The 61,900-nt window shown below is 51.9% G+C and overlaps 6 protein-coding genes and 1 long non-coding RNA gene across 19 annotated transcripts; 5 read left to right on the forward strand and 2 right to left on the reverse strand.

Moving 5' to 3' along the window:
* Window positions 1-6,529: 6,529 nt before the first annotated feature.
* On the forward strand, window positions 6,530-9,639 carry TMT1B (thiol methyltransferase 1B). The gene is given in 2 exon segments (NM_001194494.3): window positions 6,530-7,290; window positions 8,815-9,639. Coding segments are annotated over 2 exon segments (735 nt in total). The 5' UTR covers window positions 6,530-6,792; the 3' UTR covers window positions 9,052-9,639.
* Window positions 9,570-30,784, reverse strand: ITGA7 (integrin subunit alpha 7). Of its 10 annotated transcripts, XM_077954455.1 has the most exons (27): window positions 30,369-30,784; window positions 25,951-26,078; window positions 25,772-25,851; window positions 24,100-24,355; window positions 23,479-23,610; window positions 23,087-23,206; window positions 21,979-22,186; window positions 21,652-21,845; window positions 21,205-21,293; window positions 20,963-21,090; window positions 20,717-20,812; window positions 20,480-20,541; window positions 20,172-20,341; window positions 19,552-19,701; window positions 18,807-18,922; window positions 18,069-18,261; window positions 17,906-17,986; window positions 17,734-17,813; window positions 17,547-17,621; window positions 17,312-17,414; window positions 16,417-16,593; window positions 16,120-16,251; window positions 13,525-13,638; window positions 12,884-12,982; window positions 12,653-12,778; window positions 11,201-11,313; window positions 9,570-10,290 (listed from the first exon to the last, which is right to left on the reverse strand). In XM_077954455.1, exons 1-27 carry the CDS (start codon window positions 30,572-30,574, stop codon window positions 10,230-10,232), a joined length of 3,489 nt encoding a protein of 1,162 aa, XP_077810581.1. In that variant the 5' UTR covers window positions 30,575-30,784; the 3' UTR covers window positions 9,570-10,229. The 10 variants fall into 10 exon arrangements, with proteins under 10 accessions (XP_077810581.1, XP_077810582.1, XP_028685413.1 ...); XM_077954456.1 differs by lacking the exon at window positions 23,479-23,610; XM_028829580.2 differs by lacking the exon at window positions 23,087-23,206.
* A 787-nt stretch (window positions 30,785-31,571) lies between these two features.
* Window positions 31,572-37,181, forward strand: LOC144332930 (uncharacterized). The gene is made up of 2 exons (XR_013401153.1): window positions 31,572-33,286; window positions 37,008-37,181. It is a non-coding gene; the product is annotated as an uncharacterized LOC144332930 (long non-coding RNA).
* Window positions 37,182-38,899: 1,718 nt separating this feature from the next.
* Window positions 38,900-42,564, forward strand: BLOC1S1 (biogenesis of lysosomal organelles complex 1 subunit 1). Of its 2 annotated transcripts, none has more exons than XM_015151916.3 (4): window positions 38,900-39,063; window positions 39,805-39,877; window positions 41,954-42,086; window positions 42,362-42,564. In XM_015151916.3, exons 1-4 carry the CDS (start codon window positions 38,919-38,921, stop codon window positions 42,470-42,472), a joined length of 462 nt encoding a protein of 153 aa, XP_015007402.3. In that variant the 5' UTR covers window positions 38,900-38,918; the 3' UTR covers window positions 42,473-42,564. The 2 variants fall into 2 exon arrangements, with proteins under 2 accessions (XP_015007402.3, XP_077810589.1); XM_077954463.1 differs by having other exon boundaries at window positions 42,518-42,564.
* On the forward strand, window positions 42,518-47,560 carry RDH5 (retinol dehydrogenase 5). 3 transcript variants are annotated; one of them, XM_001110917.5, is made up of 5 exons: window positions 42,613-43,380; window positions 43,967-44,313; window positions 44,511-44,769; window positions 46,744-46,907; window positions 47,180-47,560. In XM_001110917.5, exons 2-5 carry the CDS (start codon window positions 44,004-44,006, stop codon window positions 47,401-47,403), a joined length of 957 nt encoding a protein of 318 aa, XP_001110917.1. In that variant the 5' UTR covers window positions 42,613-43,380; window positions 43,967-44,003; the 3' UTR covers window positions 47,404-47,560. The 3 variants fall into 3 exon arrangements, with proteins under 3 accessions (XP_077810587.1, XP_001110917.1, XP_015007401.1); XM_015151915.3 differs by having other exon boundaries at window positions 43,972-44,313; XM_077954461.1 differs by having other exon boundaries at window positions 42,518-44,313.
* A 1,073-nt stretch (window positions 47,561-48,633) lies between these two features.
* On the reverse strand, window positions 48,634-52,137 carry CD63 (CD63 molecule). Its single transcript, NM_001266295.1, is given in 8 exon segments — window positions 48,634-48,790; window positions 48,977-49,060; window positions 49,286-49,426; window positions 49,809-49,904; window positions 49,999-50,073; window positions 50,265-50,453; window positions 51,389-51,465; window positions 52,065-52,137. Coding segments are annotated over 7 exon segments (717 nt in total). The 5' UTR covers window positions 51,455-51,465; window positions 52,065-52,137; the 3' UTR covers window positions 48,634-48,724.
* On the forward strand, window positions 51,453-53,946 carry LOC144332662 (uncharacterized). The gene is made up of 3 exons (XM_077953096.1): window positions 51,453-51,596; window positions 51,719-52,468; window positions 52,768-53,946. Exons 1-2 carry the CDS (start codon window positions 51,453-51,455, stop codon window positions 52,409-52,411), a joined length of 837 nt encoding a protein of 278 aa, XP_077809222.1. The 3' UTR covers window positions 52,412-52,468; window positions 52,768-53,946.
* The last annotated feature ends 7,954 nt before the right edge of the window (window positions 53,947-61,900 follow it).

Below are 61,900 nucleotides of genomic sequence, written 5' to 3' on the forward strand. Positions count from 1 at the left end.
TCATCATAGAGTGTCCTTACACAAGCTTCAATGGTGTAGCCTACTATACATCTAGGCTACATGGCATAACCTGTTGCTCCTAGGCTGCAAGCCTGTACAGCATGTTACTGTACTCAATACCGTAGGCAATTGTAACACCATGTTAAGTGTTTATGTATCTAAACATGGAAAAGGTACCATAAAGAAAACAGTATAAAAGATGTAAAAAATGACGTGCCTATATAAGGCACATATCATGAATGGGCCTTGCAGGACAAGAAGCTGCTCTGGCTGAGTCAGTGAGTGAGTGGCGAGTGACTACACTAAATTTATTTTAAATTATTTTTCTTTTCTTCAATAATAAACTAGCCTTAGCTTACTGCAACTTTTTTACTTTATAAACTTTTTAATTTTTTTAACTTTGACTCTTGTAATAACACTTAGCTTAAAACATAAATATTCTACAGCTGTACAAAAATATTTTCTTTCTTTATATCCTTATTCTATAAGCTTTTTTCCATTTTTTAAATTTTTTTAACTTTTTTGTTAAAAGCTAACACACAAAGACACACATTAGCCTAGGTCTACACAGGGCCAGGATCATCCAAACATCACTACAGGACAGGGATTTTTCAGCTACATTATAATCTTAGGGGACCACCATCATATATGTGCTCTGTCTTTGAGCTAAATGTGTTACGCAGCACATGGCTGTAGAGTTGACCCTTCAACAACTCAGGGCCTAGGGGATTGTCACCCCTCACAATTGAAAATCTGTGTATCTGGCTGGGCGCAGGGGTTCACGCCTGTAATCCCAGCACTTTGGGAGGCAGAGGCGGGCAGATCATGAGGTCAGGAGATCGAGACCATCTGGCCAACATAGTGAAACCCCATCTCTACTAAAAATACAAAAATTAGCTGGGCATGGTGGTGCACGCCTGTAGTCCCAGCTACTTGGGAGGCCGAGGCAGAAGAATCGATTGAACCCTGGAGGTGGAGGTTGCAGTGAGTCGAGATGGCACCACTGCACTCCAGCCTGATGACAGAGTGAGACTTCATCTCAAAAAAAAAAAAAAAAAATTGTGTATACATTTTGACTCCCTAAACACCTAACTACTAATAGCCTACTGTTGACCAGAAGCCTTACTGATAACATGAACAGTAGATATATGTTTTGTATGTATTAATAAAATCATAAGGAACATGTATTTACTATTCTTTAAGCGGACGTGGACCATCATAAAGGTCTTCATCCTCTTCACATTGAGTAGACTGAGGAGGAGGAGGAGGAGGAGGAGGAGAAGTTGATCTTGCTATCTCAGGGGTGGCAGAGGTGGAAGAAAATCTGAGGACAGGCATGATGGCTGACACTTGTAATCCCAGCGTTTTGGGAGGCCAAGACAAGAGGATTGTTTGAGGCCAGGAGTTCAAGACCAGCCTGGGCAGCATGGAAAGACCCCATCTCTAGGAAAAAAAAAAAAAAAACTTTAAAATTATCAAGGTGTGGTGGTGCGTGCCTGTAGTCCCAGCTACTCCAGAGGTTGAAGTGAGAAGATCTCCTTAGCCTAGGAGTTTGAGGCTGCAGTGAGCTAGGATTACACCACTGCACTCTAGCCTGGGGGGGCAGAGTGAGACCCTATTTCTCAAAAAAAAAAAAAGAAAAAGAAAAAGAAAAGAAAAGAAAAGAAAATCTTTGTGTAAATGGATCCACGCAGTTCAAACCTGTGTTGTTCAAAGGTCAACTGTATTAAATATCACTGAATTGTATAATTTAAATGGGTGAATTTTATGGTATATGAATTATATCTCAATAAAGTTATTCTGTTGCCTTGGTATCCATTTTTAACTGTAAGTTTCACTTTCTCATATCAGAAGCAACATTTAGTCACCCTTAACAGTTTTCTATATTATAATACACCCAGATGGTTCAGCCAGTGGCCAGAGATAAAACTCAGAAGCATCTCTCCCACCTAGCAAGCTGGGCACCCCTACCACTTCATGTAAACAGACCATTCAAACATTTGCCCAAGGCCGGGTACAGTGGTTCATGCCTGTAATCCCAACACTTTGGGAGGCCAAGACAGGTGGATCACCTGAGGTCAGGAGTTCAAGACCAGCCTGGCCAACACAATGAAACCTGTCTCTACTAAAAATACAAAAAAAATTAGCCAGGTGTGGTGGCAAACACCTGTAATCCCAGCTACTCGGGAGGCTGAGGCAGGAGAATCACTTGAATTCAAGAGGCGGGGGTTGCAGTGAACCAAGATCACGCCATTACACTCCAGCCTGGGCAACAAGAGCAAAACTCCATCTCAAAAAAAAAAAAAATTTCGCCCAAGGACTGAAAGTAACCACATCACAGTCACAGTGTGACCTCCTGGAACTAGTGCCTGCTTTCTTTTTTTTTTTTTTTTAATTTGACAGTCTCAGTCTGAAGGGGTTGGCGGAGTGGGAAGTTTTCGCCATGTTGGCCAGGCTGGACCTGCTTGCTTCAAACCAACCAATTAAAGCTCCTCAAGAGAAACCTGTTTGAATAACACAGTGGACCCAATAAAGACGTTGGCCCACAGATCTCTTCCGTCTTTCTCTGCCTGTCCTCTCTGACCTGGGCACATATGTGCGTGTGTGTGTGTGTGTGTGTAATGTGTGTGTGTGTGTGTGTGTGTGTATGTGTGGCTGGGCAGGCCACGTACCCTCCAGGATCTGAAAGTACTAAAAAGTCTTAAGCTCTCACATTGTGGTTGTGTCATTGAAGCTGTGTCTGCAATCTGACCCCTGACAGCGAGCAGGTAGGTCCCCTGTTGGTCCTCTTTTGTCTGGGCCTCTCAGATGCTGGGGATAGTAGTTACCAGCTAGGTTGATAAAGTTATATTCAAGAGTTCTCCCTAAAATATAGTTAATATAATCTCAATAAAATGCCAACAGAATTTTTTTAAATAAACAAGCTAGTTCTAAAATGTATGTGGATAGGAAAAAAGAAGAAGCAAGAAGACCAAGGAAAAGTCTAGGAAAGAATAGTGGGATGGAACTAGCCCTCTCAATATTAAGACGTATCAATCTGACAAACAGAGATAGAAATTTCAGCGAAACAGAATAAAAAGTCCATAAATAGACCCAAATGTATGCCAAAAAATACTACATGGAACACGTGACATTTCAAACCATGGGTGGGGTTGGGAGGAATGGATTATTCAATAAAAGTGTTAATAAAACTGAGTAGCTACCTGGAACAAATCAGATTGGATTCATAGTTCACACCTTACACCAGGATGCTTTCCACACAAATCAAGGATTTAAATGGTTAATAATACTCCCAACGCTTTTGGAGGCCAAGGCAGAAGATCGCTTGAGCCAGGAGTTTGAGATCAGCCTGGGCAACATAGCAAGACCCCCATCTCCACAAAACAATTAAAAAATTAGCTGGGCATGGCCGGGCGCAGTGGCTCACGCCTGTAATCCCAGCACTTTGGGAGGCCGAGGCAGGCAGATCACAAGGTCAGGAGATCGAGACCATCCTGGCTAACACGGTGAAATCCCATCTCTACTGAAAATACAAAAAAAAAAAAAATTAGCCGGCCATGGTGGCGGGCACCTGTAGTTCCAGCTACTCGGGAGGCTGAGGCAGGAGAATGGCGTGACCCCAGAAGGTGGAGCTTGCAGTGAGCCGAGATCACACCACTGCACTCCAGCCTGGGCAAGAGAGCAAGACTCCATCTCGAAAACAAAACAAAACAAAACAAATTAGCTAGGCATGGTGGCACATACCTGTGGTGCCCGCTACTCAGGAGGCTAAGGTGGGAGGATTGCTGGAGCCTAAGAGGTTGAGGTTGTAGTGAGCTGTGATCGCACCACTACACACCAGCCTGAGTGACAGAGCAAGGCTCTGTCTCAAAAATAAAAAATAGGCCAGGCACGGTGGCTCACGCCTGTAATCCCAGCACTTTGGGAGGCCGAGGCGGGCGGATCACAAGGTCAGGAGATTGAGACCATTGTGAAACCTCGTCTCTACTAAAAATACAAAAAAAATTAGCCGGGCGCGATGGCAGGCGCCTGTAGTCCCAGCTACTCAGGAGGCTGAGGCAGGAGAATGGCGTGATCCCAGGAGGCGGAGCTTGCAGTGAGCCGAGATCACGCCACTGCACTCCAGCCTGGGGCACAGAGCGAGACTCCGTCTCAAAAAAAAAATAAAAAATAAAATAAATAAAATAAAAAAATAAAATGAAAATTTCTAGAAAAGGAAATACAGAGTCTCTTAATTGTAAGAAAAAAAAATTCAGCCTCATGCAGAAAAGAGTAAGTAAGCCAGAACTTACTTACTGAACTGAGAATTTACTTACTTACTGAGAACTATGGCAGCTCATACCTGTAATCCCAGCACTTTGGGAGGCCGAGGCCAGTGGATCTCCCGAGGTCAGGTGTTCGAGACCAGCCTGGCCAACATGGTAAAACCCTGTCTCTAAAAAAAATGCAAAAGTTAGCCGAGGGTGGTGGCACACACCTATAATCCCAGCTACTCAGGAGGCTGAGGCAGGAGAATCACTTGAACCTGGGAAGCGGAGGTTGCAATGAGCCAAGATCACGCCACTGCACTCCAGCCTGGGCCACAGAGTGAGACTCTGTCAAGAGGAGAGGAGAGGGGAGGGGAGGGGAGGGGAGGGGAGGGGAGGGGAGGGGAGGGGAGGGGAAGGGAGGGAAGGAGAGATTAATCTGTACTGACAGAGAGCAGATAGCAGATCAGTGGTTATCTGAAGATGGGGATGAAAGAGGGGAGAATGGACTACAAAGAGGCACAAGGAAACTGATATAGTTTGGATGTTTGTTCCCTCCAAATCTCATGTTGAAATGTCATCCTCAATTTCAGAGGTGGGGCCTGGTGGGAGATGTTTGGCTCGTGAGGTCCCATCCCTCATCAGTGGCTCAGTGCCATCCCCTTGGTGATGAGCGAGTTCTCGCTCTGGTAGTTCACACAAGGTCTTTCTTGCTCCCTCTCTCGCCATGTGATACACTGCTCCCCTTCATCTTCCACCATGATTGTAAGCTCCCCGAGATCCTCACCAGAGGCCAAGCAGATGCTGGTGCCATGCTTCCTGCGCAGCCTGCAGAACTATGAACCAAGTAAACTTTTTTTCTTTATAAATTAACCAGCCTTAGATATTTCTTTACAGCAATGCAAAAGCCTAACACATAGACATGTTCATTATCTCGACTGTGGTAATGGTTTCCCAGGTATATACTGTGTCAAAACTAATCTAATTATATACTGTAAGTATGTAAATCTTCTTATATATATTATACCTCAAAGAAACTGTAAATAAATAAATAGGGTATTAGGTTACAAATCAGTGAATAAAATAGGAATCTATTCATCAATATTAATATGAACACATAAAAGACACATAAAACCAAATATTGCTGATGTAAATGGGTACAATCACTTTGGAAAACCATTTGCTACTATCTACTAAATCCAATACATTGTTAAGAAGGGGGGGAAGCAAGGTATACAAGACTGTGTACAATATACTACCATTTGTAAAAGAAAAGGGAATATGGATACATATATTATATGTACATGGATCTAAACACGTGGTGTGTGTGCTCCCTGCTCATTCACAGGTCATCTCTGGAAGGATTCACAAGAAATTGGCATTTAGTGCCTCCAGAGAGGAGATCTGAGTGGTTGGGACACAGGAGTAGATGAGAGAATTTCCCCTGTAATCTCTTTAGTATCTTTTTAATTTTGTACCGAGTAAATGTACTGCCTCTTCCAAAAAAAAATTGTTTAATAATGTTTTGTAAAAAAGAATTCTTCTCGGCCCGGCCCAGTGGCTCACAACTGTAATCCCAGCACTTTGGGAGGTCGAGGTGGATGAATCACCTGAGCCCAGGAGTTCAAGACCAACCTGGGCAACAGGGTGAAACCCTGTCTCTAAAAAAACAGAAAAAAAAAACAACAACAACAACAACAAACAGCCGGGCTGGGTGGTGTGCACTTGTAGTCCCAGAAACTGGAAGGCTGACATGGGAGGATCGCTTGAGCCTAGGGAGATTGAGGTTGCCGTGAGCCGAGACTGCCGCCACTGCACCCCAGCCTGGGCTTCAGAGACCCTGTCTCAAAAAAAGGAAAGAAGGAAAGAAGGGAGGAAGGGAGGGAGGGAGGAAGGGAAGGATCTCTAAAAAGTGGCTACTCTCTGACCTCCCTTCCCCCTATTTCTCCAACTCACCCCATTCCCCACAGAACTAAACTTCTCACCCTTTCCAGGAGAGGGCATGCTGTCTCTGTCCTGTACACCTACTTTTTCCTCTGCCAAGAGCACCCTTCCTTTCCTATGGCCCCTCTGAAGTGCCGGACCTGAGGACCGAATGAGGTCAGGACATGTCCCATGAGTCAACTCTGTCCCCAGCATTCCCTACTACCCACCCCCAACGCCCTGCCAGCGCCCCCCCCCCCCCGCCTCTCCCGCCATGAGTCTGTCATCTGCAATTTATCCCCTCATCCCCTCCCACTCCCTCTGAGATGACTCAGCAATCCCTGCCCCCCTTCAGCTGGGCGCAGTGCCCCAGAACCCAGGAACATGGGTACCATCTGTCCCTCCGCCCGCATAAAAGTCATTGAAGAGCCTGTGGGGCTGTGGGACCTGCGCCCTCTGGAGGAATTCCATACACCCACTCAACCCTGGCAAATAGGAAATTGTCAAGTAGGAGACAAGGAGCAAAGTCCTATCACAGCGGGAGGGGACGCCAGTGCCTGCAGGGGCTGAGCAGGGAAAAAGCCAGTGCCCCAGCGGAAGCACAGCTCAGAGCTGGTCTGCCATGGACGTCCTGGTCCCACTCCTGCAGCTGTTGGTGCTGCTTCTTACCCTGCCCTTGCACCTCATGGCTCTGCTGGGCTGCTGGCAGCCTCTGTGCAAAACCTACTTCCCCTACCTGATGGCTGTGCTGACTTCCAAGAGCAACCGCAAGATGGAGGGCAAGAAACGGGAGCTCTTCAGCCAGATAAAGGGGCTTACAGGAGCCTCCGGGAAGGTGGACCTGCTGGAGCTGGGCTGCGGAACCGGAGCCAACTTTCAGTTCTACCCACCGGGCTGCAGGGTTACCTGCCTAGACCCAAATCCCCACTTTGAGAAGTTCCTGACAAAGAGCATGGCTGAGAACAGGCACCTCCAGTACGAGCGGTTTGTGGTGGCTCCTGGAGAGGACATGAGACAGCTGGCTGATGGCTCCATGGATGTGGTGGTCTGCACCCTGGTGCTGTGCTCTGTGCAGAGCCCGAGGAAGGTCCTGCAGGAGGTCCAGAGAGTACTGAGGCCGGTAAGCAGAGTGGGAAGGAGATGGGTGTGAGGCAGGCAAACGCAGCATCAGCCGCCCCAGGGTTCGGCTCCCAGAATGGGGCGTCTGAGGTAGTAAGCAGCACATTAGACACCCCATCCATCCCTACCTGCTGGTGAATAGGAGACATGACCAGTGCCACGACAGGGAAAAATTGGGTGCTGTGGAAGCAACAGGAGAATCACCTACCACCGTGGGACAGGGAGGGGAGCAGGGAGGACACCTAAGGGACTGAAGTTTAAATCGAGATCTGTGCTTGGGAGGCCGAAGCAGGAGGATGACTTGAGCCCAGGAGTTCGAGACCAGCCAAAGCAACATAGTGAGACGCCGTCTCCACAAAAATAATAATAATAATACAAAAGCTAGCCAGGTGTGATGGCGCATGCCTGTAGTCCCAGCTACTCAGGAGGCTGAGGTGGGAGGATCACTGGAGCCCAAGAGTTCAAATTATAGTGAACTATGATCACACCACAGCACTCCAGCCTGGGCCACAGAATGAGGCCCTGTCTCAAAAAAAAAAAAAAAAAGAGATATGAGGGATTAAGCAGAGTGACAGGGTGGGGAAAATAAAAGAGCGTTCTAGATAAAGATAGTAGGGGAAGTAGAGTAGAATTCATCAGATTGTCGAGAGAACGTTCAGGATAGTTTCCAGGTTTCTAGCATGAGCAACTGAGGGGAGAGCCGATGAAAGTGCCATTTACTGAGATGGAAGAAAGCTGTTTTTGGACTTACTAGGTTTGAGATCGCCTAGGGAGAGTATAGTGAGGCGAGGAGCTTGAGGAACCCCAGCTTCAGTCAAGAGTTGGACCTGAGGTTTCCCTGGGATGTTCACAGCGATGTCCAGGAAGCAGTTTGTGTATGCATCTGGGTCTTGTGAGAGAGTATCTCTCTCATTGTATCTCAGAATACAATGAGCCCAGCTGGGCGAGGTGGCTCACACCTGTAATCCAGCACATTGGGAGGTGAGGCAAGCAGATCTCTTGAGGCCAGGAGTTTGAGACCAGCCTAGCCAACATGGTGAAACCCTGTCTCTACTGAAAAATACAAAAATTAGCCAGGCGTGGTGTCTCATGCCTGTAATGCCAGCTCCTTGGGAGGCTGAGGCAGGATTATCACTTGAACCCGGGAGGTGGAGGTCACAGTGAGCCGAGATCACGCCATTGTACTCCAGCCTGGGCAACAGACTGAGACTCCATCTCAAAAAAAAAAGAATACAATGGGCCCTCCACTCCTGTTTCTCAATTTCCCCTTCTGCCTGCCCTGGGCTATTCTGGTCAGCCTTTAAAGATCTCCCACCAGCCATGTCCCTACAGTTATGAGGTTCTTTACATGCACTTTGAAGGTGGTAGCAGGGGACGCAGAAAAGGTCAGGGGCACAACAGTTTGCTCCATGACTCTCGGACCAGCAGCTCCCATTTCACCAAGAAGTTTGACTGTCTTGATCAGTGCGATAGGGAGCGGGGTCAGAATGGAGCCAAGTGACACTAACTCTCTCCTCCCTCCCAGGGAGGTGTGCTCTTTTTCTGGGAGCATGTGACGGAACCACATGGAAGCTGGGCCTTCATGTGGCAGCAAGTTTTAGAGCCCACCTGGAAACACATTGGGGACGGCTGCTGCCTCACCAGAGAGACCTGGAAGGATCTTGAGAATGCCCAGTTCTCCGAAGTCCAAATGGAACGACAGCCCCCTCCCTTCAAGTGGCTACCTGTTGGGCCCCACATCATGGGAAAGGCTGTCAAATAACTTTTCCCAAGCCCCAAGGCACTCATTTGCTCCTTCCCCAGCCTCCAATTAGAACAAGTCACCCACCAGCCTACGTATCTTCCACTGAGAGGGAACTAGCAGAATGAGAAAAGCCATTCCTGTCCCATCTCCTAGTCCCTGTCTCCCCAACCTCTGCCAGGGCAATCTCTAACTTCAATCCCTCCTTCGACAGTGATAAAGTCTACTTCTACCCTGACCACAGGGAGTAAACATTTGTACCCTGTTGTATCCTTAACTGCAAGTTTCTGGACTAGTCTCCCAATGTTTGCCTCCCGACGTTGTCCCTTTCCTTTGTTCTCATGGTAAAGCTCCCCTTGCTGTCCTCCTGAGGCGACACCCATGTGTCTCTAGGAACTGGTCACGAAAGTCATGGTGCTTGCATCCCTGCCGAGCCCCCCTGACTCTCTCTTCCCCCTACCACCTTCATCCTGAGCTGGGGGCGCCACGGAGAATCAGAGACGCTGGGGATGAGGGAGCAAGACTCTAAGAGGCAGAGGTTTTGTTCTCAAATATTTTTTAATAAATAGACAAAACCACAAAACCACTAGACTGATGCAGCAAATTAAGGTCAGATGAGAGGGGAAACTAGAGAAGAGGAGCCCCTGAGTCAGTGACACAACCTCCTCCCCAACCCTCTAGGCTAAGGCACTTCTGGGGAGGCAGGTCCTTGGGGTCCTATTACACAGAGTGAATGGGAGAGGAAGGGATTAGGATCCCTTCTCCCCACCTTTGCATGAGGACACCCCTGCCCTTCTCACCCTACCCCATGGCCCTATCCCTGATTTACCCTCTCTCATCTCACAGCACTCTAAGGGGAAGTTGGGTGGGAGGAGTTCTTGTGGGTGGGGGAGGTCTGTGCCCCTGAGGAAGCCGATCCTGCCAAATCTTGATGCGACACCAGCAGCCCACTCTACCCTCTTCATCCCAAAGAGCCATCTCTGGGGAAGGGGTGGAGGGTAGCCACAGGCCAGGCTGGGTCATGGGAACCTAGGCAGTGCCTGGCCCCGCATGCCCATCGGGGCCCAGCTCGGGATGCCCATCGGCAGCCAGGATGGGGTGTGCATCCGGGCCCTCCCGCCGGGGGCTGCCCCAGTTGTTCCTCAGGATGGTGCCCGTCTTCTCCTCCTTGAACTGCTGTCGGTCTTCCCGAGGAATCTTCACCGCATGGTACTGGGGCACGGTGGCCTCGGGGTGCTTCGCCCGTTTGAAGAATCCCATCTGTAAGGACACCAGGCTGGACCATGAGGAGCCTGAAGAGCTGTGGTCCCTGGAGCAGACGCCTGGCACGGCACAGCTCCTCACCCTCACCATCCCTGCTGCGGCAGAAAGGAAACAGGCTGAACAGCATCTGGTGCGGTGGGCAACACCCACGGTGCTCCCATCAGTGCCAGGTCCCCAGGTTCTCATTCACAGCAAGAGAGAGACCGGGAAGGCATCCAAGAGGCAGGACCAAGGGCATCTCCCTTGGCCCCTGAAAGAGGGTCTTGAGAGTGGAGCATCAGGACCTGACTCAAGATTTCTACCCACTCTAGCTTCTTAAGAGACCCAGTAGTGTCCCCCAGAACACAAACAAGACCTGAGGAAGAAAATGGCTTCCTAGTCCCCTGCGTCTCTAGAATGATGCCTCTCAAGCCCCATAAACATGCACCCTGTGTACTTGTACCTTGGGCAGCATGCCCCTTACAGCAACGCCCTCTTGTCCATCAATACAGTAGTCTAGCCCCACCCTAAATCAGGACCATGCTGGCCCTTACACACCAGGGTGGGAATGTGCCCCTGCACACTCACACTCAGAGGCCCAAGACTCCTACATGCTCAGACTGCATGGCATCTCCTTACACATTCATCTCCTTGCACACTCATGCCCCTAGAAAAAAGCATGCATGCGACCTCCCCACACCCACATGCACACCCCATGAGCCCACCAACCCTTTGTGCATGCCTCAGGCTGTGTAGACTTACCCTTATATCTGCACCCTTCTAATTACCTCTCACCTCACATCACTCTCATGCAATCTCATTTTTCACCCTGAACATTCCTGATCCCCTGAGTGCTGGGAATTCTCCTTATATTCACACACATACATACCCACACACATATATACACATGCACACACACAACAGTTACCCCACAGTCCCTGGACCCCCAACTTCCATGGCTGAAGGCTGCACAGCCAGACAGGCCCGGTGATAGTTGGTGGGAAAAGGTGAGCTCTGACTGCTCCGATGGAAGAAGCCACACTGGGATGTCGAGGGAGAAGCAGGGCAGAGGAGGCAGAGGAGGGAAAGATTGAGGAAGGACGGGAGCCCCTATCTCTGCTCTGTCTTCCTTCCATGGAAGCAGGGAGCAAGCATCCTGGGGCCAGTTTCAGAGAGGCATCAATCTCCCCTAAGACTGGGAAGGTCCCCAACAGCTTGGATGCCACTCCAGAGCCTGGTCTACTGATGACTCACACTTGCCAAAGGGTGGCTTAGTCTGTGATTGGTCCCAAAGAGCAGGTGCAGGCAGGGGCAGTTCTCCAGAGCCCCAAGGACATGTATGGTTCTGAACACAGCCCTAGATGTGGCAGATGGCTCAGCATATGATCCCTGGTGATGTAGGTGATTCCCTGTACTGACGTGTGCATGTGCATACTTTTACGTTGAGCCCTGGATGATAATATGATTCTGTATACAGCTCTGGGTGTACAAGAATACTTCCGTGCAAAGCCTGGTATGGGGAAGCTCCGAGTTCCGCCCTGAGGGCAGTTCCCTGGAGGCTGTTCTCCACGCTTGTTGGCCTTCTTGGCCACACTTACCTTTCCAGTTTTCACTGCCACATTCTAGTTAAGTCAGATCACACTTCTCTGCCTCCATGACTTTGCCTGCCACGGTCCTGCTAGACCCCACCTACCTCATATTCTTACATCCTGACCCTACCACCCAACCTTCCTCTAAGGACTGGTTTCAGTGCTACCTCCTCTCAAGCTTGTTTCCCTCTAAACTCCCACTGCCTTTTCTCAACTCAACACTTTCTGCCTTGTCCTTGACTACAGGCTCACCACTCCTACCCCACTAGACTATAAAATCCCTAATGAGGTCTGCATCTGAATTTTTTTTTTTTTTTTTTTTTTTTTGAGATGGAGTCTAGCTCTGTCACCCAGGCTGGAGTGCAATGGTGCCATCTTGGCTCACTGCAACCCCACCTTTTGAGTTCAATCGATTCTCCTGCCTCAGCCTCCCAAGTAGCTCGATCTACAGGCACACACCACCACACCTGGCTAATTTTGTATTTTTAGTAGAGATGGAGTTTCACCATGTTGTCCAGGCTGGTCTCAAACTCCTGACTTCAAGTGATCCACCCGCCTAGGCCTCCCACAGTGCTGGGATTCCAGGCATGAGCCACTGCACCTAGCCTGCATCTGATTTATCTTTGAAACATCCAGGGACTAATAGAGTTCCTGAGACATGCAGGTTAAGTGTTCAGTGCAGATTTGCTGAATACATGAGTGTATGGGTGGGTGACAGAACCACAGTACAAAAGGCTGCCCACCCGACCAGGAAGTCCACCCCCATCAGCCCCACCCTCTCCAAGCCTCACCTTCCACAAGAGCAGCACCAGCAGTGCTAGCACCAGCAGCCCAGCCAGTACAGCCAGGAGGATGACCCACCAGGGCACTCCTTCTGCCACCACAGCCATGGGGTCCAAGTATACCATCACCGGGATCTGGGGAGCAAGGGGTCAATGGAGCAAGAGGTCAATGGAACACGAGCTGGAGGGAGCAGGAAAGAAGAGAGTCCTCCCCACCCATCCCCTAGCCCTGCAGCTCACCACTATGGAGGCATCTCGGAGCATCAAGTTCTTTATGGAGGACTTCACTGTGATGTTGGCCCGGACAATGACTTCCAGGGACTTCACAGCTGAGTACTCCTAAGGGAATAGGAAAGGAGACCCGTCTTCTAAATGCCCCATGTCTCCCTCCCTTCCCCTTACCTCCTGAAATTATCAGTGTAATGGTGCCCAACACAGAGGATGTTTCTGCCTGCTTTGGGTTAAGAGTATGCTGCATTTTGGCTGGGCACAGTGGCTCACACCTGTAATCCCAGCACTTTGGGAGGCCAAGGAGGGCAGATCACCTGAGGTCAGGAGTTTGAGATCAACCTGGCCAACATGGCAAACCCCCATCTCTATGAAAAATACAAAAATACCGGATGTGGTGGCACGTGCCTGTAATCCCAGCTACTCAGGAGGCTGAGGCAGGAGAATCTCTTGAACCTGGGAGGCAGAGGTTGCAGTGAGCTGAGATCGCACCACTGCACTCCAGCCTGGGGGACAAAGGAAGACTCCATCTCAAAAAAAAAAAAAAAAAAAAGGATGCTGCATTTGGACAGTGAGGAGGGAGGAGGAGAAGTGAGTCCCGGAGGGGCTTTTGGGGAAGAAGAAACAGACTAGAGCCCCAGTGGTATCCTCACCTCCAGGAAGGTGCTGTTCCAGAGACGGCCCCAGACATGCAACACAGCCGCGCGGTCAAAGCTGTAGAGTGGGCAGCTGAACACCACACAGTTGGCCGTGCCCCGGGCGCAGTCCTAGGGATAAGGACAGACAAGGGTCTAAGCCACTCAGTTTGACCCTGCTGAGACTGCCATCTCTCCCATTTTCCTTACTTGACCTCAAACTCCCCTCCTCCAGGAAGTCTTCTCAAACTAATCTTATATCCAAAACAGCTGCCTACCCTAAATCTGAGCTATTCAGCTTTGAAATGCGTGGAGGAGGCAGCATGGAGGGGAATCTCTTACTTGACAGCACAGGCAGAGTAGCTTCCCCAAGTGATGCTTATGTTACCTAATGACAGTCCCATTTATTGAACACCTACTACTTGTCGGGCACTTATCTCATTTAAGCTTCGCAACAGTCCTGCAAGGTGCACGTTATTATCATCCTCATTTTTCAAAGGAAGAAACTGAGGAGGCCCAAGAAGGCCAAGTGACCTGCCTCAGGTCACAACACTAGCAAAGCTAATAAGTGGTGGAGCAAATATTTGAACTCAGCTCCATATTCGATACAGCCACACCCCTGCCCTAAACCCAAACTCACTGAAGCAGGAGGAGGCTGCCTCAGGAGCTCCTGGGGGGGCAGGGGACTCAGGCTCTGTTCTTTCCAGGACTGACCTAAATCCATTTGGCCCAATCACCACCTCTTGACCCATTTGCCTGAAAGTTATGTTATATCATCACACCACAATCCAGATACAGAAGAATGGCTTTGAGAGTGTCTGAATTCTTTGAGTCAGCTTTTCTTGTGCCACTTTTGAGCCATTCAAGAATCCTCAGCCAAGCTGTCTAAAAGCAAGGCCTTCTGCCTTTTTTGTAAAAGAATCTACTTTAGACATTATGTTAAGCAAAGTAAGCCAGACTCAGAAAGATAAATGCTGCATTATCTCACTTATATGTGGAATCTGAAAGTTGAACTCATAGAAGTAGAGAGTAGAATAGTTGTTACCTAGGGCTGGGGTGAAGGCGGGGTGTGGCTGGGAGCTGGAGGAGGTGGTGGTCAAAAGGTACAAAGTTTCAGTTAGACAGAGGGAAGAGATATCTATTTAAGAGATCTATTGCACAACATTGGGACTCTAGTTAATTACAACATAGTGTATTCTTGAGAATCACTAAGAGAACAGATTTTAAGTGTTCTTACCACAAAAATAAGTATGTGAGATGATGTGTATGTTAATTAGCTCAATATAGCCATTCCACAGTATAAACATATTTCAAAGCATCATATTATACATAAATATAATTTTTGTCATTTAAATAAATAAATACATTTCAACATGAAAACAAAAAGAATCTATTTCAAAGTTCCCATTTAAAAGGGAGACCTCTCAGGGGAAATTGGTCAGGTGGAGAAGGGAGGACTATCCATGTAACAGAGCAACAGCTAAGACACAGGTTCCTATATCCCCTGACATTCTTCAGTTTGCCTCATGCCATGCTCCCAGGGGAGCTGAGGGCCCAGTGCAGGGACTGCAGCAGCTGCTAACATTCCCCTGCAAAGGATCTTCTTGGCTCTACCTGAGGTTTACCTCCACCTCCTTACAGTCAGGCCAGAGACCCTCCCCTAATCTACGTCCCCACCACATTGTCACTGCGAGCCCCATCCTAGCAGGGAGGGGCACAGAGCATGTGCGGATCTGCTCAATCCCTTCACCTAAACAACATAACTCTGCAAAACAAGCAGAAAAGGGGAAAGCAAAACTGCTCAAAAGGGGTAGACTTAATAAATCACATCTAATATGCTATCATCTTCATTATTAGAACTTTTAGAATTTAGTGTTTTTGCCAAGCACATGGCTCAGCACTTTGGGAGGCCGAGGCAGGCAGATCGCTTAAGGTTAGGAGATCAAGACCAGCCAGCCTGGCCAACATGGTGAAACCCATCTCTACTAAAAATACAAAAATTAGCCAGGTGTGATGGCATGCACCTGTAGTCCCAGCTACTCGGGAGGCTGAAGAAGGAGAATTGCTTGAACCAGGGAGGCGGAGGTTGCAGTGAGCTGAGATCGCACCACTGCGCTCCAGCCTGGGCGACAGAGCAAGACTCTGTCTCAACAACAACAAAAAAGAACTTAACATTTTTAATACTGTAAACATCGAGCAAGTGTCCTTACACAAATTGACTTTTTTATGTTATAAGAGTTCAGAAGAACGACCAACAGACCTCAAAGTGTGAGGATGGGCTAACCCCATCCATCACCTATAAAATGTAATGCTTTATATAAATGTAAGGTGAATCAATTGCTTGGCTAACTAACTTGCTTCAGGTGGAGTGACGTGTTCTAGAGTGAGCAATTGCAGGGGCTGAGCAGGAAGGAGGTCTGCAGTGTCAGTAGCTGCCTCCCGGGCACCCCCTCCTATGTACTGTGATGGGAACATCTGGTCAACTTGCACCCAGGCGTTTGACCATCACGTGTCTCAATAGGCTACCCTTCCTGGACACACAGTACCCTGGAGCTCTGTGCCCCCACACCCCACACTCCCATTCCGGCTGCACCAAGTCCGGCCTGCCCTCACCAGGGTGATGTTTTTCTTCTTCTCAGCAGAGGACACCGGCCACCAGGACATGCTGGGCTCCTGCCGCTCACCAGGCTCCTGCTGCTCAGGCGGCTCCAGCTCCCGCCGCCTCCTATCCCTACTGTCCACATCCTGGACACAGAAGGGGGGTCTCAGTGAGTGTCCCCCCAATCACAGCCGTCCTGAGATAGAATCTCCTCCCCACCGCCTTCCTCCTGCCCCATCACTGCACTCACTACCCTTACTCCCCATGACATCTCTCCGAACATCTAACCCCCACCCCCACCTAAGCCTCACCAGGTGGAGGATGTTGGGCCTGGGAGAGCAAAGCCCTTTCTGCCCAGGCCCCTGCCCGCCCTCCAGCTCCACCCGCATTGGGTACAGCAACCACTTCCCATTGGCAATCTCATGAGGCCACATGATGTTGAGGAAGGCAGAGCCCAGGGTTTTGAGCGACTGGCCTTGATTGGAAACCTGTGGGAAAAAGAGAGTATGAGGGGAGGGACCTCAGTTTTTCGTTTTTCTTTTTTTTTTTTTATTTTTCGTAGAGACAGGATCTGGCTATGTTGCCCAGGCTGGTCTCTAACTCCTGGGCTCAAGCAATCCTGCCACCTTGGCCTCCTATAGTGCTGTGATTACAGGCATGAGCCACCATGCCCAGCCAAGGAACTCAGTTTTCAAGTGGATCGTAAATCCACAGAGATGGAAGGAACAGGGGCTGAAGAGAAGGCCCTCAGGAAACATAATTTCAACAAATACTCAGGATCCTAGACCCCACCAGGCACCATTCTTCCCACCCACCAAATCCAGGGAACCCTAGAAGTGTCCCTGGAAGGTGTGAGGGGAGGCCCCAGCCAAGCAAAGGCAGAGTTCTAGGGAGAGACATTAACTCCCACCCCATGTTCCCATCCCCCAGCTGAGGCCTACAGCAGAGAAGCTTCCCTGGACTTTCATGGCCTACCAGACCAGCAGGTGAGACAGCCAGACAGAATGACCAGGAAAGGTCAGGTGAGGCCCCAGCAGAAACACCTTACCGCAGCCAAGGTCCAGATGCAGACCAGAGGCCTCAAACTCACTAGACCAGCATGCTGCCACATGGTAGAAGAGCCCCAGCCCTGGGGACACAGCTCAGCCTCTCCTCTGTGCCAAGGAGGGAGGGCAACCATGGAGGGGCCTCATCCCTGACACTTACCGTGACCTCATACTTGACCTTGCTGCCCACATCCCGCTCAGACTGCATGGCTCTCTCACCCCTCACCACGCCAGAGAAGAAGAGTTGCTGGGGAGTGGCCATCCTGGTGTGCAAAGGTCAGAACAGGGGTAAGAAGGTCTGGGGCCTGGCTTAGTGCAGGCAAGGCCCTGGTCAAGGTTTGGAAGTGGCAATGCCCCTTCCCTCCAATGGAGGTACCCACTTGGGCCAGGCTCACCCTGCAATGGACAGTGGCAGCTCAATGAAGACACGGGCTCGTGCAGAGACTGGATGCAGCTCCTGCTCACTGATCCTGGTGAGTGGGCAGGGGCAAGTATGGGCATCAGGCACAGGCGCCTCCCAAGGGGTCAGATGAGGTCAATATGACAACCCCCACCTCACCCCTCCGGCCCCGCCTGGCTTACGTGGCCAACAGCAGCTCTACCTCCAGTTCCGTGGTCTCAATGCTGATCCCTGAGGTGCTAAGAATGAGGTAGAAGGTGACCTAGGCCAAGGGTGGAAAGCGATTAGAGTCAGGGGTGGTCTATGGGCTTACAGAGAGGCTACTCACATAGGGATAAGGGCAGATGTGCTAACCTGGGCACCTCTCTTCATGGGGTTCCCCAGCTCACACTCAACATGGGAGGCATTCTCGTTGGACAGGCAGAGTGGCTTCTCCTGGAATGGGAGAGAAGGCAAGGTCAGTCTGAGTTACTGGAGCCCCTCAAGACCCCACCCCATCCTGCCCCCAGGTCCTCACCGCAGGGTCCAGGGCCCGGACTCCTGAGTAGTGCAGTGAGTCAGGAAGCATGACCAGGAGCTGGGCTTCATGGGCATCATCCCCATCAGCCTGGGGCTGGGCTGGGTCCGATGGCAGGTTGGTGACCATCAGCTCCAGGCCAATGACTGGCTGCCCACTCAGTGCAAACAGGGCTGTTGTTCCATCCGCATCCCTGGAGAGTCAGACCCCACTCCCGCTAAGAACACCTCCCCCTACCACTCCCCCTCCCAGTCTGCTCCCCGCAGTACCTGCCTTCACTCCCTGAGCCTCTCTTCCCACTCCAGGTCCCCATCACGCCCGTCCAAGCCTCAGGCCTCTGTACACACAACTGGGAGTCAGAGGACCTCCATTCTCATCTCAGCTCCACCATTACTTACCTTGGGCAACTAACTTAACCTCTCTAGGCCTCAGTTCTCCATCTATAAAATGAGACTAATATAATTCCTACCTCACAGAGGTTTGAAGACTAACCAATGAGATGTATGTAGACTGCGTATTATTAGTGTACTGTGAAGGATTGCTATCCCTTGCCATGGGAGCCCCCACGGCCCCATCACTGACCCTCATCGCAGTCTCTAAGTCATCAGCAGGTCCTCTTCCACCTTCTGCCCTCTCTGCAGGCTCAGCCCTCCCTCTGACTGGTCCTCCTGAGGGGGCTTTCTCTCAATCCTTGAACTCTTGCCCTCCCACCCCCACCCTGCTCTCTGCCCCCCTCACATGGGCAGAGGCTGGAATTCCGTGTCGCTGACCCGGGCACAGAAGCGGGCGCGGACCAGCTGCAGATTGCTCTGGCAGATCTTGTCTTCACCACAGCCTTGCTTCAGGAAGTGGATCTGGGGAGAGACATGAGATAAGGGGCATTCCTAGGGGACAAGGCAGGGGGCAAACCTGTCACCATGGCATACAGTGGGTTAGAGTATCACAGGATTAAACAACCTGTGCTCAGCTCTCATCTGCTGCTTACCAGCGTGTGATCCTGAACTACGTCCTCTCCTCTGCAGTAAAATGATGGGAGCACTACCATGCCATGGTAGAGACTAACAGCAAGTCAAGAACTGGACCACACTGCCCCAGCTCACATGCATGTAACTGAGTTCCAGATTTAGAACCGGAAGGGATGTCAAGGGCACCACTTCTGGGCCGGCCATAAAAACCACACAAGGGGCCTCATGTCCCCCGCTTCCAGCTGAACGGGATGAATGTGACTTCAAGAGCTTGAAGGCCTCATTTGAAGATTACAGAATCCCATCAACCTGAGCCCCTGAATGACTACATGGAGTGGAGGAGCTCTGTCCCCTTGACTAGGAACACATGGTCATTTGGGCACCTAGAGATATGAGGAATTACTGGAGTAGCATACGTGAAAGGGCTCTGTGAGTTACGAATGGGTGTCACTGGGGAGGGACTATGATCTCTGCCCTCCCAGCTCCTCCTCCTGGGCTAAACCAGAACCCATGCTCACCTCTGCCCGCTGGGTGCTGGGCTGGTGGGCATTGAGGATGGGGGCCACTGGAGGCAGCCCCTGGCCAGGAGCCTGTCGCCGGAGCCGAGGGGTCTGGAGACTGTAGGACAAGGTCACTACAATGGCCCGAAGCTTGTCTTTGACATTATCCTAGGAAGAGGAAGGGCTGTTCCTCACTGGAACAATCCCCAGGCCTCAGCCCTGCTCTGAGCCCCAGCCAGACCTAGGACCAATTCTAAAACTTGGAAAGAAGCTTAGGGACATGAATGAGAGGGGTGGAGAACTGAGCAAGGAGGAGGGAGAAAGACTGGGGTAGGGGGCAGGAGAAACCCAGGATTTAAGGCTTTGAGGACCAGATGTGATGATAAAAACTGCCACCTCCTCCATTCAGCTGGAAGGGGGGACATGAAGCCCTTGCACCTCCTCCTCCTCCAGGGAGTGCAGAAATGACAGGAGAGGGCAGCAGATGAGGAGAAAGTGAGCTCAGAAGACAGGCTTCCCACGTGTCTAGGTCTTAGAAGGAGGCACAAGTGTGTTCGGGAAGAAGCAGCTAAGAGGAATCACGGAAAAGAGATGGAGCCATGACAATGACCCTCAGAAGCCAAGGGGTCAGTGTCCACCTGGAGCTGGAACATGGCATCTCCACAGACTCGGTCATGCTGGTGCTTCAGCCACACGGTGCCTGAGGCTTGGTGCTTGGGTTCATCTGGGCTACGGCTCAGGAAGGTCACACGGGGAACCTGGCCCCGGAGTCTCCGGTCTGTGTCCGCGTCTAACACGTAGTCCAGGGCTGTGGCATGTTGGGAGAGGAGTCGTCACTGAGCTGCAGAGCTGCTCCAGCTCACCCTATTCCCAGGGTGACCTTGAAGTGACTCCCCCTCCCTGGGAAACCCAAAAGGGCGAGCCGCAGAGCGGGAACTGCACTCACCCACAGTAGGGCTGTAGCTGCTGGGGACTGCAATGTAGCTGAAACAGACCCTTAGGTCCACGCTGCGGGGGCAGAGGGTGGCTCCTGAGCCAAACGAGGCCAATGGGCCAAGGCCCCCACCCCCACCCCATCTGTCACATCCTGTCACAGCCCCAGCCCCAAACTGGGGAGATAAAGGGATCAAAGGGAGGGCAGGGGAAGCTGCCAGGGTCCAGGTGCCACCCCATCCTGCCTCACCAGACCGAGTGGCCGCCAGCACAGTTGGGCTGCTCCAGGTCAATGCTTCGTGGAGCAATAGAGACCTCATGGGAGACATGGAGGACGGGTCTGGCCCTGGAATTGGGGAGTCAAGGGCACCAGAAATGTGAGAACGTGAGGCTGGGAAACAATCTTGAGCATTAGATTTGGCACCGGGATGGGGGTCAGAGTCACAGGGAGGGGCTGACACCCTCAGGGAGGGAGAAGTGGTGGTGAGGGGCTCACCTGAAGAGCACGACAGTGTCAGCCAGGGAGCCCACCAGCAAGTCAGGGTATTGGTTCCCATCCATATCCAAGCTGCCTGACAGGGAGTAGCCGAAGCTCTTGATGCCCACAGCCTCGCCCTCCAGCACCTAGAGAACCGGCTGTCAGCCTCCCTCGATCCCAACTCCCTCAGGCCTCTGCCTCCCCGATGCCTCTGCTGATTCCACCCACACCCATTCCCTCATCCCAGCGACTCCCCTCACCTGCGAAGGTTTGGCGACAACCCCCAGGCTGCTCCCATGGTAGATGAAGACTTTACCATCACCATCAAAGGGGGCGCCCACTGCAATATCTGCAGGGCACAGGGAAAAGGCAGTCACCCTGGCTGGGGGCCTTGCAGACAAGGTCCAGGCCTCAACTTTTCCCCAGTCACTCAGGTATGTTTTCTATTTTATTGAGAGGCTACAAAATCCCAGGCACTCTACGTACATCATCTTTAATCCTCTTGGCCACTCCCTGCAGACATTACTAACGCAAAAAGGTTAGGTAACTTGCCAAGGTCAGAAAGCCGGTAAATGGTAAAGCTCAGACATAAGCCCAGGAACCCTCACTCCCGGAGTCCTCAGAAGACCGCACCCTGACCTCTGAGGGGCTTCCCCATCCCTCCTGCGGCCCCTCCCTCCCCTGAGCCTTTCAGTTCCCAGTCACACCTGGAAAGCCATCTTGGTTGAGGTCCCCCAGGACAGCCAGGCTGATCCCGAACATGGAGTCAGGGGAGCCGCAGAGCCGGAGAGGGGAGATCCCAGCCCAGTGACCCCCCTGGTTCAAGTACACATACACGGCACCCCCCAGCTCTTCTTGGCGCTCAAAGAAGTAGGGGGCACCCACTATCAGGTCTGGCCAGCTATGGAGAGAGGGAAACATTCAGTACGGGTTCTCCCTGGCCAGAGGAGCCAGCAGGAGGCTGAGTGGCCTCAGCCAGAATGGGGCTACAGGACCCAGCCTCCCTCAGGTGGCACGGCCCTCTACCCACTCACCCATCACTGTTGAGGTCAGCCACAGCCAGCGAGTAGCCGAAGCCGGAGGTCAAGCGCTCCCCAGACAGCATAACCTCAGGCACCAGGCGACTGGCGCTGTCCTTGCGCAGGATGACCACAGCACCCTTGTGGTTGGCACGGGGGGCCCCAGCCACAAAGCTCAGCTCTTCTGCACGCACCAGACCTTTCCCCGAGTCAATAGAGAAGCCTGGGGAAAGGGTGACTTACCCCTAAGTCTTCACCCCAAGACCCAGAAGCTGGGGTTTGTCACAGCTCCCCCATCCCCTGTCCCTCCCCTAGGTTAACAGTCAAAAGATAGGTTCCCCAAGTCATCAGCACCACAGCTGGATGGCTCTTCCTTCCCGCAGGGCCTGGCAGCCCCCCACACCCACCAGGCCCAGAGACAAGCTTGGCACAAAAAGTGCAGTGAGGTCAGCCTCAGGGAATGGGCAGGAGACAGAACGGTGATGGCTGAGAAGGCCAGGAGCCCAGGTAGGAGGCTGAGCACAGTGGCCTGATCCTGCCCACACCCAGGGAGCTAGAAGAGCTAGAGGTCCCTCTCAGGCCCGAATCCCACCCAGTGCACCTCTTCTCCCCAATCCCTCATCCTGACAGGAATGGGAAGTCTTCACATGGATGAGGGGGAGACAAGGGGGAGTGAGAGAGAGCCTGCTTCACCCAAACATCTCCCAGGCCTGGTTTCCTCCTCCTCTGCAGAGGGAGGCAGATGAGACAAGGAGAGGGACTTACCAACACCACTAGCCCTTTCCTCAATATGTGCCCACCATCCATCCCTCAAGGAAAGTCCCCCTAGAAGGCAGGACTGTCCTTCCCAGGATATCCTCAGCCCTGGCCCTCTCACTCCACCTGAATCTTCCTCCCTGGAGATCCCTGGCTCACAGCCCCAGAGGCCATCACCCTTGGGGCCTCCTCTTCTTAGGCCTGGTCACTGGACCCGGCTCTTCTCTGCAATTTGGGCCCAATGTGTGTCTCCCTGGGTGTGTGTTGGGGGAGGAGGAGATTATAAGGCACCAAAGGTCAAGTTCCCTGGGGAAGGAGGGGAGGCCAGGCCATGCCCCTAGAGTCCAGGAGGTGGGAGCTTACAAACCTAAGTAGCTATTCAGGGCCAAGTCTCCGGCCGGTCCTGGGAGCCGGTCAGCAGGGTCCAAAGTTTTATACACCAGCTGGTCAGGGTCTGAGCTATCAATGTTGGTCACAAAAAGCAACCCTGTGGGGGGTGGGGGCAGACACCAGGGACGGGACATCCAGAGGAGGGGCCACAGAGTAGGGAGACAGAGCCACAGAAAGGCCAGAAAAAGGTGGAAGAAGAAGAGGTAGAGAGAGAAAAAGAGACCAGAGAGATCACAGCCAGAGACAGAAAGACAGAGAGAGACAGGGTGAGAGACAGAAACAGAGACAGAAGGATGGGAGCATGGAGAGGGAGGACAAAAGAGAGGAGCAGAGGGTTAGAGCAGCTCTGGGCCGGGGAGGGGTCCCTACCAAAGTAGCTGTTGGCAGGGACCGGGATGAGGCGGGGGTCCTGCTCCTTCTCACCCCCCGCCTCGTAGGGACCGTCGTCCAGGTGTGCCAGGTCCGCTGAGCCCTGAGCACAGAGCTCCACCCTGGCCGTGCCTGCAAGGACAGTCCTGTTAGTGCCCAGGGCAGGGTGCAAGAAATACCCCTCAAGCTGGACACTGAGTTAGACAGGCACACGGGGAAGCCCCTCCTCTTCTTTCTAGCCCTCTCCCCACCCTGTTCCCAACCCAGGCTTCCTGGGGTCCCCCAGATGTGGCATCACACTCACCGAGTGTCAGCTCAGCCAGCAGCAGCGTGCGGAGACGGGAATGGCAGTGATGAGGTGTGGGCTAGTGTGTTGGAGCATGCAGGCCCCAGCTGCAGGCCCAGCGTGCACTTGGGGCCCATGCCAGCACGTTGAGGAACACTTGGCCGTGCAAGGGAAAGGAGGCACCCCCCACTCACGTGTGCACTAGCTCAGTGGGGGTGGAAGGCATGGCAGTGCCCTGGGGCCATACAGCAGTGCACATGTGGTCATGCTTGGCCATGTCTCTGAGGTAAGAGGAGGTTTCGGTCCCCTTCTCCCCTCCCCGAGGAGTGACTCACCCTTCCAATTATAGGTTCCTGGGGCCCCAAAGAGGAGGTAGTGGCTATCAGGGGAGAAGGCGGCAGCTGTGCCCTGCTGGCAGAACCCAAATTGTTCATGGCCTTGGGGGCGCCCCTCACAGAACTTCCATTCCCCACCATCCAACTCATCCCGGATGGCCAGGTCCTGGCTTAGCACAAAGCAGCGACCAATCATATCCCGTGTCTCCAGGATCTGGTCCACTCGCTGCCTTGCCTCATATCGGTGTGCACAGGTCTGGGGGAGGAAGGGATGGGGATCATTTCACTCTGTGGGCCAGGGACCTGCTTGAGGCATGCTGCCCACATGCAGAGATTTGGCAGACACTGATACGTGTGTGCTCACACGCACACGCACATGCACACATACACACACATACCGCTATGCCGGCACCACTCAAGCACCATTACCCTGCCAATGTTACGAAGGTCCGTGCATAACCCAGCAACCTGTCTGCACCCACTTCCTTGCCCTCAAATGGACATCTCCTTGTTCCACATTCTGCCTGGAGCCAAAAGACACGACTAAGCCACCACATAGGATGTGTGTCTCCCTGATCATTTCACAGTCCTCCAAAATGCCAAGCTTGGCCCTTTCCCTGGAGCTTTGTAAGTGTTAGCACCTCCTCTGCAAAGAACTTGCTGTCCTCTTCACTCTCCAAGTATTACTTTGTTTTTTTTTCCTGAGGTAAGGTCTCACTCTGTCACCCAGGCTGGAGTGCAGTGGCACGATCATGGCTCACTGCAGCCTCGACCTCCAGGGCTCAAGTGATCCTCCCACCTCAGCCTCCTGTGTAGCTGGGACTACAGACATGCACCACCATGACTGGCTAATTTGTTTCTATTTTCTGTAAAGATGAGGTCCCACTATGTTGCACAGGTTAGGTATTACCTATTGTTAAAGCCTGGCTCCAATCACCCCATCTGCAGAAGTCTTCTCTCTACTCCTCCTTTGGATTTTTATAGACTGGAGACTAGACCACTCACTTAACATTAACCAGCTTCTGCCCCACAGTGATCTGTATTGGTAACTGTGTGTCTGTGCGTCTTACTAAAAGACACAGCGAGAGTGAGAAACAGAGAGCCCTGTCTTTTTTTTTTTTTTTTTTTTGAGACGGAATTTTGCTCTTGTCTCCCAGGCTAGCATGCGAGGGTGTGATCTCAGCTCACTGCAACCTCCTCCTCCCAGGTTTAAGTGATTCTCCTGCCTCAGCCTCCCGAGTACCTGGGATTACAGGCACCTGCCACCACGACTGGCTAATATTTTTGTATTTTTAGTAGAGACAGGATTTCGCCATGTTGGCCAGGGTGGTCTCGAACCTCTGACCTCAAGTGATCCACCTGCCTCGGCCTCCCAAAGTGCTGGGATTACAGGCATGAGCCACCAAGCTCAGCCTTCCCCTGTAGTAACTAGCACAATGCCTGATGCTTAAAAGGTTCTCAGTAAGACTTTGACAAATGGATGGATGAATGAATGGACAGACGTTTTTACATGTATAAGGACAAGGAGCAGGCCTCACACCTTTTTATATCTCCCTGATGTACTTGGTATCATACCATATTCCTAACTTATGTTCTCTAAGCACACCTGTGCATATGCACACACCATAAACACACACCATCCTTGCATTCAGTCATGAGAAGCAATACTCACAACAATCTTGCCCCCAGGCCCCTGGCTCCGAACACTGACTCCCAACCACTGGTTCTCCTTGCTTTCCTTTTGCACATCAGCTGGAGGCAGAACACTGGGAATTAGGGGAGGGAAGAGGAGCCCAAGTCCTCTCCTCCCTGCTCACACGCTTCCCCCACTCCGCTCATGCAGGGCCACACCTCCCTGGTCGATGTCCACTCTGTAGCAGTCGGTCTCCTCCAGACTCAAGGGGCAAGCGAAGAGGCCTCCAGTGCGATTCGCCTGCTGCCCAGGAAGAGCCAGGGCCTGGGGAGCACCCACCAGCAGCCTACAAGATGGGGCAGGGACAGGGACAGGAGTTAGATGTCAGAATGATCCAACCTCCTTATTGCTGCCCAGGCCCAACCCCTCAGTACTAAAGAGAGTGTTCAAGGACTAAAGAGAAGGGGCAAATGTCAGTTTTCTCAAACCCTGGCAAGGACAAATTAATATACTTGGTCATGCAGTCATCACGTTGCATGTACATACCAGCTGGATGAGGAATCAACATGCACAGTAGATACACACACACACACACACACACACACACCAACCCGAGCAGCCAGGCCAGCACTGTTGGTTTGAAAGAACCGCCTATTCCCAGCACCTGTTCCTGAGTAGGCCTTCCCTACCCCCTCCTTGGCCCCATCCCCAAGCTCTGCCCTGCTCCCCCAACCCAGTCTAGTTGAAACCCAGCCAGAAATGCCAAGAATGCTGGGAGCAAAAGTAACAGGGCCCCACACCGGCATCAGACTGTGGCTCAGGGACCAGCTTCAGAGGACAGGCAAGAGGCTAGATACAGATCCACTTCCCCCTCATCAGGGACCCAGCAAAGACCTCATCTCCCAGAAGCTGTGCCAGCCCAGGATTCGATCAGTCACTCTGGCTGGCATGGAGGTAGGGACAAGTTTCTCCTTCTGAGTCCAGTGCTACCCCATTCTCTTCCCGACATCCTGAATCCCCTTCCCCATCCTTCCTTCCCCCCATGTCTATGATTTCTCCTTCCCTTTCACCCCCACCCAGTCTTCTCTCCTGCCTCCCCCTCAGCCTCTTTCCCAGCTACAACTTTCTTGGCAGGACAATTTTCCATGATCACAGCCAAGACGTCTTCCCCAGGGAAGCACTGTGCTGGGAATGGAGGCTGCCTGGGTCCCCCGGGGCTGAAGCCCCAGGCCAGAGTGAAGGCTGGGATGAGGTGAGACGACTGACACCCAGCTGGCTCCATGTGTCCTCTCTTTGCAGAAGGAGAGACTCAGAAGTGGCAGTGGCACAAACCTCAAGGCCTCTCTCCCACACTCTTCTCCTCCATCTCCCTTCCTGGGGGGGCAAAGCCCAAAACCATGTTAGGCAGTATTACAGATAGGCATCTGTGGGACACTGTGCCAGGTCTGCTGGGGTGGAGGGGGAGGGCAGAGAACCATTCTTCCTTCCCACAGCTCCTCCTCGTCTCTTAGCAGCTGCCATCCCTTGTCAGGGCCAGTGTCAACAGAGAGAAGGGGTATAGGGAGTAGTAGAGACGAGAAGACACATTGGACATTCAACTACTTATTGAGAGTCTATCATATGCCAAGCCCTGTGTCAGGTGCTGGTGAGACAAGGAAATCATATTTATTCAGCACCTACTATGATGTCAGATCCGAAGCTAGACACCAGGGATATGAAAAACTAACATTCATCACTGTCCACATATGTGCCAAGCACCAGGATAGGCAAGTCACATGCATTATGTCATTTAATCATCACAACAGTCCTACGAGATAAGGATTCTCTTCTTGTCTTTCAGATGAGGAAACTCAAAGACACTAAGCAGTGATGCTGGAATTCAAATCCACATGGGCCTAACTCCAATACTTTGTCATTCCACTCAGTGACTGACCTGTCTCTAGAACACTGAGACCACCCCAGAAAGGGAAGAAGGGAGAGGGGAGATGAGGGTACCCTGGGCAGAAAATGAAACGAGGTGATACAGCCCTGTGCAAATAAACGGCAACCTTCAGGCAAGTCAGCAGTCCCCGCAACCTCCAAATATAGAGGTGACCATCTCACTGAGGGTTGGGGCTGTCTTTTCATCTTTGTGCTTGCCCCATAGGGAGTGTCAGGATGTGTTTTACTGAACACACACATTTTGTGGACTCATAGAGATATCCAGTGTCACAGCTGGTCAGTGCATAGCTAAGCACCCAGACAAGTTAACTTTGTTCTATGTTCACATCTCCTCTGGAGGCCAAAAGTAGGGAGGAGGGGAGGGGCCCATGTGGAGGAAAGAAGCTGAGTGCATAGATATGCCCAGTCCGCTCTTGGTGGAGAAGAGACCACTCGATCCCTAGTGGAACAAGAGCACCCAGCCGCAGCCTCTCTAGTCCCTCCACCTGTGGTCCAGCCACACACACACTCCTTCCTGACCTAATGCCATAAGCCCTAACTACCCCAGGCTTCTGGACAGCCACAGTGCAGCCACTGCCGAGAGAAAGGCAAAAAAAAAAAAAGTGTTGGCAGCTGGGGGCAGAGGAGCTCAGCTAAGTGAAGACAAAGGAGTAGCCCACGACCACCGCACTTCTCGATTCTCCACACACTCCAGCGCCCCAGCCCAAGTCCAGCCCCTCTTTGGCCCCTCTCAATCTGGGTGGCCCTCTGGAGAGGATGCTTGGCCTGGAAGGCTGGCTCAGCAGGGGAGGCCCTCTAGCCAAGCCTTTGGATCCAGAATCTCTGTAAAGCACTCTGTGAATCACAATACAAGAATAGCAGTACTACTAACACTTTCACAGCACTCACTGTGGGCTATGCACTATTCTAAGCATTTTACATATATTAAGAACTCTTAATCTGCACAACAACTGTATGTAGTAATACTATTGTTTATATTCATTTTACAATTGAAGGAAATAAATGAGGCTGGAACCACACAGCAAAGGTTAGACCTCAAAGTCTCATCCCAGAGCTAGACTAAAAGACATCAAAACAGGCAAGAAGTTGTTTTCATCAGGGCGTGCTAAGGCAGGCAACCTGCAACTAAAAAGCTAGGGACTGAGCAGGTGCCTGGCCTCTCACATGCCCCCCTCCCTCACCCCCCCCCCCCGCAGCAGAGCACCCCCTGCTGGAGCAAAAGCAGGGTGAGGCAGTCAGGCCCTCTGGGAATGCCCCCAGCTTGGCTCTGGGAGACAGAATCAGGGGCCACCTTCAGAGAGGAGGGGGAAATGACAAGAGACCAAGCTATTAAAAATAACCTAGAATTTGCCTGGAAATAGCTTAGAGAGTTCAGCATGTCCTAAAAAGGTCTCCAGTCCTCAAACTCTGGCAGATGGGGGAAGGAGGGAGGAAGGGAGGAAGGGAGCAAAGGTGAATGAGGAAGTAGATGGTAAATAGAAGAGGAGATGAAGTCCATTGCTTTCTATCTCTCCCAAAGTTTTGGGGACCAGAGCCCCTGCTACCAGATGATAGGGATAATGGAGGAAGAAAGATTAGAGCTAGGCCCCCACTCCCCAAGCAAGTGAGGAGAAATGAGCTCTTGTCTCTGCCCCCTGCCCCCAGATCAACAGTAGAGGGAGAAGACAGTCCCAGTGGACAGCATTGATCCCAGTAATGGATACTTAATGTGGCTTAGGCACTGGTTGGAGAGAGAAAAGCCCCCTAGCAGGAGCGGGTGAGAAGCTTTCTTCATCTCTGGCCTCTCTTTTTACAATCGGACATGTAGCGAGAGCCAAGGATACAGGCAACATGACCAGTCACAGGCCCCTCACAAAAGTATATCCATCTCCCACGGGTCCTGAACTGATTAGAAAGAATTAGAATTGTCCTCTACCCCTTACTCCTCCTGTCTTTGACCTGCTACTGAGATTCCTGGAGCTGGAAATTTGCTAAAGAGGAGGAAGGGGAGCAGCCTGGCCAGCATCCTTCCTGGATCTCTCTCACTGTTACAGCTGCTGTGGCTACTACTACTGCTGCTACTAGTACTTTGGGGGCTCAGTTTTCTGCCACTGTCTATCACCAAGCCACCTACTGCAGGCTGCCAGACCTACAGATCCTCTCCCAATCTTCCCATGGTCTTAAACCACAGAAGTGGAAGCTCTCTCCTGGCCTTCCAGTGCCCTGCTGCCCTCATTCCATCCATGGCAATGCTCTGGCAGGAAGTTATTTCTGGAGTCTGCCCTGCATGCAGCCCTCTCATGGCACCCTCAACCTCTATGTCCTTTCCATCTCCTCCCATTCTAAGCAGAGACAGACAGTCTCCCTCCCTTGGGGAATCCAGCCCTTGGAAGAAGCAGGGGAGCCAGAGGCCCTGGGGCTGGATCAAGGATGCAAGTTGGGGGAAAGGCCCAGAAGAAGGAGATGGTTCGCTGCCAAGACAAGAACCTTCCTTTCCAACTCATCCCTAAGGCAAAATCCTGGGTCTCAGTGCCGGGAAGTGCAGCTTCAGACCCAAGTCAGATGAGGCAAGGCTCCAGGTTGGGGTGCGAGATGTCTGTGGGCAGTCAAGGTCTTGGTGGGGCTGGAAGACAAAGAAATGAGGTGCCCCGCAGAGTGGGGAGGAGGACGATCTGTGGCTGGAGCATGGGGACTCCGGGCGGGTGCGGTGACTCACCAGCTCTGGGGTCCGGGCTGCAACTGCCGGTGCAAGGCCACAGAGAAGCCGAAGAGGCTGCCTGGCTCGCCCTCCTTGCGCAAGGCACCCATCACGTCCAGATTGAAGGCGACAGCCCGTGAGAAGAGCAGTTCGACGAGCAGGGAGCCAAGAAGGTAGCAAATCCAGGAGGCCCCCCAAGGGTCGCGGCTCCGAGCCCCGGCCATGGGACGATCCCCGCGCGCTTTCCCAGCGAGTGCAAGGGAACTCTCGCACGCCCCAAGCCCCAGGTCCCCCCAGGCGCGTCTCTGGTCTCCGAAGTCTCGTTGGTCTTTCAGAGGTTTCCCAGTCTTTCGCCCCGCTAGCCTTCCCTCCCGCCGCTCCGCCGCCCCAGCACGGGCTAGGATAACTACAGCAGCCGCAGCTCGGGCGTCCACTCCGGCTCCAGCCTCCTCTCCCGGGAACACCGCGCAGGCCCCGCCCCCTGCCCCGCCCCTCGTTCCCGCAGCAGGTGGAGACCCAAACGCGTCGCCAAGGGAATGCCCAGGCTGGTGGCTGGGGTGGAAACTAGCCTTGCTGACCCCCCACCACCACGCCCCCCAAGCCTAGCACCGGCTGCGGCTCCGCCCCTGCGCGGCGCTCTCCTCCCCTTCTCCCCCCGATCCCATCCCCAGCCCGGGAGTGGTGGAGGCGGCGCCTTGGAATGCGGTGGGAGAGAAGCACAGATAGAAAGAGAGGGGCGGAAACAGAGGAAGGAGGGTAAGAGATGAAAAGTGGGAAGACGCTAGAAGACAACCTGGGAAGAGAAATTTGCAGAGAGAGAGGAAACGTAAGGGGAGCGGTCCTGGGCCTGGGTCCAGCGTGGCATCTTAGTGCTCCCTGTTCCCCATGGTCACATAGAGCACTCTTTCTGCTGTTGGGATCAGATCGCTGCCCTCCCCCATCCTATCCCATCCCCCGCCCCCAGCCCGGTAATGACCACAGCAGTGCTAGCCACATCGTCAGGATTCAAGGGAACAGAGAAAAAGAGGGAAGAAGAGAGAGAAAAACTCGGGAGATATGGGGAGCAAATGGAGAAATGGAAAAAAGGAAGGAATGGAGAGGAAGAAAGAAGGGCAAGAGGTTAATTGACAAGGGATGGAATGAAGGGAGAAAAGAAAACGACTGGGGATGATTACAGGAAGAGGAAATTAAGCAGTGGGGACAGGAGGGGGTGTCAAAGAATGCAAAGATGAAAGAGACTGGACCCGAGAGGCAGAGGGATGTAAAGGGTGTCCCCAGCTACCAGACCCTTCCCAGGACTGCACATTTCGCATCCATGAAAGGGGATGGGAGGGGGCAGAGTCGTGGGCTGGCTCAGGAGGACCTGGGTGGGGCTGAGATGGGATCTCCACAGGGACCCAATGGCCTGTCCCTCTTCCTCTCCCTTTCCCTCAGGCCGGGACAGAGGCAAGGGGGTGGTGGGACACTTTCCAACTCTCTGCTATTTATTACTCCGATAAAGAAATGGGGCCAGGAGGAGAGACAGGAAATAATTTGGCATAATGGGAACCTCGATTGCTCCCACTTCCCCTTCCTACTCCTCTTGCTTACTGGTGTTGGTCTTGTGAATATACATCTGTCCATCTTCCCTTCTCTTTCTCACTATCTGATTTTGTCTCATCCCAAATTCTATTTTGTCATCATTCTTGTCTCTGTCACACTTGGAATCTTTCTCAGAGTATTTCTCAATGTTTCTAATATTGTCTCTGCCCCTCAAACACTATCATATTCTTATGATTCTCTCTTCTCCTTCCCTTTCTGAAAAGTTCCAGTATGTGTCCTACCTCCTTCCTCTTCCTGTGTTCTGTTTGTCTCTCCTACTTCATTGTTCAGGATTGTATTTCTTTGAAAAAAAAAAAAAAAAAAACACTGGATTCTCACTCTGCTGGCCCTGGGACAGTCTTTCCCTTGGATAAGTTAACAGACATTTGGAAATCTGGCCCTCTGTTTTCCAATACTACACCTGTAGATATCCCCTCCAGAGCACTAACACATCTCTAAACAGGTACTATAAGGAAATACATATGCTGTCAGCAGGGCTGGCACCAGGATTCTACTTTCACCACGCCCTCCCCATTCTTTTTAATATCTCAGAGCCCCAGACAGTAGAGAAGAGCTGACATGGGAATGCAGAATTGCAAAATCAGGATAGAAAGGGGACTACTGACTCCCTGCCCAGGCCTCCCCGACCCCAGCTCAAAATGCCTTTAGAGCCCAAGCTGCCTCCTATCGGCACCTGCAGCTTCTGCCTGCCTCCATTCCCACTCCACTGGCTTCTGTGATCGAGGGCTGAAATCAGATGCCAAGAATCTGCTTCTGACCTCCTCTGTCCAAATATTTGAGAAGTCACCTCACCACCACAGGAGGAAAGATCAGGAAAGAAGAGAGAGAGAGGCCACCCAAAATTAGCCTGGCTATAAATAGAGGGTCAAGGGAGGGAGGGGAACACACAAGAGCACGCTAGACCAGCCTAGTAAATTTAGACATGTAGATTTCTCTCAAGGAGAAATGAGACCAGAATATTGGAGTGGAAGATAATATTGTAGGTGAAGAGGGAAATTAAGAAACTAGAGGGGGCCGGGCACGGTGGCTCATGCCTGTAATCCCAGCACTTTGGGAGGCCGAAGCAGGTGAATCACCTGAGATCAGAAGTTCAAGACCAGCCTGGCCAACATGGTGAAACCCTGTCTCTACTAAAAATACAAAAATTAGCCGGTGTGGTGGTGGATGCCTGTAATCCCAGCTACTCTGGAGACTGAGGCACAAGAATCACTTGAACCCGGGAGGTGGAGGTTGCAGTGAGCTGAGATGGCACCACTGCACTCCAGCCTGGGTGACGGAGACTCCATCACCGAAAAAAAGAAAGAAAAAGAAACTAGAAGGATCCAGAGAATGGGGTAAGCTCAATACTAAAATAAACTGTTAGAGAACTTCTTGTATTTCAGTCAAGAACTTAGGAATTAGTTAAATTAAAAACTAATGCTGAGCTGGGCACAGTGGCTTATGCCTGTAATCCCAGCACTTTGAGAGGCCAAGGCATGAGGATCACTTGAGCCCAGGAGTTGGAGACCAGCCTGGGCAACATAGGGAGACCCCCATCTCTACAAAAAATACAAAAATTAGTCAAATCTGTGGTCCAAGCTACTCAGGAGGCTAGGTGGGACCATCGCTTGAGCCCAGGAGGTCAAGGCTGCAGTAAGCCGTGATCTTGCCACTGCACTCCAGCCTGGGCGGTAGAGAGAGACCCTGTCTCCAAACAAAAAAATGCTGAAACTGTATTATTCCACTCGCATATCATTCTCAAAATGACAAAACTATAGAGATGAAGAGCAGATTACTGGTTGCCAGGGGACAAGGAGGGAGGGGATGGGGACAAATACAAAGGAATAGCACAAGGGGGTTCCTTTGTGGTAATGGGTTTTGTATCTTGATTATGGTGGTGATTATCCAAATCTATACATGATTTAAAACTGCACAGAACTACAAACAAACAAATAAATGCATGTAAAAAATGGTGAAAACTGAGTAAGGCCTGCAGGCCAGTTAACAATACTGTACCAATATCAACTTTTTGGTTTTGATTTTGTGCTATAGTTATATAAGATGTCATCATTAGGGGAAATTGAGTGAAGGTACACAAGATTTCATGTGCTATTTTTGCAACTTCCTCTGTAATTATTTCAAAATAATTTCCAAGCCAGACATGGTGGTTCACACCTGTAATCCCAGCACTTTGGGAGGGAGGGAGGCGGACCACTTGAGGTCAGGAGTTTGAGACCAGCCTGGCTAATATGACAAAAATCCATCTCTATTAAAAATACAAAAATCAGGCTGGACACAGTGGCTCACACCTGTAATCCCAGCACTTTGGGAGGCCGAGGTGGGAGGATCACGAAGTCAGGAGATCAAGACCATCCTGGCTAACATGGTGAAACCCCGTCTTTACTAAAAATACGAAAAATTAGCCAGGCGTGGTGGTGGGCACCTGTAGTCCCAGCTACTCGGGAGCCTGAGGCAGGAGAATGGTGTGAACCCGGGAGGCAGAGCTTGCAGTGAGCAGAGATCGTGGCACCGCACTCCAGCCTGGGCAACAGAGCGAGACTCCATCTCAAAAAAAAAAAAAAAACAAAAATCAACCAGGCATGGTGGCACACGCCTGTAATCCCAGCTACTCAGGAGGCTGAGGCACAAGAATCGCTTGAACCCACAAGGCGGAGGCTGCAGTGAGCAGAGATAGCACCACCGCACTCCAGCCTGGGGGACAGAGTGAGACTTTGTCTCCAAAAAAAAAAAAAATTAAAATTTTTTGTGCTTCTAAGGATACCATTAACAAAGTAAAATGATAATCCATGGAATTGATTATCCACTCCACTCCATGGAATAGATTAATCCACTGTACTTCAACCTGGGCAACAGAGTGAGACTCTGTCTCAAAAAAAAAAAGAAAAGAAAAGAAAAGAAAAAGAAATGTGGCTAGTATGACTGAGAAACTAAATTTTTAAAATAAATTTAATTTAATTTAAAAATGAAAGATTAATATTTTTTATTAAAATTTCCAGAATTTTGGAAGTTGAGAAATGCCCAGATCCAGCCAAGATTTTAGCCCTTTAGCTCCTGTATGAGTGGAAGCTGAGGTTTTCTCTAGCTCCTTCCCTTGTTAACATCTTCTTCCCTTCCATTTGAGATCAGTATTTTTCAACTCCCTCAAATCACACTTTTTGCACCTGTTGTCTCTAGCTTACAAGCAAACACTTCCAGAACACACACTTCAGGGCTACCTTCTCCCTCCACCTCATCTGGCAACAGAGGCTTGGAGCTTATGTCCCAGGGTCAGGCTTTTCCATCCCAACACGCACACCGTGAGGACTTTTCACTTCACTTGCCTCTCCAGCACTAGAATCCTTCTGCCTGCCTCTGAATTCTGGTTGTAGTCAAAGCTTGAACTATGGGAGTGGCTGGGAGGAAAAGAACATAAATGTGATGAGGGAATTCAGTGGGGAAACAGCTTGACTGCTCCGGTCTTTGAGGGTCCAAAAGAAACCCTTACACTTGAGAAGGACTAGGAGGTCACTCACCAAAGGGAGCCATTTAGACTGTCTTGAGGGCCCCTTTTCTTTGAGCACTGGCTTCAGGCCAACATTTGGAACTTAGCCACACCACCACCAACCCCCTCTCTTGAAGCCCAGCCAGATTTCCCAGTATGTGAAGCCTTCTCTACTCACTCTGTGTCCTCCCTCAGTCCTCATCCAACCCCTAACAACTCAGCAGCTTCCAGCCCTCTTTGGCCCAGCCAGTCAGTTTGGAGCTTGCTAATTAAAGCTAACTCTGAAAGAGACCTCAAAAAAAAAGGGAAATGAGTGATGAGTGTGGAGTTGCATTCATTCAGTCTAAGGGAAAATAATCTGAGTAGGAAATTGTTAAGGAGAGGTGAGCAGAAAGTGACTTCAAATTTCAAGAGTCATCCTCCAGATAGATATGTATGTGAATTGTGTCCATCTCTACCAAGGACAAGTGAAGCTGAGCTTCAACCACAGCAGAAACTAAGGTTAAATAGTGGATAATAAAGGCCCAGAAAAAGAACAGATGGAGGATAACCCTAGAAAGATCAGATGGGGACGCTAGATACAGATACCCCATGTCCTCTGCTCAGCTCTAGGGCAAAGGAACAGCCAGTGTGCGGGAGAGGAGGGAGAGGTTAATGTCTGCAGAATCCTGGCAGTCTCTATACCGATTGTGAAAATGTCAGGCAGTTGTGCCAAGAAGGGTGAGGGTAATACAGGATGGGCCTGACACTCTCCCTGAGTCAGCCTAATCTTAACATTTAGACTCACCCTTGAGAGCCCCCCAACACCAACCCCCCACATTAGCCCTCACCCTCTGTTTCACTTATCCCATGTCACCATTATCTTGACACTTCCAACCCATGTCCTTCTCTCCCAGGCCTCACAGCTCTGGAGGTGAGGCACCAGGCATTTCCAATCTGCCTCTATTTTGCTTGCTCACTGCAGTTGGAAGCTGGAGCCAGAGAGGGGGAAGGACTGGGCCAGGCTGCCCTGTGATGTTCTCACTCTTCCCGCTTCTATTGATTAGCCCTTCTCTGGAGCAGAGCCTCTTCCCAAACACTCCTCCCCTGCCAGGATTCCCTACAGCTCATGCCCAGCAAGCTAGAGGGGTGTAATGATTAGAGATAAGGAGATTCCCAGAAAAGTGCTCTGGGTCTACCCTCCTGGGGTCTCAACTATGGTGTATGCAGTATACAGTGGTAATACTCAGGCTCTGGAGTCAGATAGCCTGGATTTGTATCCTAGCTCTACCACAAATGAACTCTATTACTTAACTGCCTTGTACCTCAGATTCTTCATCTGCAAATTTGGGATACTCATAATAATATTTCACAGAACTGTTCTAGGGATGAAATGAATTAATGCATGGGAAGTGCTTGACCTGTGATGAGTCCTCAGGAAATGTTTAAAAAGAAGGCACAGTACACATATAATTTAGATGCATACACACAGTATCTCACGTTTTTATTAGAATTTTTATTTTGGCACTTAAAATGTTTTGCTTTATCTACCACTTAAGCATTTCATGTGCTTCTCCTCACTAATCCTTTGACAGCTGCACATCTCCCAGGATTTGGAATGCTATTCTGCAAACAGCTGAATGAATCATTCATTGATCAGTAATTCTCAAATCTTACTCAGAAAATTCAAGAATGTTTTCTTCTAACTCAATCAGCACCCATTTCTCCCCCCCGCCCCCGGCAAGTAAATATAATGAAGTCAACTTCAACTATGCCAATGAATCACAAAATGAGAGAATGTCAAAGTTGGAAATAGTTTTAGATATGGTTTAGCCCAGTGAGTCTCAACCCCGAATACACATTAGAATCACCAGAACAGCTTTTAAAATATACTGATGAGGCCTGGCGCGGTGGCTCACACCTGTAATCCCAGCACTTTGGGAGGCCGAGGCAGGCGGATTACCTGAGGTCAGGAGTTCAAGACCAGTCTGACCAACGTGATGAAACCCCGTCTCTACTAAAAATACAAAAATTAGCCAGGCGTGGTGGCACGCGCCTGTAATCCCAGCTACTCAGGAGGCTGAGGCAGGAGAATTGCTTGAACCCGGGAGGCGGAGGTTGCAGTCAGCTGAGATCATGCCACTGCACTCTAGCCTAGGGGACAGAGCAAGACTCTGTCTAAATAATAATAATTATTATTATTATATACACACACACACACACACACACACACACACACACACAGATGTTTGGTCTCCACTCCTTAGATTCTATTTAATTAGTCTGGAATCAAGGCTTTTTTTTTTTTTTTTTTTTTTGAGACAGAGTCCCACTCTGTCACCCAGGCTGGAGTGCAGTGGTGTGATCTCCGCTCACTGAAACCTCCGCCTCCCAGGTTTAAGCGATTCTCTTGCCTCAGCCTCCTGAGTAGCTGGGATTACAGGCGCGCGTCACCACGCCCGGCTAATTTTTGTATTTTTGTATCTTTAGCAGAGACAGGGTTTCACCGTGTTGTTCAGCCTGGTCTGGAACTCCTGACCTCGTGATCCGCCCGCCTCGGCCTCCCAAAGTGCTGGGATTACAGGCGTGAACCACCGCGCCCGGCTAATCAAGGCATTTTTATAAGCCTTGTGATTTTTGTGATTCTAATGTTTAGATTCTAATGCTTAGCTAGGATTGAGAACCACCGATTTAATTCAATCCCTTCTCCTAGTTTTACTAAAGAGAAAACTAGAACCCAGAGTGGTAAGCAACTTGCCCAAAGTCACCCAACATGTTAGTGCAAAGTGCACCGAGAGAGATTGTACCAGTAGCAAGAATAGGCTGATGATGTTTATATTTGTTCTCGTTGGAGTTAATCCCGGAAGCATTTCTTTTTAGTTCACAGAGGCCTTATATAAATTACTTTTTACTTTGGCACAGCACTTAAGCTTCTGCTAAGACTGAAATGGGTTCGCATTCCTGACCACAAAAGGACAGAGATGAAATTCGACATTCACACTGCCCGCCAAGTTAGCCAAGCTCCCTAGGAGGCTGTCTGAAGTGCCTAAAATGCTTCCCTACAATGATCACCCAGAGTTGAGAGACTTCAATGGGGTAGTGAGAAGAAAGAGGGTTGGGAGAGACAGGAAAGCATTCTCTCCCTGAGGGAAGGAACTGGGAATCAACTGAGAACCAGCTAGCACTGCCAGGAGGTAAGGAGAGGGAAGGAGAATAATTTAAATGAGCCCAGGGAGCTTCTGCTCCCTCAACAACCAAACGGTGATAGACGGCCTGGCACCACCAGCCCTCGAAGCCTGAGAGCCACAGAAAATGTTAAAAACTGGCTTGGCAATATGAGTATTAAAAAATACTTCTTCCAACACTCACCAAAAAGTAAGCTCCCAATAAAGAAAAGAGTTCACCTGCCCTCCGCAACCCTCTACCTCCCTTCCCCGCCAAGATCTTCACCCAATGTCTCAAAAGAGGGCGGTTCCCAACCTCACGTGACACAGCGGTCACGTGACATGGCCCCGGGGAGCCGAGGTGAGCTTTCCAGCTTCCGGAGCCGGAGGGGGCCCGGCGTACCCAGCCCCCAGCCCGACTTGACCATGCTGTCCCGCCTCCTAAAAGAACACCAGGCCAAGCAGAATGAACGAAAGGAGCTACAGGGTGAGCCAAATATCCTGTCGGCAGTTTTCTTTCCGGCCGCGGCCTAGCTTCAGCCCGGAGCCTGGATCTCGAGTGACTACCCATATCCAGGGAAGGACGCTAGCTAGCGGGCAACGGGCATGGGGGAGAGGGAATTTCAGGGCGGATTTTTTTTTTGAAACTCCTTTCCCTTGCCAACTGGCTCTGGTCCCTTGGGCAATACTCCGGTCCCCTCGGCAACGCCCCTAACCCCCGACCTGCCGCTCCTCAGCCCCGCCCGTGCCCCGGAGCGCCCTGCCTCTTGGCCCTGGGAGCCTCTCGTCCTGGCGGTAGGAAGGAGTGACTCTGTAGGGAGGAGGGTGTGAGGAACCCTCCAGAGATGGGCTTCTTGGAGGCCTGAAACCCCCGGAACGGAGGTGGGGCACTTGTTTCCTGAGTCCGGGCTGGAAATCTCGGAGTTACCAATTCTTCGGCCAAGATAGTGGAGAAAGAGTGTCTGGGAGTCAGGAGTCCTGGGCGCTGCCGCTGACTTCCTGGCGTCCCTGAGTGAGTCCGTTTCCCTCCCAGGGTACCAGTTTCCTCATCTCTAAAATGAAGGAGGTTGCGCTATGTTTTTGCAAGGTCCTTTTCAGCTCCGGCATTCAGAGATTAGTTAAGAAATTTCGGCAACTAGCAAAATAGTAATGGGTGGGTAAGGAACCTTTAACACTACTCCTCAAAAACCCAAGTCTCCCCTCCAATTCCTTTTCCCCCTCTCCCCAGAGAAGAGGAGGCGAGAGGCTATCACTGCAGCGACCTGCCTGACAGAAGCTTTGGTGGATCACCTCAATGTGGGGTATGAACCTGTTTCTCATCAACACCAGTTTCCTCCTTCCCCAACCCGCCCAAGTTTAAGCACTGGCCAGTCTGGCCCTCAGACCGCTGTTGAAGGGGTGGGATGTTCCACTAATTCGCCTATCCTACCCCGCCCCTCCCAGCTCTACGTAGAGAAACTTGAGTCAACTCTGAGTCCTAGCACTGGGCAAGGGAGGAACAGCTGCAGTGGTTAGAGAAGCAGCCAGATTTCCTCTTCCCCACATTAACTTCCCTGGCATTACAACTTGATGCCATCTGCCCACCTCCCTTCACCCTTCCAAGTCCAGCTGTCATTTCAGCAGGAGGGAGAGCACCCTCCTTCATTACAGCTTACCACCCTCTCCTTGCCTCCCACCCTCTGGCAAGCCTGGGGAGCAGCTGGCAGGAAAGAGATGGCACAGCTGGTGGTGGTGAGAGTAGAACCTGTTCCAGGAGCTATGGCAGAGCCAGGCTGGCTGTTACCTTCCTGCTGGGTCTCTGGGGACCACACCCTGCCCTAGCTCTAAATGAGAATGCCAGTAACAGCCAAAGACTTGGGAAAAAGCAAAGAACATTGTCTCTTGACCCTGAGTGACCCAGAAGCGTGCAGAGATGATGATTTGCTAGTCTGCCTGTTGGAAGAAAGGCAGTATGGTACCTTCCACCCCAGGTCAAGTAGAGCAGCTTGGTGTGAATCCAGAGACTGAGTCATCCAAGTGATCCATGCAGGGGCTGGGGTCATCTTCATTATTCATCATGGGGGAAGGTTGAGAAAAAGAAAGTTGTGGTTGGGGCCTCTGATCTTCCTTCGCTCCAGACACCTCTCTTTACTCAGTGTGAATATAGAAGCAGGTGGTCAATGGGGAAAACCAGGAGTTCAGGAACTCTCAGGGGAGTCTGTTTCAGTTCCTACCCCACCCTTGACAGTGACCCAGCTGTCTCTCCAAAAGAAGGGACAGGGTCTGCCCTCCCACATTGGCGCCTCCTGGGCTCTACTGTGCCCATCATTAGTGAGATTGGCCCCGGCTTCTCCCTCTTCTTTTCCTTTGCTAGAGGCCACCCCACTTTCAGCTTAGAGGGCAGCTAAGCCAAAGCCAGATTAGAAAGGGTTTTGTGTTGCTGCCCACAGCTCCCTCATTCCCAGGAAAGGAAAACAAAGGCTCAGTCTATCTTGGCCCCTGTCAGGTGTCCTGCCCACTCCCTCAGCCCCCACCAACCCCTTCCCCGCTCCAGCCCGCACACATTCCAGTGGGTAGGGGCACCGGATGTGGAATCTCCTGGCTGACTAGAGCTTTGGGGTGGGAAGTGAAAAATTCAGCAGCCAATAAAGGAGAACAATTATTGCGGGGGTGGAGGAGGGCAAAAAACATTGGCAGAAGGTTGGGGACACCAACCCCATGGTAGTAATGGTAACCACAGCCCGTACCTTGATTGAAAAGAAAAACTAGTGTCTAAGGCAGAAGGGAGGGAGCGTGTGTGTGTGTGTGTGTGTGTGTGTGTGTGTGTGTGTGTGTGTGTTCCTTGATCTGTGTGGGCGAAGGCTTGGGAGAGCAACTGAGAGCTGAGGAGAAACCCCTGGGATATCCTCTTTTGACCCAGGGTTTCTGGGGAGGGGTTTGCGCTCCCATCCTACCCCAGCTTCAGGGAGGGGCCCAATTTCCCTCTCCAACTTCTTGCATAGATCCCTGGGCTTCCAATCACTGCCAGATGTGTCCCTCCTGCTGGATTTTCCCGGTTTTTCCATGCCCCTTTTTCCCTCCCAGCTTTTTCCTCAGGGATATCACCCCAGGTTTTCCCTCCCTTCCCCCACTCAGCTGCAGGACCTCCTTTTTGGGGGTTGGAGCTGGTATGTTTCTAGTCAGCTCCGAGCTTGGCTCTCCTGGGAATCCTGGGAGTGAGAGGAAGGAGCTGGGTTTATTTGCATGTACTGGTAGTCATTTGCATCACATCCAAAAATGGCCAAAATTATGAGCCCTGATTCTTGGCTGAACTCCCACTGCTGCAATGGAATATGAGTCCTGGAGACCACCCCCAACTAGCTGGGTGAGCTCATCTCCTCCCTCCTCCAACCCCCCAGTGTGGCCCAGGCCTACATGAACCAGAGAAAGCTGGACCATGAGGTGAAGACCCTACAGGTCCAGGCTGCCCAATTTGCCAAGCAGACAGGCCAGTGGATCGGAATGGTGGAGAACTTCAACCAGGCACTCAAGGTGGGCCATACTCCCTACCTCACCACCCCAATCCTGGGTCCCCATTGGCTGCCTCAAGTCAGGTTACCTCTGGTTTAGGTCAAGGAGGAAGTAGGGTGGTCCCAGAAACCCCATCTATAGCCCCAGTGTCAGAAAAGGTAGAGAGAGAAAGAAAAGCAGTTGGTGGGTCCAAGTAAAGCCTTTTCCAGGAGATGAATAAAATGTATTCCCCAGACTGGAAGCCATACTCTACCCATTCTGATTCCTGGGCTCCCACCTCCTCTCCCCCTTCCCAGGAAATTGGGGATGTGGAGAACTGGGCTCGGAGCATCGAGCTGGACATGCGCACCATTGCCACTGCTCTGGAATATGTCTACAAAGGGCAACTGCAATCTGCCCCTTCCTAGCCCCTGTTCCCTCCCCCGACCCCATCCCTCCTACCTCACCCACAGGGGGAAGGAAGGAGTCTGACAAGCCTTGAATAAAACACAAGCCTCCATTTCTCTGTGGTGTGTTTCGAAGAGCTACTACCTCCTGTGTTGGGGGTGGGAGTGGAAGGTTCAAAGGTGGTTTCCCTGAGGGACAGGTATCTTTTGGGTAGAGGGTGGAACTAGCTTCCTCTTACTGTCCCAACTCTCTTCTCCTCCATGGCATTTGTGCAGGTGTCTGTTACGCAAGCAGAGGGTGGGAGTTCCCATCCCTCCTGTGAGAAGGTCCTAGCAGCCCTGCCCCAAGCTTCCTAATTCAGGACTTATTTCCTACAGAAGAGAAACAAGGCAAGGTACAGGCCTGGTCCCCAGCTCTGGCTCTCTGCCTCTCCACATGCTCATGGCCTCTCCCAGGCTAACACTAAGCAGTGTCATGAGTCTGAGCCAGGTGGGAGATTAATTCCTGGGGGCGCTTCAGGGCTGAGAAGGGGGAGGAATGACAGGTCCAGTAACCGTTACCAACAGAGCAGTGCAGCTGCCATCCTTGACAGCTCCCTCCTCCTCGGAGACCATGACATAGATGGTCAGGAACCCAGGCTGAGAAAGACAGCCAAGGGGTGGGGGGAGCCTAGGCAAATCTGGCCTCTGCCAAGTCCTGGCTTCAGCCAGGCAAGCTCCAGCCTCCCTGGCTCCTCCTCCTTCCCAGCCCTATCCCCACCCTGTCACACATACACTTAATACGCCTGGCATCTAAGTCCACCCACTCCAGACTTTGGCCTTAGCAGTAGCTAGTGTGGGAGGCTGGGAAGACTGGGAGGAGTCTCTTGAACAAAAGCAAAAGAATCAGCTTCGGGTGCTGTAGTACCTGCCAGCTTTCCCCCCAGGAGGTAAGTAGATACTGGGAGCTGGGGGAACTATGAGAAGACTAGCTAGATATTACATGTATTGCCAACTCAAAACTTTCAGCTTTTAACATGCTTCCTCACACATTGTCCCCTTTGATCCTCCACAACTCTGAGGTGGACCTGGTGGGTCTTAACCCCACTTGGTAGGTGAGAAAATAGGTTGAGAGAGACAGCGAGATGCTCAGCATCACACAGCAAATCTGAGGCCACCAGGACTAAATGCAGGGTTCTTGGCCTATACATCATTCCAAACACAAGACCCAGGTTGCATATAGAAGGTTCAGTGTCCCTGGTTTAGTAGGAGAGAAAGTGAGAGGCAAGCAAGGAGATGCCCCTGCGCCATACAGCAGGTCTGTACACAGGACCTGGCTCATGTGGCTTCAGTTAAATTAGCCACAAATACAGGGTCTGCCCACATCTTTGCTTTGCACAGATGAGCCATAGTTGGCCAATTATCTGCCAACCAGATAATTTCTCAATATGCTCACACCAGATGCTTCCAGCTAGGGAAGGTATTAGGGGAAAGGGCTTGAGGGCCGCAGTAAACTGGACAAGTTTTTCTGCCCAGCCTAGGCTGCCACCTGTAGGTCACTTGGGCTCCAGCTATGTGGCTGCCTCTGCTGCTGGGTGCCTTACTCTGGGCAGTGCTGTGGTTGCTCAGGGACCGGCAGAGCCTGCCCGCCAGCGATGCCTTTGTCTTCATCACCGGCTGTGACTCAGGCTTTGGGCGCCTTCTGGCACTGCAGCTGGACCAGAGAGGCTTCCGAGTCCTGGCCAGCTGCCTGACTCCCTCTGGGGCCGAGGACCTGCAGCGGGTGGCCTCCTCCCGCCTCCACACTACCCTGCTGGATATCACTGATCCCCAGAGCGTCCAGCAGGCAGCCAAGTGGGTGGAGACGCACGTTAAGGAAGCAGGTAAGTATGGTAGACCACTAGGAATATGGTGTGGGGTATCCTGATCCCCACAGTGACCCCAGGAGTCACCTGCAAGGGCTGTGGTAAGCTAAAGGGACTATTTGAGGAGGAGCAGTTGTTTTCAGATGCTCCCAGGAAGAAGAGGGGGCTGTGGGAGTGCCTTACCTACCCCCAGCATCCTTCTCATCTCCCCACAGGGCTTTTTGGTCTGGTGAATAATGCTGGTGTGGCTGGTATCATCGGACCCACACCATGGCTGACCCGGGATGATTTCCAGCGGGTGCTGAATGTGAACACAATGGGTCCCATCGGGGTCACCCTTGCCCTGCTGCCTCTGCTGCAGCAAGCCCGGGGCCGGGTGATCAACATCACCAGCGTCCTGGGTCGCCTGGCAGCCAATGGTGGGGGCTACTGTGTCTCCAAATTTGGCCTGGAGGCCTTCTCTGACAGTCTGAGGTGAGGGGTACAGGGCTCTGGGTTCCAGGACTAAGAGCAGCCCACTCAACAAACATGGGCCAGCAGAGATGGTTAAGATACAGCATATTGGAATAGTTAAGACAGTTTAAGGCTAGACTTCATGAATTCAAACCCCACCCTTATGTAAGCTTTGTGACCATAAGTAGATTACTTCTCTTTACCCATTTTTAACGCATTAGTTTTTTGTTTTTTTGTGATGGACTCTCGCTCTGTTGCCAGGCTGGAGTGCAGTGGCGCGATCTTGGCTCACCACAACCTCCGCCTCCCTGTTTCAAGCGATTCTCCTGCCTCAGCCTCCCAAGTAGGTGGGGCTACAGGCACGTGCCACCATGCCCGGCTAATTTTTGTATTTTTAGTAGAGATGGGGTTTCACTGTGTTGGCCAGGTTGGTCTCCAACTCCTGACCTCGTGATCTGCCCGCCTCGGCCTCCCAAAGTGCTGGGATTACGATGTGAGCCACCACGCCTGGCCTTGCCTCTCTCTCATCTTTAAATAATAAGGTTCAAAGTTCCATGGGAGCACAAAGGAGACATGATGAGGACAACAGGGGAGCAGGGCCTGAGTTCTTTTTGTTTGGTTTTTGTTTTTTTTTTGTTTGTTTGTTTGTTTGAGAGTTTTGCTCTTGTTGCCTAGGCTGGAGTGCAATGGCAAGATCTCAGCTCACTGCAACCCCTGCCTCTCAGGTTCATGCAATTGTCCTGCCTCAGCCTCCCAATTAGCTGGGATTACAGGCACCCGCCACCACTCCCAGCTAATTTTTTTGTATTTTTAGTAGAGATGGGGTTACACCATGTTGGCCAGGCTGGTTTCGAACTCCTGACCTCAAGTGATCTACCGGACCCAGCCTCCCAAAGTGCCGGGATTACAGGCGTGAGCCACCACACACAGCCCAAGGCCTGAGTTCTTAGCAGAAGTACAAGGCGCCTAAGCTTAGTCCACCTTCTAAGGAAGCCTGCCTTTGTCACCATCACTCAGCAAATAATCTGAATGTCTCCTTTTGTCCCTGTCTCTCAGCCTGAATTTTCCAGGCAGCATCATGGAACACAGGCTTTTTTTTTTAGTTTTGAGACAAGGCCTTGTTCTCACCCAGCATGGAGTGCAATGGTGCACTCACAGCCCACTGCAGCTTCAAACTCCTAGGCTCAAGCAGCTCAAGCGATACTTACGCCTCAGCCTCCTGAGTAGCTGAGACCACAGGCGTGTGCCAGCATGCCTGGCTAGTATTTTTTTTACAGATAGGGTCTTGCTGTGGTGACCAGACTTGTCTCAAACTCCCGGCCTCAAGCGATGCTTCCGCCTGGGCCTCCCAAAGTGTTGGGATTATAGGCATGAGCCACTGCATACTGGAACACATACTTTATACTTGGATTTTTTCTCCCCTCCCCTCCTGCTCCTTTCCTATACTTGGATTTCTACATCTATGCCAGAGCAATGGGATGTATCCCCACTTTCCCCATCAGCTTACCCTCCAGCAAATATGAGACTATACCCTTCAATATCCAGCACTCAGGGCTCAACCCTGTGTTTCAGGAACAAGGGAATGGGGTTCCCCTAGGTCAGGAATTGGCAAACTCAGTACTCAAGCCAGATCTGGCCAGCTGCCTACAAGCTAATAATGGTTTTTAGATTTTTAAATGGTTACATTGTAAACTGTTATATAAGTACCTGATAATATCATTAATTTTGTTTCTTGGCCTGTCACGCTTAAAATATTAACTCTCTGGCCCTTTAAGAAAAAAATGTGCTGACCCCTGCTCTAGATCAAAGAAAACAAACCACAAAAATACTTTCCTCCCTCTACCCCACTTGACCCTTGTCCCAGGGCAGTAGGTATCTCCGTCAAAACTCTTGTCCCTGGTCTGTGGTAACTTTCTCAGCTCCCCAACCCATGTCCCTCAAAGTCCCCTCCCTATAGAGCAAGAACCCAGCAACTTCCCTCTGCCCCCCTTCTAGGCGGGATGTGGCTCATTTTGGGATACGAGTCTCCATCGTGGAGCCTGGCTTCTTCCGAACCCCTGTGACCAACCTGGAGAGTCTGGAGAAAACCCTGCAGGCCTGCTGGGCACGGCTACCTCCTGCCACACAGGCCCACTATGGGGGGGCCTTCCTCACCAAGTGTGAGTAGCCAAGCCCACACAGGGCACATGAAGGGAAACAAGAGTACCAGAAAGGCCAGTCCTGCAGAAGCCTGCTGGGAGGTGGGTGGGGCACCCAGGGCAGGGTTGAGGGTCAGTGGGATGCCACAAGAGTGCCCAGGCCATGTGGAACCTGCCCACTCCCCACACTGAGGAGGGGACTGAGGGTGACAAGCCCAGGGCCCCAGAAGACAGTACCTAAGATGGGCTGGAGTGGGGAAGGGAAACTGATTGCAACCACCTATGGGGTGCAGACCTGAAAATGCAACAGCGCATCATGAACCTGATCTGTGACCCGGACCTAACCAAGGTGAGCCAATGCCTGGAGCATGCCCTGACTGCTCGACACCCCCGAACCCGCTACAGCCCAGGCTGGGATGCCAAGCTGCTCTGGCTGCCTGCCTCCTACCTGCCAGCCAGCCTGGTGGATGCTGTGCTCACCTGGATCCTTCCCAAGCCTGCCCAAGCGGTCTGTTGAATCCAGCCTTCCAGCAAGAGATTGTTTTTCAAGGGCAAGGACTTTTATTTCTGCCCCCACCCTGGTACTGCCTGGTGCCTGCCACAAAATAAGCACTAACAAAAGTGTATTGTTTAAAAAATAAAAAGGTGGGCAGAAATGAATGTGCCCAGTGGAAGGCTGACCCCATTTAAGTGCCAACTACTCCAAACCGACATGCTCACAGTCTGTGGCCTGTTCAGTGCCTGCAAAACAGCTAGCACCCACAGTGGGGCACCAAGGAACTGCCTCACATCTACAGCTGCACCTCGAGGAGTGGCCATCAGAGGGCACTTTGATACATTTCCCTTATTTTCTGAAGGGGAGTAAGGTTGCAGTTCAGTGTCTGTACTGGGAATGGTCTTTATAAATCTTGGGGGAGAAGAGCAGGTGATGAAGAGGGGTCGAGGCCACGCTGGGTGGCTTCCATGGAAGAAAAGGCAATGTTCACGTAAATTCTCCTGCTAAGGACACTGGCCACACAGGTGTCAAGGCAACTTAACCACACTTTGAAAGGAGCCGCCGGGCGCGGTGGCTCACGCCTGTAATCCCAACACTTTGGGAGGCCAAGGCGGGCAGATCACGAGGTCAGGAGGTCGAGACCATCCTGGCCAACACGGTGAAACCCCGTCTCTACTAAAAATACAAAAAATTAGCTAGGCGTGGTGGTGCGCGCCTGTAGTCCCAGCTACTGGGAGGCTGAGGCAGGAGAATGGCATGAACCCGGGAGGCAGAGCTTGCAGTGAGCCGAGATGCGCCACCACACTCCAGCCTGGGCGACAAAGCAAGAGTCCTCTCAAAAAAAAAAAAAAAAAGGAGCTGGATGCCTTGAGGATTGACCAGGAAGGGAGGTGCTGGGCCCTTAGCGGTGCACAGAAGGCCAGGAAGATGTCCAAGGCAGATGTGGGCTGGGCTCTCCCAGGTGGGACCTTTCTGGAGAGCTGCTTTGACTTACGCAGCAGATGGCTTCATGAATGTTCATAGTGAGCCTGGCAGCGTAAGACTAGGGGGCAGAAAGCACTACAGTCTCTGGATCCTCACTTCTCCCACTGCCTGTCCAACCAACACCTTCAGCAAAGTCCTCCTTTCCCAAACACCCCCCAGAATAGACCTTCTCGAAGTACACATGCAGTAAGGTCCCAGAGGACAGGCAACATGGGTAAGGAAAGGAAGGAATCAAGCATCACTCTAAGACAAACTCAGACCATTTCTCTTTTCGGTCTGAAAAAATAATCCGTTTAATTGAAAAACCTGGAGGATACTATCCACTCCCCCAGATGAGGAGGCTGAGGAGACCAGACCCCTACATCACCTCGTAGCCACTTCTGATACTCTTCACGAGGCAGCAGGCAAAGACAATTCCCAAAACCTAGAAGGAAAGATGGGGATGGGGATGGAGAGGAGTCAGAAGGGCCAGCTACCCAAGACCCATGCAAGAGACTCCAAACACACACTCCCAGGTCAGTACCTCCTGCTCAGCACCCTTCTCCCCTCGGCCCCTATCCTCCAGGCACCCTGGATTGAGTCCCAGCCCTCTCTCAGGGTTATCTCTTACCTCAACAAAAGCAATTCCAAGAGCTGCTGCAGCCACCACCAGCACATTTTTCCTCAGCCAGCCCCCAATCTTCTCCACACAGCCCTGAAGGGTGGCAGGCACAAACGATAAAAGCACCATCAGAAACTTCCCACCCCAATCCCCTCCCCTGGTCCATCAATCTCTTCCCTGCCCCGGTACCTTTCACCCCACCCTTACCATTTCCAGATCCCCTCCCCATCCCTGACGCTGTCCACCTCCATCCTGGGTCTCTTGCCTTCTAAAATATTTCCCAGGTTTTCCAAGTCCCATACACAGTTTCCTCCCTACCTCCTTATGGATCGCCTTCTCGTTGAAATTAATCCCACAGCCCACAGTGACATTAATGCAGCAGGAGTCAGGGACTCGGTTCTTCGACATGGAAGGGATTTTCTCCCAATCTGTGTAGTTAGCAGCCCCACAGCACTTAAACTGGGGTAGGGAAGAAATATGGAGAAGGGAGTTAAGTGAACCTTCACCATCAATATGGAGATGAGAATTGTTTTTTTTTTTTTTTTTTTTTTTTTTTTTTTTGAGACAGACTTGCTCTGTTGCCCAGACTGGAGTGTGGTGGCTTGATCTCGGCTCACTGCAACCTCTGCCTTCTGGGTTCAAGCGATTCTCCTGCCTCACCCTCCTGAGTAGCTGGGATTACAGGCACTCACCACCACACCTGGCTAATTTTTGTATTTTTAGTAGAGAAAGGGTTTTGGCCTCCAAAAGTGCTGAGATTACAGGTGTGAGCCACCACACCCAGCCTTGGAGATGAGAATTCTCTATTCCCATCACCCCTGCTCCCAGCAACCCCACTCACATCTGCCTGCATCCTGTCCAGGATCGAAGCAGTGTGGTTGTTTTTCGGGTAATTCTCCATCTGCTGCCGGAAGTTGTTATTAAACTCTGACATCACCTGAGGGTACGGAGGAGCACTGTTGCCGTCAGAATTCAAGCACCTGGGTCCCAGACCAGGCTGAGGCAGGCCCTTCCCATTATTCCCTGCTTACCTTATCTCTAAACACATAGCCAGCAATGGCTGCGGCCACCTCCACCAACATGATAAGAGACAGAAAGATGGCAAACTGCAGGAGCAAAGGACAGGAGTCAGGTTTGGAGTCTATGCATTACAGGGGCCCGTTCTGGCATAGCCGGTCCCTGGACACTCACAAAGGTCTTCCTCACCCACCCACCTCACCTCACCCACCTTCCTGAGCACCAACCAAGTTGCTCTGGCAGTCCCAGACCACCCATGTTAGTCCCGCCTCCCACTCACCGTGATCATAAGACAATAGTTCTCCTTGCAGGCCCCGCAGCAGCCCACAAAGGCCACGAGGAAGAGGAAGACACCCACTGCGATGATGACCACAGGCAACAGAGAGCCAGGGGTAGCCCCCTGGATTATGGTCTGACTCAGGACAAGCTGTGCCCCGACACCCACAGCAATCAGTCCCACTGCACAGGCCTAAGAGGAAAGCAGGTGAGGATTAGGCCTGATCCACAACACAGTGGTCCTCCATGGTGGAGGACAAGGGGTACACCTAGGACACAGACATGACCCCATCCGGAGGAGAGATTCTCACACCTCCAGGGAACTTCTTTGGCTGTAGGGAAGGGGGATGACCCATCCTTGCCTGCCCCCATCTCCCTTGATCCCCTCCCAGCTCTTCAATCAGGGACGTGACCAAATTCAAAGACCTCCCAGAAAGCCTTGACCCCAAGGCACGTATTTCTGACCTAGAATAATGCTTTCTACGGGCCTCCAGGACTCCCAGCTCAATTCTCTCCCAGAACTGCTCCCTCACTATCCTCCAGTGCACACCCCACGCGCATCAGCTGTGACTAAGGTTCCTCTGGCCAGTTAAGCCAGGAGAAGGGAAGAGGAAAAGGCGGCAAGAGTGATGTGCCCCTCCCTAGACAAACAGTAGCCTCTCAAGCCAGGAGCCCAGGACAGGAGCAAATTGAGGTGGGCAGAGCCCTTCCTCGCTCCCAAGCGCTGGGAGGACGGAAAGGGGGAGAGGGACTGGAGAGGGATGAGGGGGTTGGGGAGGAAGAGAGGGGAGAAGGGAGAGCGAAGGGAAGCCTCGTGGCGATAGCATCAGGCGGTTGGCTGGTTGCCCCACTGCCCCATATCACAAGTGGTTGGGTCACCAGACAGGAAGGGCCAGGAAGGAGGGATGGGGGTAGGGGTTGCTGCACACCCAGGATGGCCATTCTCGGTGGAAACAAGCCTCAGGTGTCCAGGAAAACTGGAGGAGGGAGTGGCCGCGCTGTCTTTCCCTGGCTTTCTTTCCACATCTGGTCTCCAGCTGCCTTAATTATTCCCTCAGCCCTCACCACTGTGGAGCCAGGTCTCCCCGCACCCTGCCGGCGCGCCCCCCAGGACCCCTCGCCACTCACGCAAAAGGCCAGCAGGAGGACGTAGAGCAAGAACTTCACACATTTCATTCCTCCTTCCACCGCCATGGCTGCCGGGCCTGGGGCAGAGAGGAGGGCGGGGGGATTAAAACCGGCCGAAGGGGGACCTCGGTTTCCGGGCTCCTGGCCGGCCCTCGAGGGCTTCCCTACACGGCCCCGATTCCCGGCCCCTCCCACCCGGAAACCCGCGGTCGGAACCACGTCTCCCAGCCCCCTCTCTACCCGCAGGAGAGGGGTGGGGGCGACCACCGCGAAGCCCGGACCCCGCCCCGCCGCCTCTGGGGCCCAGGATAGATCCGAGGGCGCCGGTAGGGGCTCGAGCCTGACGCCGACCCTCGGCCCTTCAGTCTCCAGGCGTCAAACACCCTCTCCCCACCCAACACCCAGCCCGGAGAAACGGTCTTCAGCCCAACCCCGACCCCTGCCCCAGTCGCTTTCCCCTGGGCTCTGACCTCCCGCCCACCAAAAAAAAAAAAGGTGCGGCCGGCACCCCCGCCACACCCTGCCCGGGCCCAGGGAAGTTCGAATCAAAGTTGCTCGAGGGCGGCTGGAGAGCGCCGGGCGAGTCTCCGCGGGCCTGGGGCGAGCCCTGGAGGAAGGGACCGCCGGTGGTCTCTCCCAGCCCGCGCCGAAGTCCGCCGGGGCCCCGCGGCCTCACCTGGGCTCCCCAAGGCTGCGCGCTCCTCTCCCGCCGCGGCTCCGGGGCTCTCTAGCTGCGCCCCCCGGCTCCCGCCCCGCCTGCCGCGCGGCCCCGCCCCGGGCTCCAGCCACGGTCCCCTCCCCCGCCCAGTGGCCGCCGGCCTCCCTCATGTGACGCGGGAACAGCTGCGGCCTGAGTCACTGGGCCCGGCGCGGGGTGGGCCGAGCCCCCCGCCCGGCCAGGGCCACGTGGCCCCTACCCGGAAGAAGGCGCCCACCCCCCGCAAACGGAGAGCCGAAAAGGCAAGACCTCGGGGCGCCTGGGGCCCCCCTCTCGCGCCCCGCCTCCGTGCCAACTCGGGGTAGGAGAGCAGGGCGGAGCGCAGCCTGGGTCACTCTGGTTTAGAGAAGCGGACGAGCTAGGTGAGAGTTATCCTGAGCGCCGGGGCGGAGAGCTGAGGCCCGGTGACAAGGTGGTCTGAGAGAGGTTTCCCCATCCTTCTCCAGTAGCCCAGCTCTCTCCTCTGGCTCCAACTCTGTGCAAGCCCCCTCCCCATCCGACTGTGCAGACAGCTGGGGACTGCCTGGGGTCGGGTGGGGCCAGAACCAACAGTTCCAGAAAGTCCCTGGCCTCACATACTGGGTGTCTCCCAACATTCTAGAGCATTCTAGAGTGGGGATTTCTGACCCCCCTATATTAGCATAGCTTCTCCATTTTCCAGGGTTCCTAGTCTGAGAAAAGGGGAGGAAGCCCTTCCCCGAAGCCACGCTACCCAGTCAATCAATCCACGTCCGCGTCGGGTCCCGCCCTCTGGGGGAGGATTGACAAGGTCTGCCCTCCCAACTCCCGGACAGCTCCTGCATCGTCTGTGATAGCGAGGGTTTGGGGGAAGACACGAAGGTAGAGGCTTACATCCTCTGGATTTCCTCGTCTTATCCCAGAAGACAAAGCCAGGTGAGGGCTGGAAGCGGGCTAGGGGGTCAAGCTGCCTCCCTCCCTTGTGTGCCAGGGGTGGTCTCCAGAAGGAGCTGATCTGAACAGGCCAGAAAGTGGGACCGGTCGTCACACCCCCACACCTCCAGCCTCGGACCCACTCCTTGGGCTCTTAGGGTCCTGCCTCAAGAACCACTTCCTGAGTCTTGGTGTATGTGTGTACACAAAGAAGGAAAGAAGTCTCTAGAGCAAAAGGAAGGAGATCCGGGCTGGGCTGAGAAGCATCTTCCAGGATCACGGCCTTCCTGTGGGACACACCAAGCCCATTCCGGACCTTGCTCTTCCTGACCATGGCGGGCAGGAGTGGAGGAGGAGTGGAGAGCTGAAGAAAGGAGTATTCGTCAGGTTCCTTATTGTGCTGCCACTAGATGCCAGGTATATGCTAGGCTTGGGGGCTGCAAGGAGAGGAAGACAGCGGCCCTGCCCTCTGCCAGCAGGCAGAACCAAATTCTGGCCACACTGAAGAAAGGCAGAAGCCTGCGGTGGCAGCTGGTTAAGTTCAGAGGGAGGGAAAGGGAGAGGAGAATGGATTTCACGGAGCAGGTGGATGTGCTCAAGGTGACCTTGGAGAATAAAGGGGAGAGCTCCAGGGACAGAGAAACAGTTGACTGTGAAAAAAAAAAGGAGCATTTTTTAAAGAACATGGCGGTTGGGTTTGACTGGCTCAAAGGACTTGGGGAGGATGTGGTGAGCTGGGTTGAAGGTGGTCTGAAGATCAAGATTGAGAGACTTTAGATACATAACAGCCAACTGCAATGTTTCGTCCTTCATTGAATGGTTGAACAAACCAGCTGTGAAAGACATTTTGGGACATACGAATATGGACTGAGAATTAGACATGAGAAAATTATTTTGTTAACTGTTTTCATGGTTCACAAAATGGTCATATGATTATGTGGAGAAGTTACTCTAGTTTTTCCTCTTTTTTTTTCTTTATTCTCATATCAACTAATGCATTTGTACAGGAAAGGGGTCCCCATCCAGACCACAAGAGAGGGTTCTTGGATCTCATGCAAGAAAGAATTCAGGGCAAGTCGCAGTGCAAAGTATAAGCAAGTTTATTAAGAAAGTAAAGTGGTGAAAGAACAGCTGCTCCATAGACAGAGTAGGATGTTCCTGAAAGTAAAGAGGAGGGGCCAGGTGCGGTGGCTTGCCACACCTGTAATCCCAGCACTTTGGGAGGCCTAGGCGGGTGGATCACCTGAGGTCAGGAGTTCCAGACCAGCCTGGCCAACATGGTGAAATCCCATCTCTACTAAAAATAGAAAAAGTAGCGGGGCATAGTGGTGTGTGCCTGTAGTCCCAGCTACTCAGGAGGCTGAGGCAGAAGAATCACTTGAACCCAGGAGGCAGAGGTTGCAGTGAGCAGAGATCATGTTACTGCACTCCAGCCTGGCCGACAAGAGTGAGACTCTGTCTCTCTTTTTTTTTTTGAGATGGAGTCTTTCTCTGTCGCCAGGGTGGAGTGCTGTGGTGCGATTGATCTTGGCTCACTGTAAGCTCTACCTCCTGTGTTCAATTGATTCTCCTGCCTCAGCCTCCCGAGTAACTGGGACTATAGGCACGCGCCACCACGCCCAGCTAATTTTTGTATTTTTAGTAGAGATGGGGTTTCACCATATTGGCCAGAATGGTCTCGATCTCTTGACCTCATGATCCACCCCTCCTTGGCCTTCCAAAGTGCTGGGATTACAGGCATGAGCCTCTGTGCCCAACAAAACTCCGTCTCAAAAAAAAAAAAAGTAAGCAGAGGAACACATTCACTGTAGGTATAATGCTTGTATATATGGAGAGATGTGCTTTGCTACAAGGGTTTGTGATCAAGGATTAATTATCTTCATTACTATATTTTGTAAGAATCGATATTATCTTTTTTTAGTTATTATTATTGTTTCCTTAACCATAAACATCTAGAAGCTAAAAATGCCTAACATTCTGAGAATGCATCCCAGCAAGTCCCAGCCTTCTTTTCCTAGCCCTGCTCAAAATGGAGTCACTCTGGTTCAAACGCCTCTGACACATTGATCTAACCCAGTGAAAGGCAGTCTTAGGATTTGAACCCAGATCTCTGGGAGAGTTCCAAAGCCTTTGTTTTTTTCCCCTCATTCTAAGGGGTCAAGAGAAAAGACAACCTTTTTTTTTTTTTTTTGAGACAGAGTCTCTGTTGCCCAGGCTGGAGTACAGTGGCACTATCTCAGCTCACCGCAACCTCCATCTCCTGAGTTCAAGCGATTCTCCTGCCTCAAGCCTCCCAAGTAGCTGGGATTACAGGCACGCACCACCACGCCTGGCCAATTTTTGTATTTTTAGTAGAGACAGGGTTTCACCATGTTGGCCAGGCTGGTCTCGAATTCCTGACCTCAAGTGATCCACCCGCCTGGGCCTCCCAAAGCGCTGGGGTTATAGGTGTGAGCCACCGCGCCCGGCAGAGAAAAGAGAACTTTGATAGGAGGCCTGGGCACTGTGGCTCACACCTGTAATCCCAGCACTTTGAGAGGCCAATGCAGGCAGAATGCTTGAGCTCAGGAGTTTGAGACCAGTCTGGGCAACATGGTGAAACTCCATCTCTACCAAAAAAAAAAAAAAAATGCTGGGCTTGGTGGCAAGCACCTGTAGTCCCAGCTACTCTAGAGGCTGAAGTGGGAGGATCGCTTGAGCCCAGGAGGTGGAGGTTGAAGTGAACTGTGATCACACCCACCACTGCTCTCCACCGTGGGCAACAAAGCAAGACTCTGCCTCAAAAAAATAAAAAGTAAAAGACAGGAAGAGGGAACTCTGCCAAATAGTGTATAGAGGGCAACTTGGGTAAGAAGCAAGAGAAGGCCATTGGATGGGATGCTTTCTCTGGAGCAGTGTCAGGAGCACGTGCTGGGGCCCCAGAGTAAGGGGAGGAAGTAGAGATATCCAGGTGAGCAGAGGGAGAGCTGAGGTGAAGGCCAGGAGAATGGGACCCTCCTAGAGGAACACCAGGGGAAGGAGCTGAAAGCAAACTAGCAAGTGCAGAGTGGTGGCAGCAACTTGGTAAAGCAACAGGAGAAGAAAGGACAAGGCCAGGGAAACCCAGAGAACAAGCCTGTGTGGAGTTGGAAGCCAACGCATTTGTACAGGAAAGGGGTCCCCATCCAGACCACAAGAGAGGGTTCTTAGATCTCATGCAAGAAAGAATTCAGGGTGAGTCGCAGTACAAGGTATAAGCAAGTTTATTAAGAAAGTAAAGCGGTGAAAGAACAGCTGCTCCATAGAGTAGGATGTTCCCAAAAGTAAGAGGAGGGGCCAGGTGCGGTGGCTCACCATGCCTGTAATCCCAGCACTTTGGGAGGCCTAGGCGGGTGGATCACCTGAGGTCAGGAGTTCCAGACCAGCCCGGCCAACATGGTGAAACCCTGTCTCTACTAAAAATAGAAAAAGTAGCGGGGTATAGTGGTGTGTGCCTGTAGTCCCAGCTACTCAGAAGGCTGAGGCAGAAGAATCGCTTGAACCCAGGAGGCAGAGATTGCAGTGAGCAGAGATCATGTTGCTGCACTCCAGCCTGGGCGATGAGTGAAACTCCGTCTCTCTTTTTTTTTTTTTTTTTTTTGAGACGGAGTCTCGCTCTGTCACCAGAGTGGAGTGCAGTGGCGCGATCTCGGCTCACTGCAACCTCCACCCCCCGGGTTCAGTTGATTTTCTTGCCTCAGCCTCCCGAGGAGCTGGGACTACAGGCACATGTCACCACGCCCAGCTAATTTTTGTATTTTTAGTAGAGATGGGATTTCACCATATTGGCCAGGATGGTCTCAATCTCTTGACCTCATGATCCGCCCCCCTTGGCCTTCCAAAGTGCTGGGATTACAGGCGTGAACCACCATGCCTGGCGAAACTCTGTCTCAAAAAAAAGTAAGAGGAGGAACACATTCAACCTAGGTACAATGTTTGTATATATGGGGAGATATGCTCTGCTACAAGGGTTTGTGATAAACGATTAATTTTCTTAATTACTATATTTTATAAGAATCGATATTATCTTTTTCTATTATTATTATTAGTTTCCTTAACCATAAACATCTAGTTTTTTTTGTTTTGTTTTTTGTTTTTTTCAAGATGGAGTTTTGCTCTTGTTGCCCAGGCTAGAGTGCAGTGGCACAATCTCGACTCACCACAACCTCCGCCTCCCGGTTTCAAGAGATTCTCCTGCCTCACCCTCCTGAGTAGCTGGAATTACAGGCATGCGCCACCATGCCTGGTTAATTTTGTACTTTTAGTAGAGCCAATATTGTGCCACTGCACTCCAGCCTGGGCAACAGAGCAAGACTCTGTCTCAAAGAAAAAGAAAGAAAGATGAAAATGTTGTGGAGATGGATGGTGCTGATGGTTGCACAACAGTGTGTGTGTACTCAATGTCCCTGAATTTTATGTTATATATATTTTACTACACACATACACACAAAGAATGGCCCACTTCTACAGCCTGGAAAGTTGACACAGAGCCCCATGTGTTTGCTGGGCCGAAGGATAGAGGGGCCTCTTAGTGGGAAGTGGTTGATCTCAGACCTGGCCCTTCACATCCTTCAGATCCTCCAGCACCTGCTCCAAGTGCCTGACATCCAGATATGCCACCAAGCCATCCCCGCCGGCCCAGGTTGCTGCCCCTTGGTTGTCTGGCACCAGCTGGGGATAGGTGCACTGCGGCGGGGACCCTTGCCCCTCCGCGCCAAGCAAAGCCAGGTTGCCCTCCAGCTCCACCACGCCTCAACCTAGGCCCAGCGACACAGCATGGGGACCACAGATGTCTCAAGCAAAGGTGCAGCCTTATGAGAGCATGTAGGCATCAGCCAGACCCAGTACCATGCACAGCAGCTTGTAGCCAGCACCCAAGCAGAGGAAAGGGTAAGGGGATTTGAGGAAGGTGAGGAGGAAAGAAGGGATCCAGAATCAAGGGGAAAGAAGAGGAGAGTTGGGAGAGGGGTGAGGAAAAACAGGAAAGTGGGAGACACAGAGGAGGGTGAGAGGCATGGGGAAGGATGGGGGGAAGGGGAGGCAAAAATGCATGAGGGATCAATGCTTCTCGGACTTTGGTTTAAAAAACATTTTCTTTAATTTTTGAAAAATAGGTGTAAGAGAGGAGTGGGGAGAGGGAAGAGAAGGAGATAGGGATGGGAGGGAAGAAGGAAACAAGGATGCATCATCAAAGCCATCTCCCCACTGGGGAGGGTAAGGGGAATGGTGGATAAAATTCAAGGTCCAGAGGTCGGGTCTGAATTGGGGGCCTGAAATTTAAGTCCAGAGGCCTCAGCTTTGGATAAGGAGAGAGGCACGGTGCTTGATGGCATCTCTCAGACTGCAGGCTGAAGGAGGGACTGCACCTGCGCGTTCGCAGGTCCTGCTGGCAGCAAAGCTCATAGACCACCCTGCGGGGCTCCCCAGAGAGTGGGTTATAGGCCCCAGCACTAGCACTGAGTGCAGCCCCCAGGGGAATACTGTGCATGGGCTCCACGGTGACATCACCACTACGTATTACCGGTTGGTGGAGACTGGGGAACACAAAGGAGTCTCCAGGCCGGGCATGGTGGCTCATGCCTATAATCCCAGCACTTTGGGAGGCCAAGGCGGGTGGATCATCTGAGGTCAAGAGTTTGAGACCATCCTGGACAACACGGTGAAACCCCATCTCTACTAAAAATACAAAAATTAGCCAGGTGTGGCCGGGGAGGTGGCTCACGCCTGTAATCCCAGCACTTTGGGAGGCCAAGGCAGGCGGATCACGAGGTCAGAAGTTCGAGACCAGCCTGACCAACATGGTGAAACCCCCATCTCTACTAAAAAATACAAAAATTAGCCAGGATTACAGGTGCACGCCTGTAATCCCAGCTACTCAGGAGGTTGAGGCAGGAGAATCGCTCTAACCCTGGGGGTCGGAGGTTGCAGTGAGCTGAGATCACGCCACTGCACTGCAGCCTGGGCAACAGAGTGAGATTGTCTCAAAAAAAAAAAAAAAAAAAAAGTTAGCCGGGCATGGTGGTACATGCCTGTAATCCCAGCTACTCGGGAGGCTGAGGCAGAAGAATCGCTTGAACCTGGGAGGCAGAGGTTGGTTGCAGTGACCCGAGATCATGCCACTGTACTCCAGCCTGAGCAACAGAATGAGACTCCATCTCAAAAAAAAAAAAAAAAAAAAAACAAGGAGTCTCCAGTCACTGGATGGCCATCTCTGCTCCAACTTTTTGAGGGAGGCCACACCCTTCATAATTGGCAAGACTGCATTACTATGGTACCCAGAAGAACATATTGCCAAAGTCCCCTTATATCTCACTTCCAGGAAAGTGGGGCTCAGAGAGGTAAAGCCACTCACTCAGGGTCAACAGGTCAACCTTCAGGCAAGAATCAGGGTCTTTTTTTTCTGGAGACGAAGTCTCCCTCTGTCGCCCAGGCTGAAGTGCAGTGGCAGTCGGCTCCCCAAAACCTCCACCTACCAGTTTCAAGTGATTCTCCTGCCTCAGCTTCCCAAGTAGCTGAGATTACAGTTGCCCACCACCACAACTAGCTAATTTTTTAAATTCTTTTTTTCCCCCCGACAGAGTTTCACTCTTGTTGCCCAGGCTGGAGTGCAATGGCGCGATCTCATCTCACTGCAACCTCTGCCTCCTGGGTTCAAGCGATTCTCCTGCCTCAGCCTCCTGAGTAGCTGGGATTACAGGTGTCCACCACCACGCTCAAGTGATCCACCTGCCTCAGCCTCCCAAAGTGCTGGGATTACAGGCGTGAGCCACCACACCCTGCCAGGGTCTTGATGTACCACTCCAGTGCTGTCACACCTGCTGCCAGCAAGAAGCTCTCTGAGGCCAGAAGCCCTGGTGTGAGACCTGGTTCTGCTGCTCACGAATGGGGTGACCTCTCCCTCTGAGCCTAAGTTTTCTCCCAGTTGAGTAGGAGGAAAACAACTCCCTTCCCCACCTCACAGGGCAGTTGTGAGGATTACAAAATAAATTAAGGGAACTGGTTTTATCTTTAAGAATGGTGGCCGGGCCGAGCACAGTGGCTCACGCCTGTAATCCTAGCACTTTGGGAGGCCGAGGTGGACGATAGCCTGAGCTCAGGAGTTCAAGACCAGCCTGGGCAACACAGTGAAACCCCATCTCTACTAAAATACAAAAAATTAGCCATGGTGGCATGCACCTGTAGTCCCAGCTACTCGGGAGGCTGAGGCAGGAGAATTGCTTGAACCTGGGAGGCGGAGGTTGCAGTGAGCTGAGATTGCAGCACTGCACCGCAGCCTGGGTGACAGAGCAAGACTCCATTTCAAAAAAATTAAAAAAAAAAAAAAAATGGTGGCTGGGCACAGTGGCTCACGCCTGTAATACCAGCACTTTGGGAGGCTGAGGCGGGCAGATCACCTGAGGTTAGGAGTTCGAGACTAGCCTGACCAACATGGAGAGACCCCATCTCTACTAAAAATACAAATTAGCTGAGCGTAGTGCTGCATGCCTGTAATCCCAGCTACTGGGGAGCCTGAAGCAGGAGAATCACTTGAACCCAGGAGACGGAGGTTGCCATGAGCTGAGATGGCACCACTGCACTCCAGCCTGAGCAACAAGAGGGAAACTCCATCTCAAAAACAAACAAACAAAAGAATGGTAAGGCTTGGCTGGATGTGGTGGCTCACACCTGTAATCCCAACACTTTGAGAGGCTGAGTAGGAGCCCAGGAGTTTGAGATCAGCCTGGGCAAGATGGTGAAACCCTATCTCTATTAAAAAAAAAAACCGGGTCCGGTGGGGTGGCTCACGCCTGTAATCCCAACACTTTAGGAGGCCAAGGCAGGTGGATCACCGGAGGTCAGAAGTTCAACACCAGTCTGCCCAACATGGCAAAATCATGTATATACTAAAAATACAAAAAAATTAGCTGGGCATGGTGGCATGTGCCTGTAGTCCTAGCTACTCGAGAGGCTGAGGCAGGAGCCCAGGAGTTTGAGATCAGCCTGGGCAAGATGGTGAAACCCCATCTATTTTTTTTTAAGAAAAAAAAAATCAGGGTCCGGTGGCTCACGCCTGTAATCCCAATACTTTAGGAGGCCGAGGCGGGTGGATCACCTGAGGTCAGGAGTTCAAGACCAGCCTGGCCAACATGGTGAAACTCCATCTCTACTAAAAATACAAAAATTATCTGGGCGTAGTGGCATGTGCCTGTAGTCCTAGCTACTCAGGAGGCTGAGGCAGGAAGATGGCTTGAAACTAGGAGACAGAGGCTGCAGTGAGCCAAGATCATGCCACTGCACTCCAACCTGGGCAACAGAGCAACACCCCTGGATCAGCCCATCTGCCAGCGTTTTGAAGTCCTTCTCCAAGGACCTCAAAAAACAAACAAAAAAGAATGATAAGGCTTTATCATACCCTATTTTTAGACTCATGGGAATTAAAATTATTTTGCTTTGAGAAATATCTGGATACCCCACCCCAACTGACGTAGCCAAGGTAGGGGTGGGAGGGATAATCCAGCCTCCTGCCCCTTACACTCACCTTGGCCTTGGCCTTGGCCTAGACCCCCCAATTTAAGCCTCAAGGTCTAGCTCCTCTCGCAAGCCCACACTCCAGCCCCACCCCTCACCAGGATCTGTCCTCAGGGCCCGCCTCAATTCCTTTCCCCATTTCTTGGGCCCCTAGTTCCTGACCTCTGGCCCCTCATTGTCACTCCTGTCCCAGTCTCTTCCCAGCCAGTGCCATCATTAACAAGAGGTCCATCCAAATGCCCAGCTGGTGAGTGGGCAGGATGAACAGCTCCAGCCCGTCCAGCTTGGGAGCCTCGTCCAGGCTCATGTCTTGCTTATGCACTCCCTTGGCCAGGATCTTAGCTGATATGTGGTTCTGGCCCAGAACCAGCCGCAGG

This window comes from Macaca mulatta, chromosome 11 (assembly GCF_049350105.2).
Source record: "Macaca mulatta isolate MMU2019108-1 chromosome 11, T2T-MMU8v2.0, whole genome shotgun sequence".
NCBI classification, from domain to species: Eukaryota; Metazoa; Chordata; class Mammalia; order Primates; family Cercopithecidae; genus Macaca; species Macaca mulatta.

Coding starts and splice junctions, on each gene's coding strand:
- LOC144332662 (XM_077953096.1), top strand. CDS start 51,453: ATGGCTGCCGGGCCTGGGGCAGAGAGGAGGGCGGGGGGATTAAAACCG. Junction 51,597..51,718: donor CTCCCACCCGGAAACCCGCG/GTCGGAACCACG, acceptor GGGCGCCGGTAG/GGGCTCGAGCCTGACGCCGA.
- RDH5 (XM_077954461.1), top strand. CDS start 44,004: ATGTGGCTGCCTCTGCTGCTGGGTGCCTTACTCTGGGCAGTGCTGTGG. Junction 44,314..44,510: donor GACGCACGTTAAGGAAGCAG/GTAAGTATGGTA, acceptor ATCTCCCCACAG/GGCTTTTTGGTCTGGTGAAT. Junction 46,908..47,179: donor GGGGGCCTTCCTCACCAAGT/GTGAGTAGCCAA, acceptor TATGGGGTGCAG/ACCTGAAAATGCAACAGCGC.
- ITGA7 (XM_028829584.2), bottom strand. CDS start 30,574: ATGGCCGGGGCTCGGAGCCGCGACCCTTGGGGGGCCTCCTGGATTTGC. Junction 26,079..30,368: donor CAGCCCGGACCCCAGAGCTG/GTGAGTCACCGC, acceptor CCCATCTTGTAG/GCTGCTGGTGGGTGCTCCCC. Junction 25,852..25,950: donor AGTGGACATCGACCAGGGAG/GTGTGGCCCTGC, acceptor TTCTGCCTCCAG/CTGATGTGCAAAAGGAAAGC.
- BLOC1S1 (XM_015151916.3), top strand. CDS start 38,919: ATGGCCCCGGGGAGCCGAGGTGAGCTTTCCAGCTTCCGGAGCCGGAGG. Junction 39,064..39,804: donor TGAACGAAAGGAGCTACAGG/GTGAGCCAAATA, acceptor CCCTCTCCCCAG/AGAAGAGGAGGCGAGAGGCT. Junction 42,087..42,361: donor ACTTCAACCAGGCACTCAAG/GTGGGCCATACT, acceptor CCCCCTTCCCAG/GAAATTGGGGATGTGGAGAA.